Source organism: Electrona antarctica, assembly GCF_951216825.1.
Source record: "Electrona antarctica genome assembly, chromosome: 9".
Classification (NCBI taxonomy): domain Eukaryota; kingdom Metazoa; phylum Chordata; class Actinopteri; order Myctophiformes; family Myctophidae; genus Electrona; species Electrona antarctica.
Window position 1 is genome coordinate 57,737,300 of NC_136790.1, and position 72,089 is coordinate 57,809,388.

At 46.2% G+C, this 72,089-nt stretch overlaps 2 protein-coding genes across 4 annotated transcripts in view; both read right to left on the reverse strand.

The window, feature by feature from the left end:
* Nucleotides 1-35,573: 35,573 nt before the first annotated feature.
* LOC306928890 (14-3-3 protein epsilon-like) lies at nucleotides 35,574-57,754 on the reverse strand (the record flags this gene model as incomplete). 3 transcript variants are annotated; one of them, XM_079509179.1, is made up of 7 exons in its annotated part: nucleotides 57,172-57,747; nucleotides 46,938-47,137; nucleotides 41,931-42,037; nucleotides 39,726-39,932; nucleotides 38,798-38,934; nucleotides 37,253-37,340; nucleotides 35,574-37,214 (listed from the first exon to the last, which is right to left on the reverse strand). In XM_079509179.1, exons 1-6 carry the CDS (start codon nucleotides 57,233-57,235, stop codon nucleotides 37,267-37,269), a joined length of 789 nt encoding a protein of 262 aa, XP_079365305.1. In that variant the 5' UTR covers nucleotides 57,236-57,747. The 3 variants fall into 3 exon arrangements, with proteins under 3 accessions (XP_079365305.1, XP_079365304.1, XP_079365306.1); XM_079509178.1 differs by having other exon boundaries at nucleotides 35,574-37,340; nucleotides 57,172-57,744; XM_079509180.1 differs by lacking the exons at nucleotides 35,574-37,214; nucleotides 37,253-37,340 and having other exon boundaries at nucleotides 38,793-38,934; nucleotides 57,172-57,754.
* Nucleotides 57,755-66,444: 8,690 nt separating this feature from the next.
* crk (v-crk avian sarcoma virus CT10 oncogene homolog) overlaps nucleotides 66,445-72,089 on the reverse strand; it is a 19,548-nt gene continuing 13,903 nt past the window's right edge. The window contains exon 4 of the mRNA XM_079509177.1: nucleotides 66,445-67,117. Coding sequence (XP_079365303.1) covers nucleotides 66,980-67,117 — 138 coding nt within the window. The 3' untranslated portion in view covers nucleotides 66,445-66,979. The remainder of the gene's footprint in view (nucleotides 67,118-72,089) is intronic.

Sequence of the window (72,089 nt, forward strand, 5' to 3'; positions counted from 1 at the left end):
ACCAGTAGGTGGCGGTAATGCACAATTTTGTGCCAACTGCCAATAAACCCCACAAGAAGAAGAAGAACTGCCAGTCAGTCAAAGCAGGACTGCAGAGGTGTGAGGACCGAGGGCCAACATGCCCAGTTGCTGTTAGCTAAGACTAAATATAGAGGACTTTGATACATGTTGATAATTCTGGAAATATTATGGTTGAAAAATATATTAAAATCTTACTGTGTATGAGCCATGCCATTTAGCATGAAATGAATGAATGAATGAATTAATGAATGCATTATGAATGGTTTTATTTGGCATTACAATAATAGAATATAGAATCACATCATTGACATAACATGGGCTCCACCGGACGCGGGGCTCCACCGGACGCGTTGCGTCTCCGTCGCGTCGCGTCAAAAAACGCACCGGTTCAATTTTAATGCACGCGTCGCGTCTCCGTCAACGCGGGCAGTGGAGCCACCCTTCATTGATTAAAAAGGGAACATTCCCTGACGGTGACGGAGACGCGACGCTGACGCGCCCGGTGGAGCCCGGCCGTAAGTGTATGGTGAAAGAAACCAGTAGGTGGCGGTAATGCACAATTTTGTGCCAACTGCCAATAAACCCCACAAGAAGAAGAAGAACTGCCAGTCAGTCAAAGCAGGACTGCAGAGGTGTGAGGACCGAGGGCCAACATGCCCAGTTGCTGTGTAAATACCTTCGTTCAGTTTTGATGGTCTGTGAAAAGGTGAATAAAGAACAGACTTCTCTGCATCCAAGGTCTCTGTCTGACAGTTTTCTCCAACTTTTGGCTGTTCTTCCTACATGTGCCTTATATTTTCAGCAAACACTACCCACACTATAGGGCAAAGTGTGACATGCATTATGTGCAAATTCGAAACAGGCGGTACGCAGGGCCGTTCAGTGACTTACGACGAGCGCTTCCAAACTCCAACACGTTGGGCACGTTCGGAAATAGCACACCGGAGCGCACTCGCCTATTAGTTTGCATTGCGCAGTGGGCTCAGTGCACTATTTCCGAACGCGCCCTTAGAAAAAGAATCACGGCTACACTCACTTCAGACCCCGGTCTGATTTTTTTTTATAATGAGTTGAATCTAGAGTTGGATTTTAATGAAACAAACACTTTGCAGATAGAAAGAGGATTGTTTACAAGATAGGACTTTTCTGATTGGATGAATGGGCTGTCAATGGCTCTACATTCAGCGCGTGCGCACACACACACACACACACACACACACACACACACACACACACACACACACACACACACACACACACACACACACACACACACACACACACACACACACACACACACACACACACACACACACACACACTAACCTAGCCTCTAGCTGCTGCTGATTGGCCAGGCCGTTTTGTGGCCAGTCTGCCTGAGAGTTCCCAGATGGGAGCAGGAGGGGGGACTCTCTGCTGCCCCATCTGGCGGAGTCAGGTTACACACACACACACCAGCCTTCAATTATTCCAGACCCTGACCTGCAGTCACTGCACAACTAGCCTCAATCTGCAACATTAACACAAACAGCAGCAGCAATAACACAACATAACATAACATAACATAACATATTAAAGCATGTATTTGTATTTACATGTAAAACCAGCGTCCTAACCTTATTATTATTATTATTATTATTATTATTATTATTACTAACCTCGACCAGTCTCTCCTAGTCCTAGATGTTGTTGTGTTTAGTGTTAAAGTGACGTCAGCTGGCTCAAACTCTCACACGTTGAAACATATTGAAAGCAATAGCTGGAAACATGCCCTAGATGGCGCCAACTGTTCATCGAACAACATTGAACAGTTCGTTCTCAGCATATCTTGTGTAAAACACTCTTTCCAATAAATCTTTACTATTAAAGCTTTTCCACCATAGAAACAAATATTTGTACCTCAGAGTGAAATAAATATAAAAGAATCTCTTTGAGTTGAGTAGAGGTATGCCAAATGTTTTATCAAGGTTTTATCAATGTTTTGTTAAGGTTTTTTACTGATGTGGTAAAGCATAACATGTCATCTCCACCCTGTTAGCTAAGACTAAATATAGAGGACTTTGATACATGTTGATAATTCTGGAAATATTATGGTTGAAAAATATATTAAAATCTTACTGTGTATGAGCCATGCCATTTAGCATGAAATGAATGAATGAATTAATTAATGAATGCATTATGAATGGTTTTATTTGGCATTACAATAATAGAATATAGAATCACATCATTGACATAACATGATGTTTTTGCCTTTTGTTTGGAAAATAAATGTGTGTTTAAAATAAATCACATTGTGAAGGGAGTATACCGGTGCGTGATTGGAATCGGACCGGCGTGAGTGGAGCAAGTCGTGGCATGCCCGTCCACTCCATGCAGCCGGGCCTAAAGGCTCATTCATAGTCTGGATTTTCGGTGGTGAGGTGACCACCGCTCCGGTGGTGAGGTGACCACCACTCCGGTGGTGAGGTGACCACCGCTCCGGTGGTGAGGTGACCACCAGAGCTGAAATAACGTTGAGCGGTGGTGAGTAAAAACAGAGAGAAGGGCTGGGGAGAGCGGTGGTTTGCTCTTCACCACTAGCCTGGCTAATAAGCCAGACTCAAATCACACTGTCGTGTGGTATTTGAGTCTGGAGATGCTGTGTATGGATCTTGTTTCCCGGGGGGCGGGTTCAAACATTTTGTCTTTGACGCAATTGGTCAGAGCTACTGTCAGTCAAAGGTCTCAAGCATTGAACGTCACTGTACCAAAGCCCGCCCATATTGCATACCGTGTCCCGATTGGCCACACCAGTTCTCTGGTGTAGGAAATGGGCGTACAATTGAGCCTCTCCAGACCGGAATCCGCCGGCAGGCAATTTGTTTTTGTGCCAACGGCTGATTCGGTCTGGCTTACGGCTCAGTGACGTCATGTTGTAGTTCGGTGGTCACCTCACCACTGAAAATCCAGACTATGAATAAGGCTTCAGTCGTGGTTGGTGTAATCATGCAGCCGCGTGGGCCTCATTTATCGTTGGTGTAATCATAAACCACACGGTCGTTGGTAGACGCGTCGGTGGCATAGTCATCATTATCGTACGCATAATCTCTGTGATCTTTGGTGTTAATCCACTCCAGGAATCTGTAGACGTTGGCGTAGACCCCCACGTTGACCGTGTTGCCGCACGGAGGTCCCCAGCTCACCACACCGGCCAGGTAGTGAACGCCATCCTGCTCGCACATCAGAGGACCGCCCGAATCGCCCTGCGAAGACGACCACATTAACGCAGAGTCATATGAGGACTTTAATAGAAGCTTAATACAGTCATATGAGGACTTTAATAGAACCTTAATACAGTCATATGAGGAGCCTGAGCAGAGCCTTTTGTGGTGGTTCTGGAGAACCGTGGGTCCGCACTGCACTCCCTGCGCGGGTGTGGGACACGTGTGTCGAATATGAAGTCGGTGGGGCGAACGGTTCTCGAGTAACGTGCATTACAACCGTACACACACACACACACACGCAGAGACGCACACGCGCACTCACCCTGCAGGCCCCAGCCTCCTCCTCCTCCATGTATCACTCACCCTGCAGGCCCCAGCCTCCTCCTCCTCCATGTATCACTCACACTGCAGGCCCCAGCCTCCTCCTCCTCCATGTATCACTCACCCTGCAGGCCCCAGCCTCCTCCTCCTCCATGTATCACTCACACTGCAGGCCCCAGCCTCCTCCTCCTCCATGTATCACTCACACTGCAGGCCCCAGCCTCCTCCTCCTCCTCCTCCTCCATGTATCACTCACCCTGCAGGCCCCAGCCTCCTCCTCCTCCATGTATCACTCACACTGCAGGCCCCAGCCTCCTCCTCCATGTATCACTCACCCTGCAGGCCCCAGCCTCCTCCTCCATGTATCACTCACCCTGCAGGCCCCAGCCTCCTCCTCCTCCAAGTATCACTCACCCTGCAGGCCCCAGCCTCCTCCTCCTCCTCCACGTATCACTCACCCTGCAGGCCCCAGCCTCCTCCTCCATGTATCACTCACCCTGCAGGCCCCAGCCTCCTCCTCCTCCTCCTCCTCCATGTATCACTCACCCTGCAGGCCCCAGCCTCCTCCCCCTCCATGTATCTCTCACCCTGCAGGCCCCAGCCTCCTCCTCCTCCTCCATGTATCACTCACCCTGAAGGCCCCAGCCTCCTCCTCCATGTATCTCTCACCCTGCAGGCCCCAGCCTCCTCCTCCTCCATGTATCACTCACCCTGCAGGCCCCAGCCTCCTCCTCCTCCTCCTCCATGTATCACTCACCCTGAAGGCCCCAGCCTCCTCCTCCATGTATCACTCACCCTGCAGGCCCCAGCCTCCTCCTCCATGTATCACTCACCCTGCAGGCCCCAGCCTCCTCCTCCATGTATCACTCACCCTGCAGGCCCCAGGCGCTGCCTCCTCCTCCATGTATCACTCACCCTGCAGGCCCCAGCCTCCTCCTCCTCCATGTATAACTCACCCTGCAGGCCGCTGCCTCCTCCTCCATGTATCACTCACCCTGCAGGCCCCAGCCTCCTCCTCCATGTATCACTCACCCTGCAGGCCCCAGCCTCCTCCTCCATGTATCACTCACCCTGCAGGCCCCAGCCTCCTCCTCCATGTATCACTCACCCTGCAGGCCCCAGGCGCTGCCTCCTCCTCCATGTATCACTCACCCTGCAGGCCCCAGCCTCCTCCTCCTACATATATCACTCACCCTGCAGGCCCCAGCCTCCTCCTCCTCCTACATATATCACTCACACTGCAGGCCCCAGCCTCCTCCTCCTCCATATATCACTCACCCTGCAGGCCCCAGCCTCCTCCTCCTCCTCCTACATATATCACTCACCCTGCAGGCCCCAGCCTCCTCCTCCTCCTCCTACATATATCACTCACCCTGCAGGCCCCAGCCTCCTCCTCCTCCTCCTCCATGTATCACTCACCCTGCAGGCCGATGCCTCCTCCTACATGTATCACTCACCCTGCAGGCCCCAGCCTCCTCCTCCTACATGTATCACTCACCCTGCAGGCCCCAGCCTCCTCCTCCTCCATGTATCACTCACCCTGCAGGCCCCAGCCTCCTCCTCCTCCTCCATGTATCACTCACCCTGCAGGCCGCTGCCTCCTCCTCCATGTATCACTCACCCTGCAGGCCCCAGCCTCCTCCTCCATGTATCACTCACCCTGCAGGCCCCAGCCTCCTCCTCCATGTATCACTCACCCTGCAGGCCTCAGGCGCTGCCTCCTCCTCCATATATCACTCACCCTGCAGGCCCCAGCCTCCTCCTCCTCCTCCTCCATGTATCACTCACCCTGCAGGCCCCAGCCTCCTCCTCCTCCTCCTACATATATCACTCACCCTGCAGGCCCCAGCCTCCTCCTCCTCCTCCTACATATATCACTCACCCTGCAGGCCCCAGCCTCCTCCTCCTCCTCCTACATATATCACTCACCCTGCAGGCCCCAGCCTCCTCCTCCTACATGTATCACTCACCCTGCAGGCCCCAGCCTCCTCCTCCTCCTCCATGTATCACTCACCCTGCAGGCCCCAGCCTCCTCCTCCTCCTCCTCCATGTATCACTCACCCTGCAGGCCCCAGCCTCCTCCTCCTCCATCTATCACTCACCCTGCAGGCCCCAGCCTCCTCCTCCTCCATGTATCACTCACCCTGCAGGCCCCAGCCTCCTCCTCCTCCTCCTCCTCCTCCATGTATCACTCACCCTGCAGGCCCCAGCCTCCTCCTCCTCCATGTATCACTCACCCTGCAGGCCCCAGCCTCCTCCTCCTCCTCCTCCATGTATCACTCACCCTGCAGGCCCCAGCCTCCTCCTCCTCCATGTATCACTCACCCTGCAGGCCCCAGCCTCCTCCTCCTCCTCCTCCATGTATCACTCACCCTGCAGGCCCCAGCCCCCTCCTCCTCCTCCTCCATGTGTCACTCACCCTGCAGGCCCCAGCCTCCTCCTCCTCCATGTATCACTCACCCTGCAGGCCCCAGCCTCCTCCTCCTCCATGTATCACTCACCCTGCAGGCCCCAGCCTCCTCCTCCTCCTCCTCCTCCATGTATCACTCACCCTGCAGGCCCCAGCCTCCTCCTCCTCCATGTATCACTCACCCTGCAGGCCCCAGCCTCCTCCTCCTCCTCCTCCATGTATCACTCACCCTGCAGGCCCCAGCCTCCTCCTCCTCCATGTATCACTCACCCTGCAGGCCCCAGCCTCCTCCTCCTCCTCCATGTATCACTCACCCTGCAGGCCCCAGCCCCCTCCTCCTCCTCCTCCATGTATCACTCACCCTGCAGGCCCCAGCCTCCTCCTCCTACATGTATCACTCACCCTGCAGGCCCCAGCCTCCTCCTCCTCCATGTATCACTCACCCTGCAGGCCCCAGCCTCCTCCTCCTACATGTATCACTCACCCTGCAGGCCCCAGCCTCCTCCTCCTACATGTATCACTCACCCTGCAGGCCCCAGCCTCCTCCTCCTCCATATATCACTCACCCTGCAGGCCCCAGCCTCCTCCTCCTCCATGTATCACTCACCCTGCAGGCCCCAGGCGCTGCCTCCTCCATGTATCACTCACCCTGCAGGCCCCAGCCTCCTCCTCCTCCATGTATCACTCACCCTGCAGGCCCCAGCCTCCTCCTCCTCCATGTATCACTCACCCTGCAGGCCCCAGCCTCCTCCTCCTCCATGTATCACTCACCCTGCAGGCCCCAGCCTCCTCCTCCTCCTCCATGTATCACTCACCCTGCAGGCCCCAGCCTCCTCCTCCTCCATGTATCACTCACCCTGCAGGCCCCAGCCTCCTCCTCCTCCTCCATGTATCACTCACCCTGCAGGCCCCAGCCTCCTCCTCCTCCATGTATCACTCACCCTGCAGGCCCCAGCCTCCTCCTCCTCCTCCATGTATCACTCACCCTGCAGGCCCCAGCCTCCTCCTCCTCCATGTATCACTCACCCTGCAGGCCCCAGCCTCCTCCTCCTCCTCCTCCATGTATCACTCACCCTGCAGGCCCCAGCATCCTCCTCCTCCATGTATCACTCACCCTGCAGGCCCCAGCCTCCTCCTCCTCCTCCATGTATCACTCACCCTGCAGGCCCCAGCCTCCTCCTCATCCATGTATCACTCACCCTGCAGGCCCCAGCCTCCTATTCCTCCTCCTCCTCCATGTATCACTCACCCTGCAGGCCCCAGCCTCCTCCTCCTCCATGTATCACTCACCCTGCAGGCCCCAGCCTCCTCCTCCTCCATGTATCACTCACCCTGCAGGCCCCAGCCTCCTCCTCCTCCATGTATCACTCACCCTGCAGGCCCCAGCCTCATCCTCCTCCTCCATGTATCACTCACCCTGCAGGCCCCAGCCTCCTCCTCCTCCATGTATCACTCACCCTGCAGGCCCCAGCCTCCTCCTCCTCCTCCATGTATCACTCACCCTGCAGGCCCCAGCCTCCTCCTCCTCCATGTATCACTCACCCTGCAGGCCCCAGCCTCCTCCTCCTCCATGTATCACTCACCCTGCAGGCCCCAGCCTCCTCCTCCTCCATGTATCACTCACCCTGCAGGCCCCAGCCTCCTCCTCCTCCTCCATGTATCACTCACCCTGCAGGCCCCAGCCTCCTCCTCCTCCATGTATCACTCACCCTGCAGGCCCCAGCCTCCTCCTTCTCCTCCTACATGTATCACTCACCCTGCAGGCCGCAGCCTCCTCCTCCATGTATCACTCACCCTGCAGGCCCCAGCCTCCTCCTCCTCCTCCTCCTCCTTCATGTATCACTCACCCTGCAGGCCCCAGCCTCCTCCTCCTCCTCCTCCTCCTCCATGTATCACTCACCCTGCAGGCCCCAGCCTCCTCCTCCTCCATGTATCACTCACCCTGCAGGCCCCAGGCGCTGCCTCCTCCATGTTTCCTGCACAGATCATGTTCAGATTGAGGCGCTCTCCGTGGACGGCCTTGCAGCGTTCTTCAGAGATCAACGGAGCCAGGCCTTCCATCAGCCTGTTGGAGAGCTTCCCCTTCCCTGAGTTTCAGCAGGAGACAAAGAGGAGGACACACACAATGTCACTTACGTCTTATCCAGAGCCATATGGACAGAGTTGGACTTATCCAGAGCCATAGAGACAGAGTTGGACTTATCCAGAGACAGAGTTGGTCTTATCCAGAGCCATAGAGACAGAGTTGGACTTATCCAGAGCCATAGAGACAGAGTTGGACTTATCCAGAGCCATAGAGACAGAGTTGGACTTATCCAGAGACAGAGTTGGTCTTATCCAGAGCCATAGAGACAGAGTTGGACTTATCCACTGGTATATACATACCAGTGTGGCCCCATCCGGAAACCTCACACTCCTTCCCATCAGCGAACGGCCGCTCTGGCAGACAGGCAGTTTTAACGTAGCGCGTCTCGACGGCACAGAGTTGACTTTCAGGGTGGGATGGATTCAGATGGAGTAAAGCTGTATGTACACAGAATGGATGGATTCAGAGTAAAGCTGTATCTACACAGAATGGATGGATTCAGAGTAAAGCTGTATGTACACAGAATGGATGAATTCAGAGTAAAGCTGTATGTACACAGAATGGATGAATTCAGAGTAAAGCTGTATGTACACAGAATGGATGAATTCAGAGTAAAGCTGTATGTACACAGAATGGATGGATTCAGAGTAAAGCTGTATGTACACAGAATGGATGGATTCAGAGTAAAGCTGTATGTACACAGAATGGATGGATTCAGAGTAAAGCTGTATGTACACAGAATGGATGAATTCAGGAGTAAAGCTGTATGTACACAGAATGGATGAATTCAGGAGTAAAGCTGATGTAACCCAGCTGTCCGTTGTGTTAATGCAGCTTCACTCTAATTCAATGTGCAGTGCCCTTTAAGAGTTACGTCAGTACTGATGATTTATGGCTGTTTTTACGACACCGTTCTCACTTACGTTGGTAGGAAAATACGCGGGTCAGATGGTATTTGCCTGCCTTGAGAGAGACATCACGTCTTACAGACTCGTCTCAAACAATACTTTTTCTGTTTGTTACACTCTTCAATATTAGTGGACCTTAAGAAGAAGCATGCTGTTCATCACCTGTGTCTGACTGGAGAACTGTCACGTCTGTGACCATTGGAGAACTCACTGGTTTGGTCTAATACCTGCAACGTCTGGTATTTCTATTCTCACCCAGACTCTATGGACTGAGGAGAATTACAAAGGAACTCCTTTGGTTTTCAATCAGAGACAATTGTTTTGTTTCATTTGAGACTGTTGATTCAAATATCAGGAGATCCTATACGGCCCTGATGAAGACCGTATAGGTCGAAACATGTCGGTTCAATAAAATATTTCCTCCTTTTAACATTAAGTGTGCCCGGATCTCCTCTTTGCTCTATATCGTTGTGTTATCCCGATTGATCCCAGGAGCACCTTTTTACCATTTTTACATTTTTTATACCTACACACCTCCTGAGCACCTGGTTGCCTCCTTGCATCAGGAGATTGGAGTTGGACTATATATACTTTTTATTTTATTTTGTTATCAATCTGAATGTTATCAAAGGTCAATTTAAATATTGAACAGGACACTAAGTGTCCTGTTGCTCTTTGTTCAGAAAATAATACAGTATCTACTCTGTTACTGCTCATGGGAACAGTTGTGTTCATGTCCAGTACATTATATAAAAGAAACATATCAACTAAGCTGGATACAGTAGTAAACTGCTATACTGGAACCTGGAGAAAATAAATTCTACTAAGTTGGTACAGCTACATGGTTTCTATAATTATTCTGTCACGAGCTGTAGACAGTATTGGTTACACTGACACACAGAATGGATGAATTCAGCTGGAGTAAAGCTGACACACAGAATGGATGGATTCAGATGGAGTAAAGCTGTATGTACACAGAATGGATGGATTCAGATGGAGTAAAGCTGTATGTACACAGAATGGATGGATTCAGATGGAGTAAAGCTGTATGTACACAGAATGGATGGATTCAGATGGAGTAAAGCTGTATGTACACAGAATGGATGGATTCAGATGGAGTAAAGCTGTATGTACACAGAATGGATGGATTCAGATGGAGTAAAGCTGTATGTACACAGAATGGATGGATTCAGATGGAGTAAAGCTGTATGTACACAGAATGGATGGATTCAGAGTAAAGCTGACACACAGAATGGGACATCGGCACAATTATCTGACAGCACAGTTTAAGCATTTAGCAGACGCTCTTAACACAAAGACTGCTCATGACGGAACGTTCCGTCATATAAGCTTTATTATTGATATCGAACGGGGTCGATGTTTTCTTTTTTTTGCTTGGCCTTTCCTTCTTCAGCGATCCTAGACCGGTTCCGCGCACACACACTGCCGTTCACCTCTGGTATACAGGCGGACTGAAAAGCTCATGTGTTGTTCTTGATTACTGTAAATCGCTCTGGATTAAGAGCGTCTGATGAATGCCTACATTCAAATATAGTAAAATAACCAATGGTGTGGTATCGTATGTCATTCCATGGCCTCACCTATGTCACTGTGAGCAGCGGAGAAACTACCATCAGCGTTATTGACTATCCTGTAATCGTGGTGAACGATGGCTCTGACCACATCGATGACCTGCTCCGAGTCCTCCTTCCTCCTGAGGTAGACTCCCCCCAAGACCACTCGCATGTCCTGGGACCGGTTGGGGCTACTGAGAAACAAAACAAAGCATTTACAATAAGCAGAAGTCAATCTCCTTTCAAATCAGATCCATATATAGCAGGGCTGGGCAATTCTGACGATGGAGAGGGGCCCCAACATGTCCACACTCACTCCAGAGGGGCCACAACATGTCCACACTCACTCTAGAGGGCCACAACATGTCCACACTCACTCCAGAGGGGCCACAACATGTCCACACTCACTCCAGAGGGCCACAACATGTCCACACTCACTCCAGAGGGGCCACAACATGTCCACACTCACTCCAGAGGGGCCACAACATTTCCACACTCACTCCAGAGGGCCACAACATGTCCACACTCACTCCAGAGGGCCACAACATTTCCACACTCACTCCAGATGGCCACAACATGTCCACACTCACTCCAGAGGGCCACAACATGTCCACACTCACTCCAGAGGGCCACAACATTTCCACACTCACGCCAGAGGGGCCACAACATTTCCACACTCACTCCAGAGGGCCACAACATTTCCACACTCACTCCAGAGGGCCACAACATGTACACACTCACTCCAGAGGGCCACTATAGTTCCACACTCACTCCAGAGGGCGACTATAGTTCCAGAAGAGATCCAGTAGAACTAAATGTGTTGTGTGCAGAGATCCAGTAGAACTAAATGTCAGGGAGGGACTAGTGGAGAAGAGATCCAGTAGAACTAAATGTCAGGAGGGACTAGTGGAGAAGAGATCCAGTAGAACTAAATGTCAGGGAGGGACTAGTGGAGAAGAGATCCAGTAGAACTAAATGTCAGGGAGGGACTATTGGAGAAGAGATCCAGTAGAACTAAATGTCAGGGAGGGACTAGTGGATAAGAGATCCAGTAGAACTAAATGTCAGGGAGGGGCTAGTGGAGAAGAGATCCAGTAGAACTAAATATCAGGGAGGGACTAGTGGAGAAGAGATCCAGTAGAACTAAATGTCAGGGAGGGACTAGTGGAGAAGAGATCCAGTAGAACTAAATGTCAGGGAGGGATTAGTGGAGAAGAGATCCAGTAGAACTAAATGTCAGGAGGGACTAGTGGAGAAGAGATCCAGTAGAACTAAATGTCAGGGAGGGACTAGTGGATAAGAGATCCAGTAGAACTAAATGTCAGAATATCTTTATTGTCATTGTACAAGACAACGAAATTGATGTGCAATCCAGCTCAGTGCATTTAAAACAAAAGACATAATACTCTATATAAAAAACATACATTAAGACATATTGCACAGTGAGTCCCTTTAGTCCATAAAGTGTCAAGTGTCAGGGTTCAAGTGTCAGTGTTTAGAGCTATGACTGCTCTGGGGTCTGTTCGTCCTTGCATTGATGGCCCTATAGCGCCTCCCTGAGGGCATGAGTTGCAGCAGGTGATGACCTGGGTGGGATGGGTCCTTGAGGATGCTGTTGGCTCTTCTGCTACAATGTCTCTTGTAGAGGTCCTCCAGAGATGTGAGAGGACATGCCATGATCCTCTGGGCCGTGTTTATGACCCCCTGAAGGGACTTCCTTTCTGCCGCCGTGCAGCTGGAAAACCACAGGGAGATGCCGTAGGTCAACACTGACTCGATGGAACAGCGGTAGAAGGACAGTAGCACACTCTCCATTATGTCCATTTTCCTGAGCACTCTGAGAAAGTACAGTCGCTGTTGACCTTTTTTCTTGAGCGCAGTGGTGTTAGTTTTCCAGGTCATGTTGTCCGAGATGTTCATGCCCAGGAACCTGAAGTCTGAGACCCTTTCCACCTCCTCTCCCTTGATGTGGATAGGCTGGATAGGCTGGTCCTTGGTCTTGGAGGTGTTGAGAATGAGGTTATTCCTCTCACACCATTCTGACAGCACGTGCACCTCTTCCCTATACGCAGTCTCATCCCCTTCTGTAATGAGCCCCACCACTGTGGTGTCATCCGCAAATTTGATGATGGCATTACTCGGATAGATGGGAGTACAGTCGTGGGTGTAGAGAGTGTAGAGTAGGGGGCTCAACACACAGCCCTGTGGAGCACCAGTGCTGACGCTGAGTGCTGAGGATAGATGGGGTCCTACTCTCACTCTTTGAGGGCGATCTGTCAGAAAGTTTTTAATCCAGAGGCAGATGTGATGAGAGAGTCCCAACTCCAGTAGCTTGGGGATTAGTCTGCCCGGCACAATGGTGTTAAACGCAGAGCTAAAGTCTATGAAGAGTAGCCTGGCGTAGCTCCTTGGCTTTTCCAGATGTGTAAGTGTGGAATGGAGAGCTGTTGCTATGGCGTCTTCTGTAGACCTGTTGGCTCTGTATGCAAACTGGTGGGGGTCCAGTGTGGATGGTAGACTAGCTGTAATATGACTCCGGACCAGTTTCTCAAAACACTTGTTTTGAGAAACTGGTCCGGAGGGACTAGTGGAGAAGAGATCCAGTAGAACTAAATGTCAGGGAGGGACTAGTGGAGAAGAGATCCAGTAGAACTAAATGTCAGGGAGGGACTAGTGGAGAAGCGATCCAGTAGAACTAAATGTCAGGGAGGGACTAGTGGAGAAGAGATCCAGTAGAACTAAATGTCAGGGAGGGACTAGTGGAGAAGAGATTCAGTAGAACTAAATGTCAGGGAGGGACTAGTGGAGGAGAGATCCAGTAGAACTAAATGTCAGGGAGGGACTAGTGGAGAAGAGATCCAGTAGAACTAAATGTCAGGGAGGGACTAGTGGAGAAGAGATCCAGTAGAACTAAATGTCAGGGAGGGACTAGTGGAGAAGAGATCCAGTAGAACTAACTGTGTTGTGTGCAGAGATCCAGTAGAACTAACAGGCGTGTCACCAGAATAACCACAACATAATGATGAATTGAGTGCAGCTTACATGCAGTGTGCGGCCGTGACAACCAGACAGGATTGGACCAGGACGCCTCCACAGGTGTGTCTGAACGGCCCAGACGAGTTATTGGCTCTGCTCTGCAGCGACACCTGCCATGGGTGGTCCCCGGGACGGGTCGGGCTGCCGTTGATGATCTTGACCGTATGACGAGGCTCAGGTCTGCCGCACTGGGAGAACATGGCTGGACAAGGTGGAGACATACTGTTATAAACATGAGAGCCAGAGAGAGGCAGGATCTGTCTGCGTGCGTGCGTGCATGCGTGCGTGCGTGCGTGCGTGAGTATGTATTAATATTTCCACATAGATGGATAGAAGGGCATATAGATGGATAGAAGGGCAGATAGATGGATAGAAGGGCAGATAGATGTATAGAAGGGCAGATAGATGTATAGAAGGGCAGATAGATGGATAGATAGATGGATAGAAGGGCAGATAGATGGATATGCAGGAACAAGTGCCAAGGTGGTGACCCCAGACGGCAACAGTGAGGAGTTTGACATCTTGGCTGGGGTACTGCAAGGGGACACCCTAGGGGACACCCTGGGGTACTGCAAGGGGACACCCTAGCCCCCTTCCTCTTCATCATGGTCCTGGACTATGCACCGAGGAAGGCCATCAGTGGAAGAGAGCAGGACCTTGGCTTCACCAGAGACGACACCCCAAAGTAGTCCTGACAGACCTGGACTATGCGGATGACATCAGCCTGCTCTCTTCTACGCAACTATAGAGTCGGCTACTACGTAATACCGCATCGCATCACAGACAGACAGACAGAATACTATTACGTAATACTGCATCGCATCACAGACAGACAGACAGAATACTACTACGTAATACTGCATCGCATCACAGACAGACAGACAGAATACTACTACGTAATACTGCATCGCATCACAGACAGACAGACAGAAAAGGAGCTACTACGTAACACTGCATCACATCACAGACAGACAGACAGAATACTACTACGTAACACCGCATCGCATCACAGACAGACAGACAGAATAGGAGACATTATGTTGCAGTTATTGTTTGTTACCTGAACACATGACCTCCAGTCGGTCGCTAGAGCGAGCAGCCTTCATCGTCACACACTCCCTCAGTGAAGATTCAGATCCAACACAGGAAGATGTAATCCACCACACAGGTTGATGTGTAGAACCATGGCTTGTTGTTTTCACAGCAGAGCCACAGTTGAGCTGTCGACACGCCACGGACGATGAACTCATCTTCCAGCTGGACGTGAAATCAGCCGCAGGTTTCCAATCTCCCTGGTGTCTCACTTCCAGTATACCAGTACAGCGACTGGCTCCTCCCACCAACCTGACATCATCAGAGTCTGTACACGTGTACAGAGACAAGAGAATATGCAGTAAGACGGTTTAGATGAGAAGAAACACCTTTTATGTGTTTGTTTGTTTGTGATTGTTTTACCTGCTGTGCGGAGTGTTGGATGAACCTGGAGAGCTGAAGAGAACAATGATCAAATGAATGAGGTTGAGCGTATATGTAGCGTATATATATATATATATATATATATACCAGCTCAGTGGCCTTGTGGTTAGAGTGTCCGCCCTGAGACTGGGAGGTCGGGGTTCAATTCCCGGCCGGGTCATACCAAAGACTATAAAAATGGGACCCAGAGCCCTCCCTGCTTGACACTCAGCATCAAGGGTTGGATTGGGGGTAAGTCCCTGCGACGGTAACAAGACAACTCACCCCTTTTCTGTTTTCCTCCCGGAATTTTCCCCAGTGAGGGGTGGGAGAGGCTGGACAGCAGACGGCTGGACTTTGAATTTCTCTAACTATAAACTTTCACGACAGCAGACAGCCTAAGTACAAAATATATTTATGAAAAGCTACTACAGTGAAGTCTGTTCACAGAAGTTGTTGTAGGCTATGTGGGGATTATCTCACCAGGTACCATTTGAGTGAGAAAAACCTTACATACTAAATAATACTAAATTGTTTATAGGGTCAATATAAGTAAAATAATATAGCCTTTCCACAGGAGTATCTTTTTATATTTTTCCAAAAAGAATACAAACAGCCAATAGCATATTACAAAGTTATCCCCCTCACTGGGGAAAATTCCGGGAGGAAAAACGGGCAAGCACCGGGGTGAGTTGTCCAGTATTCCCTGCGACATACTAGCGTCATGTCCAGGGGGTGTACTTGTACATCAAGCTGCCTCACGCTACAGACACAGGAGATAGGCTCCTGCCCCTATGGGCCTCATGGCTCGGCAAGGCTACTTACTATATATATATATATATATATATATATATATATATATATATAAGGGAGCAATAAAAAAGTAATGAATCAAATCATTGTGATGAACATTCAGTGGTCAACGTTACCTGGAACACATCTGGGGATCTCACAGAACTCCCAGCGTTCCTGTGGGTCAGTGGTGAGACACCATGGCTTCATGAGACCGTTTGGATTACGGCAGTAGTTGTTGTTCTTCAGACCTCTGATAAACACATGGAGTAGGTCAGACAGACAGACAGACAGACAGACAGACAGACAGACAGACAGACAGACAGACAGACAGACAGACAGTTCTTACGCGTGTGGATGGTCCTCGGGCGTGCTGCCGTGTCTTTGAGGTGTCTGGACCGACCAGCTCTGACAGGTTTTCCCAGAGGTCGTCGTGGAAACCGTCCCTCTGTAGTTCTGACCCCTACAGGTGAAGCAGGACAGCTCTGGAACGATTGGCTCTGATGGAGATGACAGGAAGTAGATAGATGGAGGACAGGAAGTAGATAGATGGAGGACAGGAAGTAGATAGATGGAGGACAGGAAGTATATAGATGGAGAGGACAGGAAGTAGATAGAGAGGACAGGAAGACACTCAGTCTGTCTGTCTGTCTGTCTGTCTGTCTGTCTGTCTGTCTGTCTGTCCTCTAGAACATTCAGTGTTAAACGTTACCTGGCTCTGGAACACCAATACATTTTGGGATCTCACAGACCTCATAGCGTTTCTGTGGGTCAGTGGTGTAACACCATGGCTTCATGAAACCATCTGGATTACGGCAGTAGTTGTTGTTCTCCAGACCGCTGATAGACAGTAGGTAGGAAGTACACACAGTACACACGCACGCACGCGCACGCACACACACGCACACGCGCACACGCACACACACAGCGCACAAGGTCACATAGTTTGCTCTGCACTGTTGATTCCGATGCGGTTTTGTCAACATTATTCAAGTGAAATGTGTTGGTTTAATATTTAACAGCAACATTGCGCTAATATATATATATATATATATATATATAGCTACGACACAGGGAATAAAGGTTATATAAATTATCATGATCATCTATCGATACAGTCGACGGACGGACGGACGGACAGACAGACAGTGAGCACAGCTGTCCTGTGCTCTCATTGGCTGTAATACAGGATTTCTCGGGACGCGATCGCAACCAATTTCATACTGTAGCCAAATATCAACCCTGCTTGATATTCAGAAACGGTCGGTAGACCAGTAGATGTTAGGAATCTGTTCTTACCTGCATGGATAGTTCTGGTTGATTCACGGCTGTAGACCAGTTGATGTTAGGAATCTGTTCTTACCTGCATGGATAGTTCTGGTTGATTCACGGCTGTAGACCAGTAGATGTTAGGAATCTGTTCTTACCTGCATGGATAGTTCTGGTTGATTCACAGCTGTAGACCAGTAGATGTTAGGAATCTGTTCTTACCTGCATGGATAGTTCTGGTTGATTCACGGCTGTAGACCAGTAGATGTTAGGAATCTGTTCTTACCTGCATAGATAGTCCTCAGGCGTCCTGCGGTGGTCGTGAGGTGTCTTGACCGACCAGTTCTGGCATGTTCTCCCAGAGGTCGTTGTGGCAACCGTCCCTCTGTAGTTTCTGCCCACACCAGTGTAGCAGGTCTGGTCTAGAACTATGGATGGACAGGACAGGAAGTAGGAGATGGATGGACAGGACAGGAAGTAGGAGATGGATGGACAGGACAGGAAGTAGGAGATGGACAGGACAGGAAGTAGGAGATGGATGGACAGGACAGGAAGTAGGAGATGGACAGGACAGGAAGTAGGAGATGGATGGACAGGACAGGAAGTAGGAGATGGATGGACAGGACAGGAAGTAGGACATGGACAGGACAGGAAGTAGGAGATGGATGGAGAGAGTCAACACAGTGTATAGAGTTTGTCTTAACAGAAGGTGTGGTTTGGTAGTTTGCGTTGCGCGCACGCACGCATGCACGCACGCACGCACGCACGCACGCACGCACGCACGCACGCACGCACGCACGCACGCACGCACGCACGCACGCACGCACACACACACAAGGCATGAGTTATGACTGTTGAAAGGTTTCATTTTCAAAGAATTGCTATAGCGCCCCCCTTTGGCCAATTGGAGTAAGACTGATTTCAGTGCTATTTGGCATGCCCCTCTACCATACTGTAAAGTGTCATAAGCAAATTACACTTCATGTAGTTATTAGGGGCAGAAAAAGAAGTTTCACAAAACAGCAATTTTCATTGGCTCATAAAAACTTCATTTTTTCACAAAGTTCACGTGTAGAAGTTTTCGTGCATTTCGATCAAAGATCCTAGGAGGAGATACATTTTAACTGTTTTTCATATAATTCAAAATGGCGGGTGATCTAAAGGTCAGAGGTCAAAAGTCAGAACACGAAAGTTGTTCGGCATGAGGAGACACATATGTGTATCAAAGTTGCATTGCCAACGGTCAAGCGGTTCATGAGATATGCACGTTCAAAGTTTGCATTTTCAATTGAGTGCTATAGCGCCACCATTTGGCCAATGGTCATTGGCTTCGCATAGTCACCGTTTGGCATGGCCCTCTACCAGATTACCGCGTTTCGCGAAAACCGACTGCACGGTTCAGCCAGAACAGCTATTTTTGGGCTCCATGATGTCATGGACACTGTGCTCACTTATTTCCTGGACTACATGTTGTCTCAGTAAGACAGCCCCTCCCCCCTATCCACAAGGGGGAGCAGTGGACCAAAGCATTATGGGAATTGTAGTCCAGGAAGGAAGTGAGCCCAGTGTCGATGACATCATGGAGTCCATGGACACTTTGAATTACTAAAATATCTAAAAACACAACTACACAACTGATATTTAGTATCTAAAAAACACATAAAACCCCCAGGAAAGTGTTCCTCGACTCCCAAACGTCATTAAAATAAGATCTGGCTGCAAAAGTGGTGAAGTGGCCCTTTAAGAGGTTTCCTCCCGACAGCGACGATATAACATTGGTCGGGACCGCACGATGTTGGTGCCCCACTGCCTGGGACCGCACGATGTTGGTGCCCCACTGCCTGGGACCGCACGATGTTGGTGCCCACTGCCTGGGACCGCACGATGTTGGTGCCCCACTGCCTGGGACCGCACGATGTTGGTGCCCCACTGCTTGGGACCGCACGATGTTGGTGCCCCACTGCCTGGGAACGCACAATGTTGGTGCCCCACTGCCTGGGACCGCACGATGTTGGTGCCCCACTGCCTGGGACCGCACGATGTTGGTGCCCCACTGCCTGGGACCGCACAATGTTGGTGCCCCACTGCCTGGGACCGCACGATGTTGGTGCCCCACTGCCTGGGACCGCACGATGTTGGTGCCCACTGCCTGGGACCGCACGATGTTGGTGCCCCACTGCCTGGGGCCTCACAATGTTGGTGCCCCACTGCCTCGGACCGCACAATGTTGTTCGTGTTGGAGCCGAGCGAGTCGCGCCAGCCTGTGTGTTCAGGCTGGCGCGATGATGATGATGACCAATCATCATCATAAAAAAAAATGGCCGCTGCTGTGCAGCGTCGGTGTGAGGTGGGAGCATTTGCCCGCATCAAACCTGTAATTTACCACACTACAGATGGAACAATTATAGTTGAAGATGAACTTTTTAACTTTCTCTTAATTAAGTCAAGAACACTTGACCAAGATAACATTATCAAGATTGTTAAGACTAGCTTCAGTTCACAACGGATTGAAGCCTCCAAAGACACAATGGCTGAGCTGTTTCCTGACTCTAAACGCTGGTCAGCTCACAGAGGTGAGAAGAAAGATGAACTCTACATCAAAATGTGCTTGGCTGTGTTCAAGGAGAAAGGGGAGCTTGGACCAAGATTTGTGTCACACTTCATTGATGAATTGCCTCCCATTTCATTCAAACATGTGGATGTCTCTGCGCTACTTGGAAGAATGCAGCAGATCAACACTGACATTGAACTTCTGAAAGGTTCCCTTACCTCGCAGGCGGCTGCAAGTGAGAAGCTGCTGGAGGTTTCTGGCTCCATTAATCAGCGACTGGTGGCTGTGGAAAACGCCGTTGCTGTTGCTGCGGGTGGTGTCGGGTCCTCCATGGCTGCTCACCAAGCTGTGATTACTGCGGTGGAAGGCTCCGCAAGCGGCGGGTCCGTACTGAGGCCCAGTTCTTCCCCCTCTGCTCGAAAAACCCCGCAGCGTGGAAGGGGGTGGTCGACGTCTGAGCCCCTTGGTGTGTCACCTGCTCAGGAGAGTGAAAATGCACCGGGGACGGCGACACAAGGCTGGAGTACAGTCGTAAGGCGTGGACTCAAACGAACGGCAGCCCCAGAGAGCGCTGCTCGACCCGCTGCCAAACATCCACGAAAGAAAGCTGGTATTACTGGGACGGCGGTGATAAACAATGAAAAACTGTCCACGGTGAAAACTAAGCTAGTCAGCGTGTTCGCTACAAAGTTCACATTGGACACTCTCCGTGACTTCCTGCAAGGGAAGATGAACCGGGAGGTGAAATGCAGGAAAATTGAGACGCCACACAGCAGATTCAGCTCAGAGGATCCCTTTCCCGAGGAGAGAGGGGATGTTGCGCCCAGGAGTTGGTGCACCTACAGCCCCCGCGGACATAGCGGTGGAGGTGACGGCGGACAGCGGGGAAACCAGCTGCCCTGACGGGGATAGCACAGGCTTATAATGCGGGTTGTGTCCTACAATTCTCGTGGCCTACGAATAGGGCATACGGCTGCCGACAAAGCTAGGCGGCTAGTGGTGGATACACCGCTGGATGACTGTAATGTCTTGTGTATACAAGAAACTTGGTTGGCCAAGCAGGACTTGGATAAACTAAACACCCTGCACCCAGACTTCCATGGTGCTGGAGAATCCACCACGGACCTCAGCACGAGAATTCTCCGAGGTAGGATAGCTGGAGTTGCAATTTTATGGAATATTAAATATGACCCAATGGTTAACATTTTACGTTTAAATGTGGACTGGGCCATTGGGCTTGAGTTTAATTGCAATGGTAAGAATTGTATTATTCTCAATATTTACACGCCATATGAGTCCTACGATCATCTCGATGAATTTGTGAGCAGGCTTGCATTTATTCAATCCTTTATTGAGGATAACAACTTGTCATGTATTTATGTCCTGGGTGATTATAATGCCGATCTGACAGATAGTAAGTCTTTATTTGCTAAAAGCATGGTGAGGTTTACAAATGACGCTAATTTAGTAATATCAAGTAAAGTGCTCTTGCCTGACACGAGTTTTACTTATGTTAGTGAAGCATGGAATACTACTTCTTGGTTGGATCACGTGGTTTCCACTGTTGATGCTCATGCCTCGTTAGAAAGCCTTGACATATGTTATGGGTTAGCTACATCTGACCACATCCCCATTGCCATGGTACTAAATGTGGATAATGTCCCCTCGCTGGCTAAGAATGAAGAAAACAGAGAGGTTAAAATAGACTGGGGTAAACTATCGAAAGCTGATATCCTTAAATATTGCTTTTGTTCTGATGAATTATTGAGTAAAGTGAATTTGCCCATGAATGCCATTTGTTGCACAAATGTAAACTGTGAGGACTCCTCCCATGGTGAAAGTCTATGCCTTATGTATGATGAAATAGTGAGAGCTCTTCATGATGCTAGCAGGTTTTTATTCACCCGCCCTAGAAAGGCCAAGAACATCAAGCCAGGGTGGAATACATTTGTAGCTAGCCACCATGCAGAGGCCAATGAGGCCCATAAGGCCTGGGTAATAGCTGTCCTTGAACATAAAAAGAAAACAAATGCAAAGTACAAATATGCATTAAGGTTTATAAGCAAACAAGAGCAGGCCTTGAGTGATCAGTCTATGGCTAATAATCTACTTGATAATGACATCACTAACTTTTGGAAAGAGATAAAGTCCCTTAACAGGGCTAAAGCAGCGCTCCCATGTAATGTAGAGGGGGTAACAGATCCAGTAGGCATCGCTGCCCTCTGGAGGCAGCATTATGCAACACTATTTAACTGTGTTAATGGTGAGACTTACCATATAGGTGCTATAGTCTATAGAAGAGGATAGTATTTTTAACACCCACAAGGTGGTTAATGCCATACGGCAACTTGCTGACAGAAAATCCAGTGGTCTGGACAATATTACAGCAGAACACTTAAAGTTAGCTGGTCCCAGATTGGCAGTGTTGTTGTCTATCTGCTTCTCAGGGATGTTGACTCATGGCACTTTACCAGACTCCATGCTGTCTGTCGTTCTGGTTCCTATAATAAAAGACAAAGCTGGGAAAGTAGGAAGTATAGATAACCACAGACCCATAGGCCTTGCCAGTATTGTGTCTAAAGTACTAGAAAAACTACTCCTTGATAGATTAAGTATATACATTTCCACCACTGACAATCAGTTTGGCTTCAAGCCCAAACATAGTACAGACTTATGTATTTATGCTCTGAAAGAAGCAGTGGAGACCTATAGAAGGCAGGGCTCTACTGCTGGTTGGTTTTATTGATGCGTCGAGAGCTTTTGACAGAATTCATCACTACAAGCTTTTTAATAAGCTCAAGCTTAGGGGTGTGCCAAGCGGTTTAATACGCATTCTTGTTTACTGGTATGCTAACCAGAAAATGCAGGTAAAATGGGGGAGCACATTATCCACCCCTTTTCGGGTGGGTAATGGTGTCAGGCAGGGGGGGATTTTATCCCCAGCCCTCTTCAATTTATATATGGACGGCCTGTCAATGCAGCTGGAGGGGTGCAGAACTGGTTGTATGATTGGTGATAGCCTAATTAATCATTTTATGTACGCGGATGACCTTGCTATACTTTCCCCTAGTAGCAGTGGGTTCCAACAGTTACTCAATATATGTACAAATTATGGTATCGACTTTGATATTCATTATAATGCTAAGAAGAGCATGGTACTTATATGTAGAACTAAAGACGATCTGGAACTTAAGTTTTCTGCCTTTCATCTGTCTGGTCAATTTATGGGTGTGTCCAAGATTACAAAATATCTTAGAGGATGATGAGGACATGTTTAGACAGAGGAGAATGCTATATGTACAAGCCAACATGTTGGTCCGTAAATTTCACCATTGTACTACGGATGTTAAGGTAAACCTCTTTAGAGCTTATTGCACCCCTCTTTACACAGCTCCACTGTGGGTAAAGTATAAGAAGGAGAGCTTACGCAAGCTGCAAGTAGCCTATAATGACTGTCTTCGAATCCTGTTAAAAAAACCCAGGAGCACTAGAGCCAGTGGGCCTTTCTGTTCATTGGGTCTCACTACATTCATGGCTCTGTTGAGGAACCTGACATTTAAATTCATGAGCAGGCTGGATCGCTCACTGAATGGACTCATTGGACAGATGACAGACCCAGGCCGTAGTTCTGTAAGGTACACTTCTACCATCAGAGGACACTGGCATGAGTGCCTCACCTAGAGTAGTAACCTGTGGGGCTGGGTAAATGTACTGTATTTTTTTTTATTTTTTATTCTCGTATATGTGATGTACTGTCTTACCTTGTGGGCCACGAGCCTGTAATAAAGTGTATATATTGCGCAGTGGGCAGCAGACACACACACACACACACACACACACACACACACACACACACACACACACACACACACACACACACACACACACACACACACACACACACACACAGATCTGATTAGTTTATTGTTTGTTAACTTATTCGTAGCACAGATAAGGGGAAGGGGAGATTGTAACCTCCGTAACTATACACCCGTTACTGTAATCCAGATTAACCTTACCTTCAGCCTTCAGTGAGTTCACAGTGAGGAGCCACAATGTGACGAGGAGAGCCAGCGCTGTTACCGCACGCATCTCTGCAGTCAGTCAGCCTGTCAGTCAGTCAGTCAGTCAGTCAGTCAGTCAGTCAGTCAGCCAATCTATCAGCCTGTCAATCAGTCAAGTCTATCAGCCTGTCAATCAGTCAAGTCTATCAGCCTGTCAATCAGTCAGCGTGTCAATCAGTCAATCAGGGAGAGCAGAGAGAGACTGGCAGCATTAGGAGGAAAACCACTGCTCTTACATGCAGTCCAGTCAGGTGACACCACACACACACACACACACACACACACGACTGTGTGTGCTGTGATGAAATCTGCACTTTGGATTGGACTCATTGATTGACATACTTTATAGTCTAGAGCAGTGGTTTTCAACCTTTTTCATATCGAGGTCCATTATTTATTTATTCAGCATCTGAGCCACGGACCACCATCTGATGACATTTAGCCTCTCAGACCCATCTGAGCCACGGACCACCATCTGATGACATTTAGCCTCTCAGACCCATCTGAGCCACGGACCACCATCTGATGACATTTAGCCTCTCAGACCCATCTGAGCCACGGACCACCGTCTGATGACATTTAGCCTCTCAGACCCATCTGAGTCACGGACCACCATCTGATGACATTTAGCCTCTCAGACCCATCTGAGCCACGGACCACCGTTTGATGACATTTAGCCTCTCAGACCCATTTGAGCCACGGACCACCGTTTGATGACATTTAGCCTCTCAGACCCATTTGAGCCACGGACCACCGTTTGATGACATTTAGGCCCTTTCTGAAACCAGTCCCTTGACTTGAAGTGCTCTCGGGAGGTTCCCTCGTCAGGAAGTGCCCCTCCAGCTGAATCAAGTTCCCTTGATTAGGGTGCTGGGTATAAAAAACTGTTTGGAAATACACTCGCCCTCCTTGTGCAGAAACAGGAAACAGACACCATTCGTTGCCATGGTTACCATCATGCAATTGTGTTACCTGTTATTTTGTTTGTACAGTTATATTGCATTGCATCGTGTATGTTTGTGTGACATGTGGATTTCATTAATATGGAAAAAGGAAATACAGCGTGACTGTCAAAAATGACATGTCATATACATCCATGGTGTTTATAAATCATTGTGTTAAAAGTTGTTTTGTTTGTGTGGTTTCATTTATAGTTTTTTCATGGTGGGGTAAATAAAGAGCCCTTGTGAACATCAGTTGGAGCGTTGTCTATTCTGCATCAGATGAAGATTGTTTAGGAGGAGTTTATTTATCATTTATTTGTGGTGGTAGGCCTACTTACATTTGTAGGTCGCGGTTTCCATGCGGACAGAGAGCAGGGCTGCACAAGGCAATCGAGTCTAGATCAGCACAGACTCGCTCTTGAGGGCTTTATAAGCCACTTCCACTCGAGGCTGCTTGGTTTCGGACGACACTTAATATGGCGCAGCCTCGCGTGAACGCGCATATCGAGGGCAAGTGTGTAGAGCGAGTGGCGAGGAGCTGGTTTCAGAAAGGGGGTTAGCCTCTCAGACCCATTTGATGACATTTAGCCTCTCAGACCCATTTGAGCCACGGACCACCGTTTGATGACATTTAGCCTCTCAGACCCATTTGATGACATTTAGCCTCTCAGACCCATTTGAGCCACGGACCACCGTTTGATGACATTTAGCCTCTCAGACCCATTTGATGACATTTAGCCTCTCAGACCCATTCGAGCCACGGACCACCATTTGCACCAAGAAAGATTAAGCCTTAATCTGGTTTAAATCAAGGTTTATCTATTAATCCAGTTGCACCAAACTTTAAACCTATATATAGTTTTCACTAATCAGGTTTGGTTTTAAACCATCCTTTTAATCTTGGTTTTGTTTTTGTATCCGTTTTAATTTTCACAGTAAACCTGGATTAATGTCAATCCTGTTGCACCACTACTTTAAACTTTGATTTAAGTATCAATAAAGGATTCATTCTAAACCAGCAGGAGAGGTGGTTTAAATGTAAACAACATGGCAGCATAAACCAGATGGCTTCATGAAAACTGTTGTGAGTGGAGAACCAGCGACATCCCAATTGGCCCCTAGACCTCCAGTCGGCGCGTAATCAGTAACGAGGACATATGTTATGTTGGTGTGACATAAAGCGCATGACTTTCACCTATTGTGTTACTGTAATACTGTTTTAATACTTATGAAATAGTGTTTTTTGCAAGGCAGCCGATGGGTTAAATCTGTATGCATTCATTACATTATTGCAGTCGCTGTATATTGTGTTTCTCCTATAGCAGCAGTAATTAACTGAAGTAACCCAGAAATGAACTGAAGAAACCCTTTACGCGTGCAAGCTGTTGACATTGGCCAGAAATGAACTGAAGGAACCCTTTACGTGTTCACGCTGTTGACCTTGGCCAGAAATGAACTGAAGGAACCCTTTACGCGTGCAAGCTGTTGACATTGGCCAGAAATGAACTGAAGGAACCCTTTACGCGTTCACGCTGTTGACCTTGGCCAGAAATTAACTGAAGGAACCCTTTACGCGTTCACGCTGTTGACCTTGGCCAGAAATTAACTGAAGGAACCCTTTGCGCGTTCACACTGTTGACCTTGGCCAGAAATGAACTGACGGAACCCTTTACGCGTTCACGCTGTTGACCTTGGCCAGAAATGAACTGAAGGAACCCTTTACGCGTTCACGCTGGACAGATGCGTGTCCACAGACGTGTTCGCTCGTGCCACTTGCTATGAGCACGCCTGGACGGGGCGTAACTCTAAACATGATGCTTTTGAAAACCGAGGTGTTAAAAGTATGAATCTGCCTTTGTTCACCCAGAAGACTTTGTTAGGTAGGGATAGGTCGAGCCTGGCTCATGGACTATTCACATCAACATGGTGCATCGGCAAGAATGTGTAGACAAGGAGATTTCCGTTTAAGCCTTTATTTCCGTTGCACAGACACGCATTTAGAGTTAAGCAAGGAGGTGGTGAGGCATCACGGTTATGGTCTTTACTATGAAAGATAGAAACACATTTACAACATTTAATAAACAATACACCAAGTGAATATTCTCTAAGGTTTGTGATCATTGCATTTCCCTGAAGTTCACAATAGGCCAAGCACATGTACATTTGCATTACAAACATCTCTATACTATAAGCTTCAAGGCAAGCAAGTAGCTGTAATAGTCATTATCTCCATCACAAAGTACAAACCCAATAAAATACAACATATGCATTCTTGAATTTAACTGAACTCACTTCAGTGACGCATAACCGTGGCCTGCTGAGACTCCAGAGCAGAGGGCTCTCAGCTGGTTGTTACTGCTGCTGCTGCAAAACAGGGACTGAGGGAACAGGCAGCATTATATACCAGGCCACCAAGTTGAGTGAGGACAGCAGTGATTGGTGATTGGCAATGAGTACGAGCAGGTGAGGGGGGTGGATCCCATCCATGAGAAAAGGGGGAGGGTTGCTGACTAGATGATGCTGACTAGATGATTATTTTCTACACTTTTGCTTGGCGCCTCTAAACTTTATCTCTTACTCAACCAGATAACAAGAATAGGGAGTTGTGTTTGTTAATTTTTACAGGCTAGCCGAGGACTCTGTTCTACTCTGCCTCCTATCTTTTTACTATTTTGTAAATTCATTTGATTTGACTTGAATAAACCTATTTTTTATACTTCAGTGTAATCTACGATGGCCTCCCGTGTTATTGATTAGCCAATAATACAGTATGTCCGTTGTCTGTGTTTTTTCCTGTCACTCCGTGGGGTAAGTTTAGTTTGATTTAGTTTGATTTAACAACTTCATTTTTAGTGACAGCCTGCCGGTGTTTATCTTTCCCCGAGCGGGGAGGAAGACGGCAAGGTATGGGGATCCGGGCGCGCCCCGATCCGCAAGTACAGGAATGGTTATTTTTGATGATAATGATAGCAGCCCGCCACCTCCCTCAATCCTTCCACGGACGGAGAAAGGGAGGACAGGCTGGAGAGACTCGCATACAGTGCCAGTCCAAAGAGGTCAAAGTGGCTATATTTCAACGTCTTAGTGGAGCCGGTTGAAGTACATTGGCCACGCATGTATACTGTATTCTATCATTTAAGCCCTTGTGTCCCGGTATTCTATACGGGTTCATGCAGGCGGAACAATGTGATAATTGTATGCTATGACCTGACCAGTCTGAGGCGCGCTATCTCTTCACGAGAGTGTGCGCAGTGCACATACAAGTGGAAAAGCAGCTATAAATCTCTGCCTCATAAAAGCCATAGATTAAAAGTTGCGAGTGTGTTTATATATCTTCCCCTGTATCCCTCAATCCCCGACGCCCAGGGCTCCAGACTAACTCTTTCACAGGTAGCACTGGTGCCACCTACCTTTTAATTTGGTAGCGCCACCACAAATTAGGTAGCACCATTTTTTTCTTTGTATAGCGTGGCATTAATACATGACCCATGCCCCCACATCGGGCGCCATTTATTTATGTAGTGGTTTCCACCATTAAAAGGTTTGAATCATAAAACCCCTACAAAGGTCACTGTTTAAAAACAGCAACCTACCTGGTTATACTTCAAGTGTAAATGGTTTCAACCCAACACAAAGTCACTCAGTCAATAAAGGCAATACTTATACACACACAGAAAGTCAATTTAAGGTTTTGTGTTGAAAATTAAATGCAGTCCAAACCTTTGGGATTAATAAAGTGACATTTTTTACACAATCTCCATTACCATTATCCAAATTAATTCCTTATTATAATCTTAACAGTTGTAATAATCTTTACATTTTAGAAAAAATCTTTTGCAATGTGAAATGCCACCGAATTCTTAATCCTTTTCCTTGTCTTCATGGGCCAACTTGTGAAAGCTGCATGCTTTTATTGTGAAGGCAAAAGTTTCTGAATGTTCTCAGAGCCTGCATATCGCCGCGTGCTGAAAATAGCTGATCTACAAGCTCACAACGCGTCGCGGACGTGACACGTTGTGAGCTTGTAGATCAGCTATTTTCAGCACGGAACACTTTGTACGACGAAGAATAAATCAGGCATCAGTGCGCTTCACTCACTGGGAGGGAGATGTCTTTTGTTGGCCGATCATCATGTATGGACACAGGCTACCTCCTCGATGCAAAAATAACAAGCTTTGGAAGCTATTTTTCGTGGCACATTATGTTTAATCAAACAACAAGTTTACCTCCTCACTCAGTGTTTGGGTCGGGAGTCGGCTGTCTCACTAGGTGCGGTTCCATTAAGCCTTTGCGAAAAAAGGAAGCGTATGTTCATTAAGTCGAAAAAAGAAAAGCGAATTGTCGGTGTTTCCATTAAACTGATAAAATGCGCATATGCAATAAGTTCATGAAATGTGCAGTAGGTTGCACTGTTTTGCCAGTAAAGTGAGGTTAATGTAAAGTAGTCCTAATCGATGTTCACACCATTGATTTGATGCGCTGTATGTGTGCTCTCACTCTCAGTTTAACGGACTGGACCCCATATACTGCGCTGTAATCTGATCCCTGGTCAGCGGCTGACCGACCGTCTGCTGCTTTCACAGTATTGACGAATATATAGGCTATGTCACGGGACTCGATTGGAGCATACTGGTCGTTTATATTGTAAATTGATTGATTGCAGCTGCAAACAGTTGTGAATAACTTGTTTCATCGGCTATATAGCCTATAGCCTACACGTTTAGGTTGCTTATCTTATGCAATGAATATAAATATATAAGAATAGATGAAGCATATGCATGGATCGAAATCGAATAGCCTGCAGGGAGTAGGGACCGCAGGCAGATAGGTTATATAAAAGTTTAGTCTACTACACTACTCGTAGTCCACGTGTGTGTGTGTGTGTGTGTGTGTGTGTGTGTGTGTGTGTGTGTGCGTGTGTGTGTCTTGCATCCATACAGTAGCGATCCAGATATCAAAATGATCGGAGCGCCCCGATCAACTCGGGAGGATTCAGACTTCATATGGGATCTTTGAACACGCTACACAATTATTAATCGGACGGGTCGGGTAGTCGTAGTAAATTGGGACCTATATGTATCCACAACATCACTCCCTCTCCCTCTCTGTCCACCATCCAATGCACCGTTCACTCCACTGCCTCCCCATCGTTGTTTTATTTTATTTTCCAACTGTTCAAAAGCGATATAATGCGAGTTCAATGCTTTCTAATTAAAAACCTTTTCCGCAAGTGTTTCCATACACTATTTGCGCATTTCCCTTTTTTCGAAAAAGCCTAAATCCGCAACCTCCAAGCGAAAAAGTGTTTTTGCGAAAAATGGAGACTTATTCGCATGTTGATGTGTTTCCATCCAGGAGATTTTGCGCAAGAGCCTTAATGCGCAAAAAAACGGCTTTATGGAAACGCACCTACTGTCTGCGTAGATGACTGATCATCATGCAGTTAGATATGCGCGCTGCGCTCCAGTGAAATTGTCCAGCTGAGAAAGATTAGTTAATTTGTGTCGGATAAACTGCGTTCAGACCTGAATATATATTCGCCTCGGTTCGTCCAGTTTGTACCGCGGCAGGTCGCGCTGTGCCCGTTTGTGCAATTCTCATCTTTGCATTGACTTTGTATGTAATCGCGCCGCTCTGACCATCCAAGTCTGAAGGGTTTATTGGTGGGTTTCCATGAACGATGGTTCTTTGAACGCGTTCAGGGACAACACTGGGCGTCAGGCCAACGTCCAATGTTTTTATCAATGGAACGGCCAAGCACTGCGGGATGTTTTTTTCCCGTCCACTCATCCTTCCAGCAAGTCGCACCCGTGCGACCTCATTCAATTTTAACTCGCACGTTAAGAAATTAAGTATCATATGCAACCAAGTCGCACGCTGGAGCCCTGCCGATTGATTGATTGAAAAATGTATTAACAGTTTGCAGAATTACAGTACATTTCAAGCACAAACTCAATACAAAGGCTGTTAACTGTGAGTGGACGACCCAATTAAGCATTACACTTGTTTCCAATAGGGTCCACCATGTTCAATTCATCAAAAACATTTAGAGACGTACAAATAGACACTTCTATATAGACAAAGGACAGAACAGGAATTCATCATAAAGGAGGTAAAAAGGGGGGGGGGGGGATTCAGATTTTACGGGGGCCAGTTTCGAATTGCAGCCGTCCGTAGGTGCCCTTTGAGAGCGGTTTTGAAGGAGTCAAGGGATTCACATGTCTTAATGACTGTTGGTAGGGCTTTCCACATTTTTGGTGGCATAGAAAATAATTTAGTCCCTTGTTTGTGCCGAATCTGGGTTGTACATGGTTCGTTGCAGTCCCTCTGGTGTTGTGGGTGTGGACTTCGTTAACATTAAGGAAGTATCTAGACAGGTACATGGGTATCTTGGTGGTGTATCGAATCTTGTGGACCAGACCCATTGCAAGATGCTGTACTCTGTTGTCGACCCTAAGCCATTCCAGCCTGTCGAAGTGGGCAGGGGTGAGGTGGGTTCGGGGGGCGAGGTCAAGTAGGAGCCTGACCAGTTTGTTTTGGGAAGTCTGGAGCCTGGTTTTAAGGGCCTTTGAGGTGCTGTGGTACCAGGAGGTGCATGCATAGTCAAAGAAACCTTGTACAAGGGCTCCTGTTAACACATAATTTGCTAACCACGTATCCGTACGTTATTAATTAATCAAACGTCCGGTGCGAATCACGTATCCATACGTTTTAATCACTTTTTTATAGAATACTTTCATTCATCTTTTTACCCACCCGGACAATGAAGAACCATCCCCCTGTCATTGCTGCTTAGTCCCGCTCACGTGATCAGAAAAAAAAACAAAAACAAAAAAAAAGCCCCCTCCCCTCCTGAAAACAGGAGGGCGGGCCGCTTTACGTGTAGAAGCCAGGGTAAAATGGACGCGCCCATAATCTAGTCGGTGTGTGAATAGAAGAATCAAATTTCACCTAACCTCGCCTCACCAGGCTTTCCTCCACCTCGGACATTACACCCAACACTATAATACTCGAGTCGATTCCCCCCTCCCCTCCTGTTTCTCCTAAGGAGGAGGATCTTGCGAGATGGGGGCTCTGTCTCTCGGAAAAAAACATGATGAACGGAACGCTGCCTAAACACATATGCACCGGATCGGCATTGCATAACGTCTGCAACACACATGGACAGATGCATGTTTCCTTCTTCATACTGTAGCGACCAAACGATCCCCGAGCCTACAATACTACGAACTAACAAACGAACCACAGTATCGAGGGGCCGCCATGACAACAGACAGTCTTCCGTTGGTGGATCACGTATCGCCATGCAGAGCCGTCATAATCGGAGATCGCTCGGACGTGTGATTGTAACGCTTTTTTATTCATTATAATTGTAGTGATAAGACAGCAATGAACGCGTCGGGGACGTAATCGACCCGGGTGTAATGTATAACGAACTTTTCCGCGTCCTAAACCGTGGAAGTGAGCGGTGCAACTGTTCTCTACAGTTGCACCGCCTAACTGTTGCACCGCGCAACTGTAGATAACAGTTGCAACGCTCACTTCACAGGGGTGTGATTTTTATTATTACAGTAGAAGTTTACAGACCAAACTGTAAATAAAAGCTTTACATGACTTTCTGCCTCAGTCCGTATATAGCGAGCTGTAGTGAATAAGTAGAGAACAGAGTTGCACCGCTCACTTCACAGGGGTGTGATTTTTATTATTACAGTAGAAGTTTACAGACCAAACTGTAAATAAAAGGTTTACATGACTTTCTGTCTCAGTCCGTATATAGCGAGCTGTAGTGAATAAGTAGAGAAGTAGAGTTGCACCGCTCACTTCACAGGGGTGTGATTTTGTATTATTACAGTAGAATTTTTTTCCTTATGAAAGCAGAGAGTCTTCTGTTTCATACGGTATATAGTATTTATATGTCGCTATAGGCCTTATTTTCTGAATATTGAGGAGTTCACGTCCATGTCTTCTCTGAAGTTATCTGGTGGGCACAAGCTGCATTCAATAACCAATTACTGTCAAACTGTAGATGGGATCAATGTGTACTGTTTTCCTCGTAAAATACACATTCAGGGCTTTCATTCGGTGTATAGGATGTATAGGATATTTATTGTGTTCATTTTTATATCTGCCTGTCAATGTCTCTGACTTTAAACCATCCATAACTCTGCTCGCTGTTCAAGATAACCACTTCCAGGCAAAAGCAGGTGTTGCAAAAAGCTCAATATCTCCAGAATGGAACATGGTAAAATCAAAATGTATTTTTTAAATAAATGATAGCGGCCTAATAAGTGTTAAGATGTGAATCACATCTTGATGATGTCATCAAGATGTACTTAACCATTTCTTTTTTCAGGTGGTCCGGGGACCACCAGCGGTCCTTGAGGGGGTTCCGGGTGGTCCGGGGACCACCAGCGGTCCTTGAGGGGGTTCCAGGTGGTCCGGGGACCACCAGCAGTCCTTGAGGGGGTTCCAGGTGGTCCGGGGACCACCAGCGGTCCTTGAGGGGGTTCCAGGTGGTCCGGGGACCACCAGCGGTCCTTGAGGGCGTTCCAGGTGGTCCGGGGACCTGAGGGGGTTCCAGGTGGTCCGGGGACCACCAGCGGTCCTTGAGGGCGTTCCAGGTGGTCCGGGGACCACCAGCGGTCCTTGAGGTGTTTTGAACACCTTAGCTACTAGTGATTTGTAGCACAGCTATTTTGAGACGAAGAGAAGACAGTGAAAGTCCTGGCATACTGGGCTACTATACTGCTTAGCAAACAGGAGTATACCAGTGTTCAGGCGGAGAGGGTGATGAGAGCCAGCTCTCTTTAACAAAAACCAAAGAGCACCTCAAAGAAAAATAAGGGACCGTCTAAACCCAGTCGAATTTTATGATTATCAAGTACCGCTCAATGACCGCTGGTGGTCCCAGGACCACCTGGAACCCCCTCAAGGACCGCTGGTGGTCCCCGGACCACCTGGAACCCCCTCAAGGACCGCTGGTGGTCCCAGGACCACCTGGAACCCCCTCAAGGACCGCTGGTGGTCCCCGGACCACCTGGAACGCCCTCAAGGACCGCTGGTGGTCCCCGGACCACCTGGAACCCCCTCAAGGACCGCTGGTGGTCCCCGGACCACCTGGAACCCCCTCAAGGACTGCTGGTGGTCCCCGGACCACCTGGAACCCCCTCAAGGACCGCTGGTGGTCCCCGGACCACCCGGAACCCCCTCAAGGACCGCTGGTGGTCCCCGGACCACCTGAAAAAAGAAATGGTGAAGTACATCTTGATGACATCATCAAGATGTGATTCACTTAATGTTAATGTTTTCCAGACCTCCAGTTCTAGGAAACCCAGAATGGGGGGACTTTATTGTATTACAGCTCAAAGCCTAATAATATACCTTAGAGTCTAAGAAGGTATATTAATGACATAGTAAAATGTTGTGCGGCTAGCTGTTAGCATAAACCCCAGTTCCACCATACGCGTTCACTTTAAAACACTCCCTGGGCTAATTCGGCCACTTGCCCAAATGTGATGATGACCCAAGCTGTTCATTTGACCAAAACGGGCACGAATTCCACTCCCATATAACAGTAATAATAGTGATAGTGAATTCGACTCCCATATAACAGTAATAATAGTGATAGTGAAATCCACTCCCATATAACAGTAATAATAGTGATAGTGAATTCGACTCCCATATAACAGTAATAATAGTGATAGTGAATTCGACTCCCATATAACAGTAATAATATTGATAGTGAATTCGACTCCCATATAACAGTAATAGTGATAGCGAATTCCACTCCCATATAACAGTAATAATAGTGATAATGAAATCCACTCCCATATAACAGTAATAATAGTGATAGTGAATTCGACTCCCATATAACAGTAATAGTGATAGTGAATTCGACTCCCATATAACAGTAATAATATTGATAGTGAATTCGACTCCCATATAACAGTAATAATAGTGAATTCGACTCCCATATAACAGTAATACTAGTGATAGTGAATTCGACTCCCATATAACAGTAATAATATTGATAGTGAAATCCACTCCCATATAACAGTAATAATAGTGATAGTGAATTCCACTCCCATGTAATAATAGTGATAGTGAAATCCACTCCCATATAACAGTAATAATAGTGATAGTGAATTCCACTCCCATATAACAGTAATAATAGTGATAGTGAATTCCACTCCCATATAACAGTAATAAGTGATTTGAAGAAAAATCAAGACATTTCGTACAAGTTCATTTCGGTTTCTTTTTTATTTATTCATTATTATTATTATTATTAATATTTGAAGTTTAATGTTAATTCCATGCTGTGTTTTTGAGAATACAGATGGTTTGGTGTGTATATGTGTGCGTATGTACGTAGTATGACATGTGTGTGTGTGTGTGTGGTGTGTGTGTATTGTGGGGTGTGTGTGTGTGTGTGTTGTGCATTGTGTGTGTGCGTGTTTTGTGTGGTGTGTGTGTGTGGTGTGTGTGTGTGTGTGTGTGTGTACTGCATGTCTCCATTCAGAATATCCAGTAGTATAAATCCGATTCACATTACACATACTGAATGAGAGAGACATAGATATATAGAGAGAGAGACAGAGAGAGAGACATTGAGAGTGAAGGAGGAAAACAAATGAGGACAGATAGTTTAAGATACAGCAGGCTTTGATTATTATTATTTTTCCCCAAACACTTTTTTTTTTTTCCTTTCTTATTTTTCTTTTTTTTTATAGTGCCATTTATAGCAAAAAGAATTGCATTCCGTTACAATCACACGTCCCACCGTTGGCTCGGGAGAGAGAAGTAATCTGTAATCTAAAGTAGAATTACCAGGAAATAAAAGTAATCTGTATCTAAAGTAGAATTACCAGGAAATAAACAGAGTAAATTGCATTCTTGATCATTTCACAAAAAACAAAGACCTGTGTGTGTGTGTGTGTGTGTGGGGGGGTGTACCGAGGGGAAGGGGGGTACCGAGGGGAGGGGGGTGCGTTAAAAACGTGTCCCTTTTGCGACTTCGCCACGACGATTCCCCAGAAATGTTACTGAAACTGAACGTAAGCTCTGTCGTCCGTCCGTCCGTCCGTCCGTCCGTCACACCAGTCTGATAGAGGCCGTCGTCTGTCCGGCCGGCCCCCCACCCGCTACACCAGTCTTTTCAGTTACTCGCAATACGCGCAACTGAAAAGACTGGTGTAGCTCGGGCCGTACGGTAACGCATTAACACATTGGATGCTAATGACGGGTATACTCGTCCTATAAATGAATTATGCGGGGCAAGCATGACGAGTAGCTTCTGAATTAGCCACTGAATCTACAAGGCTTGTAGGTCTGCTACTTTAGAAAAAATCCTGAAAACATAGCGCAAATATTCTGTTCTGGGGTTGGGGGGCTCCCTGGAACAACATATTTTCAGATGGGGGTCGGCGGCCAATTACAGGTAATGTTTTCCCACCAAGCGATTCGATTGGACGAACAGACAGACACAAACACCGACCGAGACAGCCAATCGCGACGCGGCCCGAATTCACAGGCCGATCATGGCGGACGCTTGCTTGTCGCTTTACGACTACACCAATAGTTATCGTTGTTAGCGGCTATCGCTACTAGCGGCTAGCGTGCGTGCCGTTACCGACGGCTCTTTAGACGCATGGCAAAAAGGTAGACTGACAATAAACATGTGTGTGGGCGCGCACACACAACAAAACAACAACAAAAACAAATAAACAAAGATTGACAGAAAAGTCCTTTAAAAATATATATAAACCAACTCTTCTATCGCGGGAGTGCACGTGTGTGTGTGTGTGTGTGTGTCTTGGCAACAGATAGCGAGGCTGTAAGTTGAAGCAACAGTAAACTACATGAGGTGTGGATCTGTAGATCAGATATTTGGAGGGTTCAAAGGTCACGTCTACACCACCCACAATGCACCCTGAAAACCCTCAGCGCTTATTTATACACTGTAACCAAATGCACCCTTACGGGTCTGTAACTGAGAGTGTAACACATGGAACCAAATGGACCCTTACAGGTCTGTGACTCTGAGAGTGTAACACATGGAACCAAATGGACCCTTACGGGTCTGTGACTGAGAGTGTAACACATGGAACCAAATGGACCCTTACGGGTCTGTAACTCTGAGAGTGTAACACATGGAACCAAATGGACCCTTACAGGTCTGTAACTCTGAGAGTGTAACACATGGAACCAAATGGACCCTTACGGGTCTGTAACTCTGAGAGTGTAACACATGGAACCAAATGGGTAAATGTACACTTGGGGATTTTGCCGGTGCAGTAGAAAGAAAGAAAGAAAGAAAGAAAGAGCAGTCAAAGGAAAGAAGACAGACGGAAAAAATGGAGTGAGTGTTTGTGTTTAAAAAAGAGAGAGAGACACAGAGAGAGAGAGAGAGAGAGAGAGAGAGAGAGAGAGAGAGGGGGGGGGGAGTGGGTGGGCACAGGAAGTGATGCAGAGGAAGGGGTTGGTCTTGGCAAGGACAGGAAGGGGAGGGGTCACTGGGCTGCTTCCTCTTCGGGTGGACAGGGAGGGGTCACTGACAGGAAGGGGAGGGGTCACTGGGCTGCTTCCTCTTCGGGTGGACAGGGAGGGGTCACTGACAGGAAGGGGAGGGGTCACTGGGCTGCTTCCTCTTCGGGTTCTTGCGGCGCTGCCGGTTCTTTGCTCTGCTGCTGCTCTTCACCCGACGCTGAAACATAAAGAACTACATTACCCAGAATCCACCCAATGCTGAAACATAAATAACTACATTACCCAGAATCCACCAGACGCTGAAACATAAAGAACTACATTACCCAGAATCCACCCGACGCTGAAACACATTATCATAGATATAGATATAGTAGATACTAACCGTCTCCCTGCATATCAGACGTCCATAGCGTCAGGTTATCATAGATATAGTAGATACTAACCGTCTCCCTGCATATCACTGGTCCATAGCGTCAGGTTATCATAGATATAGATATAGTAGATACTAACCGTCTCCCTGCATATCACTGGTCCATAGCGTCAGGTTATCATAGATATAGATATAGTAGATACTAACCGTCTCCCTGCATATCACTGGTCCATAGCGTCAGGTTATCATAGATATAGATATAGTAGATACTAACCGTCTCCCTGCATATCACTGGTCCATAGCGTCAGGTTATCATAGATATAGATATAGTAGATACTAACCGTCTCCCTGCATATCACTGGTCCATAGCGTCAGGTTATCATAGATATAGTAGATACTAACCGTCTCCCTGCATATCACTGGTCCATAGCGTCAGGTTATCATAGATATAGATATAGTAGATACTAACCGTCTCCCTGCATATCAGACGTCCATAGCGTCAGGTTATCATAGATATAGTAGATACTAACCGTCTCCCTGCATATCACTGGTCCATAGCGTCAGGTTATCATAGATATAGATATAGTAGATACTAACCGTCTCCCTGCATATCAGACGTCCATAGCGTCAGGTTATCATAGATATAGATATAGTAGATACTAACCGTCTCCCTGCATATCACTGGTCCATAGCGTCAGGTTATCATAGATATAGTAGATACTAACCGTCTCCCTGCATATCACTGGTCCATAGCGTCAGGTTATCATAGATATAGTAGATACTAACCATCTCCCTGCATATCAGACGTCCATAGCGTCAGGTTATCATAGATATAGTAGATACTAACCGTCTCCCTGCATATCACTGGTCCATAGCGTCAGGTTATCATAGATATAGTAGATACTAACCGTCTCCCTGTATATCACTGGTCCATAGCGTCAGGTTATCATAGATATAGATATAGTAGATACTAACCGTCTCCCTGCATATCAGACGTCCATAGCGTCAGGTTATCATAGATATAGATATAGTAGATACTAACCGTGTCCCTGCATATCGGACATCCATAGCGTCAGGTTATCATAGATATAGATATAGTAGATACTAACCGTCTCCCTGCATATCGGACGTCCATAGCGTCAGGTTATCATAGATATAGTAGATACTAACCGTCTCCCTGCATATCACTGGTCCATAGCGTCAGGTTATCATAGATATAGATATAGTAGATACTAACCGTCTCCCTGCATATCGGACGTCCATAGCGTCAGGTTATCATAGATATAGATATAGTAGATACTAACCGTCTCCCTGCATGTCGGACGTCCATAGCGTCAGGTTATCTCGTAACAACTGCATGATGAGCGTTGAGTCCTTGTAGCTCTCCTCACTGAGCGTGTCCAGCTCTGCGATGGCATCGTCGAACGCTGCCTTGGCCAACCTGACCACCAGGGGGAGACACAAACACACTGTTAAAGAACGCTGCCTTGGCCATCATGGCCCATAGCACTTACCCTACCCCCTTAGATAGCATTTCTGTAGACTTAGATATCATTTGATACAGACTTATAGCATGTTATGTAGACAGCACTATAATTGCATTGTATGTAGTCATAGCACATCGAAGTACATATGTATAGCATAGTATAGTATATATGTATAGTTTTATATGTATAGCTTCATTATATAGATATTCCACTGTTACATTCTTAGCTTACGGTACGCATGTTTCATGATAAATGCTTTTTATGTGATGTATTCCCATGCTTTTTTGTTCTTGCTTAATGTAAGTCGCTCTGGATTAAGAGCGTCTGCTAAATGCCTAAATTGTAAATTGGCCAACCTGACCACCAGGGGTAGACACAAACACACTGTTAAAGAACGCTGCCTTGGCCAATCTGACCATAGATACATAAGAAAGCTAGATGGCGCTAGACCCGCGCTCTAGCCAATGGAGAGCGACATTGCTACGTGGCGGCCATCTTACCTCGGGGCAGCATAACATTGTCTATGGGGCATGTACTTTTAAATAACCACTCATAACATTGTCTATGGGGCATGTACTTTTAAATAACCACTCATAACATTGTGTCTATGGGGCATGTAGTTTTAAGTGGCATGTACGTTTATGGGTAGCGTAGTCCATACCTGCATGCTCTGTCAGGAGAGTGGTGCGTTATGGGTAGTGTAGTATAGGGGAGAGTGGTGCATTATGGGTAGTGTAGTCCATACCTGCATGCTCTATCAGGAGAGTTGAGGATCTCGTAGTAGAACACAGAGAAGTTGAGCGCCAGGCCGAGGCGGATGGGGTGCGTGGGAGGAAGCTCGATCATGGCGATGTCGCTGGCGGCCTTGTACGCCACCAGGCTGTTCTCCGCCGCCTCCTTGCGGTCGTTACCCGTGGCAAACTCCGCAAGGTACCGGTGGTAATCGCCCTTCCTGATTGGTCAAAGAAATACACAAACTTATTATTTATCCCATTCTGGGCGGGAACCCCTTTGGTGTTATCATTATGTTATGCTTTATCTATTGAAAAATAGCAGATCTACAAGCTCATAGCGGTCTGCTATTTTTGAAAAATCGAACGACTGACATAGAAACATAGCTTTTTCAGATTTTTTTTTCAAACAGACATTTTTAGAATCTGATCTCAGGTCAAAATGGGTTATTGTAAGCAAGAACAACACATGGTAATACATCAAATACATAGAAATAGGTCATCTAGGATCATACGTAAACCAAGAACCTAACCTAACATCTGTCTAACAGTAGAATATCTATCAAAAAACAGGAATTAAAATAATTCCAAAAAGGTAGCACATCCAAAAATTAAACAAGCGGTGGACAAAGTACTCACATTTCCATTTCTTTATTGGCACACACCAAAAAGGAACGCTGAATATCTATATAATGAAACTATGAGTATACACTACAGAGTGCTATGTCTACATAAAATGCTATCTAAGTTACATAAGTAGAGCCTATGCATACTCCCAGGTGACTCCACACCAAGCAAACTTGTTCAGACTAGTCAAAGACTACTTAAAACTGTCAGATTGCAACAGACTAGCATTTTTTTAAATCAGCACAAAACCAGTCGCCTGACGAAACAAACTGCAGTGCAGTTTGCAGTGTTGCCAGTTCTGCTTATTATAAGCGACTTTGGGCTAGTTGTCCCGTAACAGCTTAATATTCATAGCTGCACGTTGCTTTAGTTTGGGCATATTTCTGAAATGTAGTTGCTTATTTGGACTTGCTTTCATGATTCCTTTTTGAAAATAGCTGATGTAAAACTAGGGCTCAAGTGGTGAAACTGGTTGCTTCCTTTGGGCTTGTTTTCATAGACCTGGTCGCTTGTTTCACTCACAGAATCTGGCAAGCTAGCTTGTCACCAAACTGGAGCCTCTGCGATGCATCAACGCACAAAATGCACAACATGCACAAAACGCAACAAAACAAAACACGCAACTTTGTTTTTCCCGCTAGCTTGGCTAGAGTTGAGTTGATCAATTCACCTTTAGCAAAGCCCCGCCCTCTACCACTTAAGACACTCCCACTCATGTCCCTTTAAATACGTACATCTTGTAGTAGAACACCTTGGTGTAGTAGTGTAGTATACATAGTGTAGTAGTGTAGTATACATACATCTTGTAGTAGAACACCTTGGTGTAGTATTGTAGTATACATAGTGTAGTAGTGTAGTATACATACATCTTGTAGTAGAACACCTTGGTGTAGTAGTGTAGTATACATAGTGTAGTAGTGTAGTATACATACATCTTGTAGTAGAACACCTTGGTGTAGTATTGTAGTATACATAGTGTAGTAGTGTAGTATACATACATCTTGTAGTAGAACACCTTGGTGTAGTAGTGTAGTATACATAGTGTAGTAGTGTAGTATACATACATCTTGTAGTAGAACACCTTGGTGTAGTATTGTAGTATACATAGTGTAGTAGTGTAGTATACATACATCTTGTAGTAGAACACCTTGGTGTAGTAGTGTAGTATACATAGTGTAGTAGTGTAGTATACATACATCTTGTAGTAGAACACCTTGGTGTAGTATTGTAGTATACATAGTGTAGTATACATACATCTTGTAGTAGAACACCTTGGTGTAGTAGTGTAGTATACATACATCTTGTAGAACACCTTGGTGTAGTAGTGTAGTATACATACATCTTGTAGAACACCTTGGTGTAGTAGTGTAGTATACATAGTGTAGTAGTGTAGTATACATACATCTTGTAGTAGAACACCTTGGTGTAGTAGTGTAGTATACATAGTGTAGTAGTGTAGTATACATACATCTTGTAGTAGAACACCTTGGTGTAGTAGTGTAGTATACATAGTGTAGTATACATACATCTTGTAGTAGAACACCTTGGTGTAGTAGTGTAGTATACATAGTGTAGTAGTGTAGTATACATACATCTTGTAGTAGAACACCTTGCTCTCTCCCGTCTTGGCTGCTGGAATGAGATGTTTGTCCAGAACGTCCAGGATGTCGTTACAGATCGATTTGAGCTCATTCTCCACCTGAAGGACACACAGCGCCAGAGTTACAACGTAATCTGAAGGACACACAGCACCAGAGTTACAACGTAACCTGAAGGACACACAACGCCAGAGTTACATCGTAACCCGAAGAAGAACACAGAGATACAGATTGATCTGAACTCAGTCACAACACATCGTGATGCAGACATGTTATGCAGATCAGCATTTTTCAGTGCGGGGACCCAGAAGGCAGACACTGAAAAATGGTAAATGGTGCATTTATATAGCGCCTTTATCTAAGGCGCTTTACATAGATTGTGCATTACATTCACCCATTCACACACACAGTCATACACCGATTGCGGCGGAAGCCATGCAAGGTACCAACCAGCACATCGGGAGCAATTTGGGGTTCAGTGTCTTGCCGGAGCAATTTGGATCCAGCCCAAAGACCCCGCCCACTCTCTGAGCGGACTGCGTCTCTTGGTCTGGTGTTGCACTGTGAACCTATAATTTCTTCGGTACAAAAATGTATTATCCAATGAGAATCGGTGGTGGGGGTGGGTCTAACGAACAACCAATCAGCGCCGAGTCCCGTTTTCAGCGTCATCACGCAGCGCAACACACAGAGGAAGGAGGGAAAAACAACACCAATGGCTACTGGTTGAGGGAAATTCTAATCCCCTCCCCCTTGAAATCGCTCAGACAGGAGACAATGTCAGACTGAAGCTTCAAGAAAGCTACAGTCTGACAATCAGGCTAATAGTAGACGCCTTTATGAACACATCTGTGAAGAAAGATAGTGGTAAGCATTTTTTCTTTTTTTGTAAATTTGCCACACATTTAGCTAATTTTCCCTTATCATCCGTTTAAGGGCCCCAGGCGGAGGTCTCCGTCCTAGTACAGTCTGATGCCCGAGACGGAGATTGATTAACCCATTTTGGGCGGGAACCACTTTTGGTGTTGGCATTATGTTATGCTTTAGCTATTGAAAAATAGCAGATCTACAAGCTCATAGCGCGCGCTATTTTTGAAAAACCGAAGATCTACAAGCTCATAGCGCGCCACCGAGTGGCGCGCTACGAGCTTGTAGGTCTGCTATTTTTGAAAAATCGAAGAACGACTGACATAGAAACATAGCTTTTTCAGAAAACTGTCAGGATCTAGAAGACATTTTTAGAATCTGATCTCAGGTCAAAATGGGTTAACAAGACGGAGATTATTGATATCAAAACCGATCGCATCGCTCCACAGCCTGGGAACGCCTGTTGCCCAACATTCGATGTTGCGCAACAGTGGGACGTCATCAAAAATGTTCCCTGCCTGTTTAGCCGACAACGAAAATCTTAAAACGTTAACTCGCGATCTAAATCATTCCGTCTAATTCTAAGAAAAGATCCTGTGTTAGACGGCCCACCGCAGTCCCGTCGCTAGTCGCGGTAGATTTAGTCTTACCTCCCGTTGTTGTTGATCGCCTCTAGAGTGTTTTGGCTACATTTAGCTGCTACAGCCACATCCGGGATAACATCCGGTCCGTCGGTAAAAGTGCTCCGCTGCTACAAAATCGCTGGGCACATTTTATTAATTGTATTAAACTAGAATTTCGCGGGCCTTCGGCCCGCTCATCCCAGAGTTGCGTTGCCCCGCGTTGCGATACAGAAGTCCACAGATACAGAAGTCCACAGTGACACGCGTTTTATGCAGCTGTTTTGTGTTGCAGCGCGTGTGCGCGCGCGCGTGTAGTGTTGTTGTTGTTATCCATATATGCGCCTCGGTTCGTCCCGTTTGTTCCACGCCAGGTGTCGATGCAGTCGTTTGCGCAATTTGCGTGTTTGCATTATTTTAAGTGTGTAGGCATACCATATTCTGAATGAGCAAAAAGAGGACACATGCGCGCGTAAATGTGGATGTGGACATGCGCGTGCACGTCGTGCATGTGCATGTGTCGTGCGTGGGCGGTTCTGTTAAATTCAGATGTCAAAATAATCTGTAGCCTAACATTAAATTGATCAAATATGCTCTATATTAGTTATGTATTTTTTGAAAGCAGTGGCTCTCAAAGGTGTGATCCAGGGACCCTCATGGTTCCTTGAGGGGGTTCGAAATGGACCCATTATAGGTCTGTAACTCTGAGAGTGTACAAATGGAACCAAGTGGACCCTACAGGTGTGTAACTCTGAGAGTGTACAAATGGAACCCAATGGACTGTTTTATAACTTTTAACTCTGATACTGTACAAATGGAATCAAATGGGACTCTTATGGGTCCATTTGGTTTTACTGTCAGAGTTATGGGGGTCCTTGAAATTAAAAAGGTTGAGAACCTGTATGCAATGGCGTATGTCTTGTAAAAAGAGAGACCAGCCTATTCTCCAAACCATCATATGTTATGCTTTGCTAGGTTGTACAAAATAATATTGGGTCAGTGTAATTTGCAGGAGTCACCGCGCGCACAGCTGCCTTGTCTGTGTTGACATGACATGGGCTTGCAGGACAGAACTTTTATTTGTGACAGACACATAGTTGCTTTGCAGACAATACAATCTGCTTCTCATTGGTCAGTCACAAAGCTAAGAAAACAATGTGAGAGAAAAGGTAAGGAGTTACTAAGGACTGGAAAGCGCTGTCTTTGTCTATCTGTGTTCCTACGTGAAGACGTGTGTGCTCTGTCTCTCTCTCGCTCTCTTCTCTCTCCTCCCTCTCTGGGGTGTGTGTGTGTGTGTGTGTGTGTGTGTGGGGGGGGGGGGGGGGGAGTAGTGGCGCTGCCTTCGACAGTGCTATACTTCTCCAGCAGCGGTGCAGAACCGAGAGAGTGACACATTGTTGTGGATGTAAACGGCGCAACTTGTAGCTGTAAAGAAGTTTGGATTGTGTAGTCGCAGCGGTGCTACAAAGTGAATGTTACAACTCGCACGGTGATATTGTAAGTTGCAAATGCGAGTACGTAGTGGCACTGGCGAGCCCTGTGTAGTGTAGTGCCATTGTCGCGGCATCGCGAGGCGATCCAAATTCCCCCCCCGCGCACGCACGCACGCACGCACACACACACACTGACACTGTACGTAGCTGTTTGTTGTTGCAGCGCGCGCGTGTGCGTGTAGTGTTGTTGTTGGTATCCATATATGCGCCTGGGTTTGTCCCGCTTGTACCACGCCAGGTGTCGACGCGGTCGTGTTAGCATTATGGTAAGTCTCCAAGTTAGAATCAGAGTGTGCGCTGTGTAGTTCTAGTTCTTCTTCTTCTACTTGGTTTTGGTATGTGTGTGTGTGTGGGTCACGTGGTGGGCTGTGAGCAAATGGGAGATGTAGTGTTGCCAGGTCCGCGTATTGTAAGCGAGTGGTAGTGTGTGTAAGTAGCGTGTTGAATGGCATTTTTTCGGTGCTTGTTGTCATAGACGTGGCAACAAATTAGGCGGGGGTGTCGGTGCTTGTGGCGTGTTTGTGTTTATTATTGATATTGATATTGTTTGCGCGTGTGGACGGGAGGCGGCTTTAGTGGCAGTGCAATGACAATGTTTAGGCGGCTGGTGTTGAGTCTGGGCGTGCGGCGCGACATGAGGAGATAGGGAACGAACGACGCGGAGGGTAAGTCTGTGACGTGTTAGTGTGTTTAGTGGGTTGTTGCAGTGTGTGTTGCAGTGTGTCAGTGACGTAGTAGCTGGTGCCTTTTGTTCCTGTCTTGGGGACACCTTTTCAAATGTATAATAGATAACCCCGGGCAATTAATGTGTTCTGGGTCCCACAGAACACATTAACTGAAAATAGCTGATCTACATAACATGCTCACAATGTGTCATCAAGACACATTGTGACAGACCGTCTGTAGTCTCTGATAATCTTAGTCCGGCAGCCGAGGTGGACGGGTGGGAAATGAAGGTATAGAGCAGGGATTAAAATAGGGTGCATTTTGCATCCCAAAACACAGTTTGTAGTTAAGGGACACAATAAAACAACGACCTCTGTATCCACGGGATGCACTACTGTACTACTGTACTGTTTTTTATTCTAGTCTATTTTGCTAGCTTTAGTTATAATAATCATTTCTTCTTCTGTTTTCTACATGAATAATATAACCACATTATAATCTGTAGTCCCGGATCATCTTCAGCTTGTCCTCTCCTCCCTGTGTGTGTGTGTGTGTGTGTGTGTGTGTAGTGTAGTAGTGCATGTTTGGTAGTGTAGTCCTACCGTCTGTCTGTAGTCCCTGATCATCTTCAGCTTGTCCTCTCCTCCCTGTGTGTGTGTATAGTGTAGTAGTAGTGCATGTTGGGTAGTGTAGTCCTACCGTCTGTCTGTAGTCCCTGATTATCTTCAGCTTGTCCTCTCCTCCCTGTGTGTGTGTGTGTGTGTGTGTGTGTGTGTGTGTGTGTGTGTGTGTGTGTGTGTGTGTGTGTGTAGTGTAGTAGTGCATGTTGGGTAGTGTAGTCCTACCGTCTGTCTGTAGTCTCTGATCATCTTCAGCTTGTCCTCTCCTCCCTGTGTGTGTGTGTGTAGTGTAGTAGTGCACGTTGGGTAGTGTAGTCCTACCGTCTGTCTGTAGTCTCAGATCATCTTCAGCTTGTCCTCTACTCCCTGTGTGTGTGTGTGTGTGTGTGTAGTAGTGCATGGTGGGTAGTGTAGTCCTACCGTCTGTAGTCCCTGATCATCTTCAGCTTGTCCTATCCTCCCTGTGTGTGCGTGTGTGTAGTGTAGTGTAGTAGTGCATGTTGGGTAGTGTAGTCCTACCGTCTGTCTGTAGTCTCAGATCATCTTCAGCTTGCCCTCTACTCGATGTGTGTGTGTGTGTGTGTAGTGTAGTAGTGCATGTTGGGTAGTGTAGTCCTACCGTCTGTCTGTAGTCTCTGATCATCTTCAGCTTGTCCTCTCCTCCGTGTGTGTGTGTGTGTGTGTGTGTGTGTGTGTGTGTAGTGTAGTAGTGCATGGTGGGTAGTGTAGTCCTACCGTCTGTCTGTAGTCCCTGATCATCTTCAGCTTGTCCTCTCCTCCCTTGCTCTCCTCCTTCTGCTCTAGAGAGCTGATGATCCTCCAGGAAGCTCTCCTTGCTCCGATCACGTTCTTGTAGGCCACGGAGAGAAGGTTCCTCTCCTCTACGGTCAGCTCCATGTCCATCCCTGCTACCTCCTTCATGGACTCTACCATCTCTGTAGAGAGAGATACATAGCATTAATACTATAGTTAACTCCATGTCCATCCCTGCTACCTCCTTCATGGACTCTACCATCTCTGTAGAGAGAGATACATAGCATTAATACTATAGTTAACTCCATGTCCATCCCTGCTACCTCCTTCATGGACTCTACCATCTCTGTAGAGAGAGATACATAGCATTAATACTATAGTTAACTCCATGTCCATCCCTGCTACCTCCTTCATGGACTCTACCATCTCTGTAGAGAGAGATACATAGCATTAATACTATAGTTAACTCCATGTCCATCCCTGCTACCTCCTTCATGGACTCTACCATCTCTGTAGAGAGAGATACATAGCATTAATACTATAGTTAACTCCATGTCCATCCCTGCTACCTCCTTCATGGACTCTACCATCTCTGTAGAGAGAGATACATAGCATTAATACTATAGTTAACTCCATGTCCATCCCTGCTACCTCCTTCATGGACTCTACCATCTCTGTAGAGAGAGATACATAACATTAATACTATAGTTAACGCCATGTCCATCCCTGCTACCTCCTTCATGGACTCTACCATCTCTGTAGAGAGAGATACATAACATTAATACTATAGTTAACGCCATGTCCATCCCTGCTACCTCCTTCATGGACCCTACCATCTGTTAGAGAGAGATAAATAACATTACATTAACGCATTCTGAACGGGAACACCTTTTGGTGTTTTAACTAAGCATTATGTTGTACTTTAGCTATTGAAAAATAGCAGACCTCTGGTCTGCTTTGAGGCAGGACTCCAGAGAAGGAGGGAAGATATAACCTCATTGTCAGCTCTGTAGCAGTGGCCGGCAAACTGTGTTCTTCTGGATCGGACCAGTGAAGAAACACGGGGAAGGTTGCCGTATATTAGATCAGTCGATGGGTAGACTAGTGTAGAAACACAGGGAAGGTTGCTGTATATTAGATTAGTCGATGGGTGGACTAGTGTAGAAACACAGGGAAGGTTGCCGTATATTAGATTAGTCGATGGGTGGACTAGTGAAGAAACACAGGGAAGGTTGCTGTATATTAGATCAGTCGATGGGTGGACTAGTGTAGAAACACGGGGAAGGTTGCCGTATATTAGATCAGTCGATGGGTGGACTAGTGTAGAAACACGGGGAAGGTTGCCGTATATTAGATCAGTCGATGGGTGGACTAGTGTAGAAACACGGGGAAGGTTGCCGTATATTAGATCAGTCGATGGGTGGACTAGTGTAGAAACACGGGGAAGGTTGCTGTATATTAGATCAGTCGATGGGTGGACTAGTGTAGAAACACGGGGAAGGTTGCCGTATATTAGATTAGTCGATGGGTGGACTAGTGTAGAAACACAGGGAAGGTTGCTGTATATTAGATTAGTCGATGGGTGGACTAGTGTAGAAACACAGGGAAGGTTGCCGTATATTAGATTAGTCGATGCGTGGACTAGTGAAGAAACACGGGGAAGGTTGCTGTATATTAGATCAGTCGATGGGTGGACTAGTGTAGAAACACAGGGAAGGTTGCTGTATATTAGATTAGTCGATGGGTGGACTTGTGTAGAAACACAGGGAAGGTTTCTGTATATTAGATTAGTCGATGGGTGGACTAGTGTAGAAACACAGGGAAGGTTGCCGTATATTAGATTAGTCGATGGGTGGACTAGTGAAGAAACACGGGGAAGGTTGCTGTATATTAGATCAGTCGATGGGTGGACTAGTGTAGAAACACAGGGAAGGTTGCTGTATATTAGATTAGTCGATGGGTGGACTTGTGTAGAAACACAGGGAAGGTTGCTGTATATTAGATTAGTCGATGGGTGGACTAGTGTAGAAACACGGGGAAGGTTGCTGTATATTAGATCAGTCGATGGGTGGACTAGCATAGAAACACGGGGAAGGTTGCTGTATATTAGATCAGTCGATGGGTGGACTAGTGTAGAAACACGGGGAAGGTTGCCGTATATTAGATCAGTCGATGGGTGGACTAGTGTAGAAACACAGGGAAGGTTGCCGTATATTAGATTAGTCGATGGGTGGACTAGTGAAGAAACACGGGGAAGGTTGCCGTATATTAGATCAGTCGATGGGTGGACTAGTGTAGAAACACGGGGAAGGTTGCTATTAGATCAGTCGATGGGTGGACTAGCGTAGAAACACGGGGAAGGTTGCCGTATATTAGATCAGTCGATGGGTGGACTAGTGTAGAAACACAGGGAAGGTTGCTGTATATTAGATTAGTCGATGGGTGGACTAGTGTAGAAACACGGGGAAGGTTGCTATTAGATCAGTCGATGGGTGGACTAGCGTAGAAACACGGGGAAGGTTGCCGTATATTAGATCAGTCGATGGGTGGACTAGTGTAGAAACACAGGGAAGGTTGCTGTATATTAGATCAGTCGATGGGTGGACTAGTGTAGAAACACAGGGAAGGTTGCTGTATATTAGATTAGTCGATGGGTGGACTAGTGTAGAAACACAGGGAAGGTTGCCGTATATTAGATTAGTCGATGGGTGGACTAGTGAAGAAAGACGGGGAAGGTTGCTGTATATTAGATCAGTCGATGGGTGGACTAGTGTAGAAACACAGGGAAGGTTGCTGTATATTAGATTAGTCGATGGGTGGACTAGTGTAGAAACACAGGGAAGGTTGCCGTATATTAGATTAGTCGATGGGTGGACTAGTGAAGAAACACGGGGAAGGTTGCTGTATATTAGATCAGTCGATGGGTGGACTAGTGAAGAAACACGGGGAAGGTTGCTGTATATTAGATCAGTCGATGGGTGGACTAGTGAAGAAACACGGGGAAGGTTGCTGTATATTAGATTAGTCGATGGGTGGACTAGTGTAGAAACACGGGGAAGGTTGCCGTATATTAGATCAGTCGATGGGTGGACTAGTGTAGAAAGACGGGGAAGGTTGCCGTATATTAGATCAGTCGATGGGTGGACTAGTGTAGAAACACAGGGAAGGTTGCCGTATACTAGATCAGTCGATGGGTGGACTACTGTAGAAACACGGGGAAGGTTGCTGTATATATGAGATCAATCGATGGGTGGACTAGTGTAGAAACACGGGGAAGGTTGCTCTATATTAGATCAATCGATGGGTAGACTAGTGTAGAAACACGGGGAAGGTTGCCGTATATTAGATTAGTTGATGGGTGGACTAGTGTAGAAACACAGGGAAGGTTGCCGTATATTAGATTAGTCGATGGGTGGACTAGTGTAGAAACACGGGGAAGGTTGCCGTATATTAGATCAGTCGATGGGTGGCTCTTCCAAGACAGATTTTGCCCTCTCATTAGAAGGCGGGTGTAAGTGCCATCCAACCGATTCTCTAGTTTCTTGTTTCTTGTTTCAGGATGAAGCAGAGGGCATGATAAAATCTGTCCCCGGGCCGCATTTGGCCCGCGGGCCGGACTTTGGACACCTCTGCTTTAAGGCATATATATATATATATATATATATACACACACACACACACACAGCAGCCAATAGTGACGTCGTCCTCTAAAAGCATTGCTGGAGAAACACGATCCTTGTCCAGAAAGAACAGCATGGCTGGACAGCACTGCGACTGACCGCCTGCCTGTCTGCCTGCCTGCCTGCCCGCCCGCCCGTCTGTCCGCCCGCCCGTCTGTCTGTCTGCCCGCCCGCCCGCCCGTCTGCCTGCCTGCCTGTCTGCCTGCCTGCCTGTCTGCCTGCCTGCCTGCCTGCCCGCCCGCCTGCCTGTCTGTCTGTCTGTCTGTCTGATGCACTCTAACAAACCCAGTGACCTGAAATCCTCCCTGCTCAAAGTTATTCTCAACATGTGGGGCAGGTCAGGATTCTGTTTTTTATTTTACATATCATTATTTTATTCTATTTATTTTTTTAATATTGTGGGGAGGGGGAACCCCGGATGACAGTGAAGTGACAGTTTTAAAGACTGTTCAAACCGTTTCATAGGTAAAATAAAAAGTAATCAACAATGAACATTGAACAAACTAGAGTATAAAAACTGTGTCAAACATTGGCTCATCTCTCATTGGCTCATCTCTCTCGGCTAAGTCATCGTCATACCCAGAACTACTGAGGCCTTGACAATCTGATTGACAGCCCCTACATCCAATCAGAAAAGTCCTATCTGATTGACAGCCCATACATCCAATCAGAAAAGACCCCTCTGATTGACAGCCCATACATCCAATCAGAAAAGTCCTATCTGATTGACACCTGTCTAAATACTTCACTAAGATACCCTGCCCATGTACCCGTCTATATATTTCACTAAGATACCCATGTACCTGTCTAAATACTTCACTGAGATACCCATGTACCTGTCTAAATACTCCACTAAGATACCCATGTACCTGTCTAAATACTTCACTAAGATACCCATGTACCTGTCTAAATACTTCACTAAGATACCCATGTACCTGTCTACATACTTCACTAAGATACCCATGTACCTGTCTAAATAATTCACTAAGATGCCCATGTGCCTGTCTAAATAGTAAATACTTCCTTAATGTCAACGAAGTCCACACCCACAACACCAGAGGGAGTTCAACAAACCATGTGCAACCCAGATTCGGCTCAAACAAGGGACTACATTCATTTCGCTCCTATGCCTGAAGGTCAGTAGCCCGAAAGCTTGCAGACATAAATTGATTGTGCACAGATTTCAGTTTTTTCATTGCTCCTATGCTACTAAAATGACCAACAGCCATTAAGAGTTCTAGACTCCTTCAAAAGTGCTCTCAAAGAGCACCTACGGACGGCTGCAATTCGAAACCGGCCCCTGTAAAAAAAGTATAAAATCACACCCGTGTGAAGTGAGGGGCGCCAATATATTAAAGTCTAACTCATGTTGCTATGATTAGGTGATAGTCTAGTAGCCAGCCCATAGAGCCCCATTGTGAACCCGGACATGTTGAGTACACCAAGGTTTTATGTTAGAAATGTTTAGTATGGGTCCCCAGCATGTAGAAACTGCCGGATGCTAACTTGCATATGTTGAGCAATTTTCATAATTGGCATATGTGACCATACCAATTACAACCTATAGAAGGCAAAATATTCAAAATTTCATCATGCTTTATGTAGCATGTGAAATGTCAAACTAGGGGGTTTTCATGATGCTGAATCCATTCCAAGCATTAGTTTTGCAAAAAAACTCTCATTGGGCTAAAAGCGGCCAATGCCGTCATCACAAATTGATGATGTCAGCACATTTGGGCAAGTGGGCATGGCCGTTTTACTATAGCTGAATATAGGAGGGGCTAGCACCCTATAAATCTACACTATAGCTGAATATAGGAGTGTCTAGCGCCCTATAAATCTACACTATAGCTGAATATAGGAGTGTCTAGCGCCCTATAAATCTACACTATAGCTGAATATAGGAGGGGCTAGCGCCCTATAAATCTACACTACAGCTGAATATAGGAGGGGCTAGCGCCTATAGGAGGACCCGACAAATTAGTGCTTTATCATGGTGTCGTCCACAGTTAACAGTTTTTGTATTGACTTTCGTTTTTCGTTTGAAATCTACTCATTTTACATACTGTGAAATATAATGAAATGTACCCATTCTACATACTGTGAAATACAATGAAATGTACGCATTCTACATACTGTGAAATACAATGAAATGTACCCATTCTACATACTGTGAAATATAATGAAATGTACCCATTCTGCATACTGTGAAATACAATGAAATGTACCCATTCTACATACTGTGAAATACAATGAAATGTACGCATTCTACATACTGTGAAATACAATGAAATGTACCCATTCTACATACAGTACTGTGAAATACAATGAAATGTACCCATTCTACATACTGTGAAATACAATGAAATGTACCCATTCTACATACTGTGAAATACAATGAAATGTACCCATTCTACATACTGTGAAATATAATGAAATGTACCCATTCTACATACTGTGAAATATAATGAAATGTACCCATTCTACATACTGTGAAATATAATGAAATGTACCCATTCTACATACTGTGAAATATAATGAAATGTACCCATTCTACATACTGTGAAATATAATGAAATGTACCCATTCTACATACTGTGAAATATAATGAAATGTACCCATTCTACATCAGTGGCGTATCCAGGAATTACGTTTTGGCCAGGCAAGATATGTTAATTGTCGTCTCCCCGCGCACAATCGTAGGTTTTCAAAGAGATATACCTGCCAGACGAGTGGGATACAAAGGCTGAAAGGCATGCATTTACATTCCAATGGGTGATTGAGGGTCGCTCTCTACCGCAACGGACAATCGGCTGTCCATTTTAATAGTTCTCATGTCTTGTTTTTGTCCTCTTTTTTCTCATTGTATGGATTTTGGCCAGGCCAGAAATGGATTTGGACAGGCGGCCGTCTGCCCTCGCCTTATTGCAGATACGCCTCTGTTCTACATACTGTGAAATAAAAATTTCAACCAATCAATCACGTCTTTGACCAACCAACCACGCTATTTGGTGCGATAGCATTCACAGCTACATTCAAGTGAATTGTGAATTCTGGTGCGCTTGGAATCGAACCGAGACCCCCATGAGTTTTTGGGGTGAATTAGAATTAATTTGTTTGATGCGCACCAGAATTCAAATGAGCCTGCCCTTCACACACCTGCCCAAAACTTAGCGTACTTTGTGACTATACGCACCAGGATTCGTTTGAATCGCAGTAAAACATCCTGGTGTGAATGCGTCCTAACTCCTAACACTAGGTTTTAAAGGAGAATTCCATGCTAGAAGGGTTTCTGACCTATATTTGTAGTTGTTACGTCCCCACCAAAGAGGTCCAGGTGTTATTTGTAGTTGTTACGTCCCCACCAAAGAGGTCCAGGTGTTATTTGTAGTTGTTACGTCCCCACCAAAGAGGTCCAGGTGTTATTTGTAGTTGTTACGTCCCCACCAAAGAGGTCCAGGTGTTATTTTGTGCAAAAGCTCCTTATTGGCTATTTCCCCTTAGCCTGGCTAATAAGCCAGACTAATATCACACAACACTGTCGCGGTATATCAGTCTGGGCTGGCTCCACTTGGATTTCATTTCCCGGGGAACATTTTCTCTTTGACGCAATTGGTCAGAGCTACTGTCAGTCAAAAGTCTCAAGCATTGAACGTCACTGTACCAAAGCCCGCCCATATTGCATACCGTGTCCCGATTGGTCCGACCTGTTCTCTGCTGTAGGAAAGAGGCGTGCTACTGAGCCTCGCCAGACCGTAATCCGCTGGTAGGCAACTTTTTTTTGCCAACGGCTGATTCGGTCTGGTTTATTAACCAGGCTAATTTCCCCTACCATAGGGCCTCAATGAATTGCATTGAATGGGAATTGAATGGGGCTAAGCTAATTTGCTTATTTCCATCGCTCAAAATTATAATTTTTTTGTATATATCCTCTCTTCATAATGTAAATAATATCCCAAGCGGCACACTTTACTACTTATTTCGATGGAAATAAGCAAATTAGCACAACACCCCATAGCCCCATTCAATTCCCATTCAATTCAATGCAATTCATTGAGGGCTTATGGTAGGGGAAATAGCCAATAAGGAGTTTTTGCACAAAACAACACCTGGACCTCTTTGATGGCGACGTAACAACTACAAATAAAGGTAAGAAAGGTAGGCCTTCTAGCATGGAATTCTCCTTTAACAGCGGGCGACAGCCAGACGAATTTTCCGGAAGTGCATTATTTGTCAATGGGACCTGGCAACTACTGGCGATAGAGGCGATAGCAGGCGAACAGGCGATGGTTGAAAAGTCGGTCGAAAAGATAAAGATAATTCATCTTTTGGGCGACGTCGCCCGGCGATAGTGGGCGATAGCCAATGAAATTCAAGCGACGCTCGCCGTTGGTCTCTAAGGTCTCCCGCTGTTAAAACATACTGTAAGAAAGGTGATTTTTCTTTTAGAAATTAGCAAATCTATAACAAGCTCACAACAGTGATCTACAAGCTCACAACAGTGATCGTTTTTACTGGAAAGCCTTGAAACAAGTCAAACAAAATGTTTGGGGGTCCCCAGTTCAAAATATTTTGGGGTGGTCCGCACCCAGATCAAATGTGATTATTTTGGGTGGTCCCCACCCAGTTCAAATGTGATTATTTTGGGGGGTCCCCACCCAGTTCAAATGTGATTATTGTATTTATTTGTTGTTGTTTTTGTTTTGTTTTTTTTTTTTTGGGGGGGGGGGGGGGGGTCCCAGCCTGAGAACCATTGCATTATTAGGCTACAAAACCCCTCAGTACAGAAGCTTAGGGGTCCCCACTTTGAGAAGCATTACAGAAGGTTGGGGGGGGGGGGGGGGGGTCCCTGGAGCCCACTTTGAGAAGCAGTACACAAGCAGAGCTAATTTTGACAGCAAGTATTTTGAATAACACACCATTTAGTTGTATTCCTACTTTGGTCTTACAGCTAGTCTTTGAAGCTGACTAAATATCAAAATCTTTTAATAGTCATAAATGTATTCTTAGACAACAAAAACTGTAACACTACAGAACGACCCCGCCTACCAACCAACCAGCCAGCCAAGCTAGCGCCGCATACACAACACCCCAGTGTGATGCTACATGGAGGAGCTAAGCTAAGCTAACCTACCGCATACACAACCCCAGTGTGATGCTACATGGAAAAGCTAAACTAAGCTAACGTACCATACACAACCCCAGTGATGCTACATGGAGATGCTAACCTACCGCATACACAACCCCAGTGTGATGCTACATGGAGAAGCTAAACTAAGCTAACGTACCACATACACAACCCCAGTGTGATGCTACATGGAGAAGCTAACCTACCGCATACACAACCCCAGTGTGATGCTACATGGAGAAGCTAACCTAAGCTAACGTACCGCATACACAACCCCAGAGTGATGCTACATGGAGAAGCTAAGCTAAGCTAACAAAAACGGGCTGACAGTGTGGACAGCAGCGTGGCCGAGGAAGGCTGCTCGCACCACGGATACAACGCACAGCTCGAGTCGGGGTGTGGGTGTGTGTGTCAGCTCAGCTAGAAGCAACGTTAAGCTGACACATTAATTACACAAGTAGTAATAATAATTACTGTTACTGTAATACTGTACCATAAATACATAAATAGTGACAAAGTGAGAAACATCATCACATGTCGGCCTGAGCTCCTCCCTCTTATGTACAATCATGATGTACATTCATTTATTTTATACACCATCATCTACCGACACAATTCACCCCAAATCAATAACTAACCACAACTAATTTCAATAACTGAGTTAAAACTACCTTCATTTCTGTTCAAACTGAGGCAGATTCAACATTTAGAATCAACCCAAAGAGAGACAGATCATATTTAGTCGCAATAAGTGAAAGTGCTGCTCAAATCATTCACTCATACATGCATTACTTATTATTTATATTTCACACACACACACACACACACAAATAATCAATCCTTCTTCTCCGCCATTTTAACTCGAAAGAAACCCCATCTCCCCCCCGACCCGGGGCCGCTGCATGGTGGCTCCTCTAGCCGGGACAGAGGACCAGGGCAGCGGGGAGGAGAGGAGAGGAGAGGAGGGGAGGCCCGGGGCCGCTGCATGGTAGTTCGTCTAGCCGGGACAGAGGACCAGGGCAGCGGGGAGGAGAGGAGGGGAGGCCCGGGACCGCTGCATGGTGGTTCGTCTAGCCGGGACAGAGGACCAGGGCAGCGGGGAGGAGAGGAGGGGAGGCCCGGTGGTGCTGCTGCTGCGGGAACACAGGACCAGGGCAGCGGGGAGAAGGATCGAGGGCCGTACGTGCTGTCCTGGTCCTCTGTTCCCGCAGCAGACCACCCGTCCTATCTCTCCGGCTGCTGCGGGGACAGGGGACCAGAGCAGCGGGGGAGGAGAGGAGGAGAGGACCGCGGGGGCCCCCGACCGGGCCGGTGGTGCATGGTGCCGCCGCTGCGGGGACAGAGGACCAGGGCAGCGGGGAGGAGAGGACCGGGGTGTGTGTGTGTGTGGGTGGGTGGTGGGTCTTACCGTCGTATCTCTCCGCCTGCTCGGCCAGCTTGGCCTGGTACACGGAGTGCTCTCGGTCCGCCATGGATGGTGGTGGTGGGTCTGTCTTGTCTGTCTGTCTGCGGGGCTCTGGGTGTCTGTCTGCGGCTCAGGCTCTCTTCCCGGGGCGGTGGTGGTGGTGGGGTGGAGGAGGGGGCTCCGGGCCGGGGCTGGTAGCGGGGAGAGAGGCTGTGGAGTGCGGGCGTAGGGAGACGCAGAGGTGCGGTGCGGTGCGGCGGGCGGTGGTGGAGCTATCAGCAGGGTTTAGTTAGGGCAGGGTTTAGGTTTAGGGCAGGTAGATTTTTAGGTTTAGCTACAGAGCACCAACCATTAAAGCTCTCTCTCTCTTCTCTCTCTCCACCCGGTAGCAGTTTGTTTGGTGGGGGTGGTGGTGGTGGGGGGGAACAAAGATGGCGGAGCGGAGGAACTCCATCCGGGAAAAAACACTCCCTCCCTCCAGCCATGGATGGGTGGATGGATGTACGGGACGGGGCGGTCATGGCGGAACTACAGCCTGTTCCTGTGTTCACTCCGCTCACAGCCCCACACAACCGCACAAACGGTCATGTTTCAGATATAAAAGGTCTCAATCCATGGCCGCGGATGTTATGGTTCTCCTCGGGGTGGGTAGAAGTACATTTATCTTGGGTATTATTCAATAAAGAGCTTTTTAATCAGACCGGTGGCCATTTTCTCGCCCTACGTCCTATCGGTCGGGAGGTGTATTGCACGCCTGGTTACATATATAACTCTATGAGACAAATGTCCACCGATGTGATTCAAATGTGTTTTTATGTAACAATAGTGAAGATTAGGGCTGTCAAACGATTACAAATTTTAATCACAGTTTAAAAAATAATTAATCATGATTTATCATCATTCGACTATGTCCAAAATATGCCATGTTTTTCTGTATATTGTTGTGGGAATGGTAAGATAACAGTCAGAAGGCGGATATATTTAATATACATATGTATGTATATTTTATTCTTTATAACAAATCCAGTGTGGTAGGATGGTGTCTCTCACCCGCATGTGATTTGAGCCTCTGCCTGTAAATGTAAATTGTACAGCCTGTTATGCCACTAACCAACGTGTGTTGGTTATTGCCATCCAGACAGGGAGGGAGGGCTAGATAGTGCAGTGGATGGGATTATGGCATGTATGGGGCGGGTCATCCAAGCATGGATTAATTGCGTTAAATTAATTAACTCTGTTAACTCAGTTCATTTGACAGCCCTAGTGAAGATACGGTACTTCTACCACCCACTATATATACTACTATATATATATATATATATATATATATATATATATATATATATACACACACACACACACACACTACACTACGCTACTACACTATACTATCCACTATAATAATATAAGAGTACAGGTTGGAAGTAGATATGGTGGTCCAGCGTACAATAAGGTCAGACTGAAGAGGTATTTTGTCCACCAGTCGACTCTGAGGCTCAATCCGTTTTTTGTCATGCAGGACTAGACTGAGCAGTGGACATTGCTCTGTGTCCAGGACTAGACTGAGCTGTGGACATTGTTCTGTGTCCAGGACTAGACTGAGCTGTGGACATTGTTCTGTGTCCAGGACTAGACTGAGCTGTGGACATTGTTCTGTGTCCAGGACTAGACTGAGCTGTGGACATTGTTCTGTGTCCAGGACTAGACTGAGCTGTGGACATTGACAGGACTAGACTGAGCTGTGGACATTGCTCTGTGTCCAGGACTAGACTGAGCTGTGGACATTGCTCTGTGTCCAGGACTAGACTGAGCTGTGGACATTGTTCTGTGTCCAGGACTAGACTGAGCTGTGGACATTGTTCTGTGTCCAGGACTAGACTGAGCTGTGGACATTGCTCTGGACTAGACTGAGCTGTGGACATTGCTCTGGACTAGACTGAGCTGTGGACATTGCTCTGGACTAGACTGAGCTGTGGACATGTCTCTGTTCCCTTATGTCTCTATGTATGGAACTGTATTTTAATTTCTGTTTTTGTGTTATGTCAAATGTGTGTATATGTGTTCTGCATACAAGGCCGCTGGGCCGCAAGACACATTTCAGTGCGAACTGACAATAAAGTATCATTATGTAACAATAGGGAAGCTTCTTTTGATTGAAATATTTATTAACAGTTTGCAGAATTACAGTACATTTCAAGCACAACTCAATACAAAGACTGTGAGTGGCCGACACCATAAAGCATTACACTTGTTTACAAGAGGGTCCACCTTGTTCAATTCATCAACACATTTAGAGACGTACAAATAGACACTTCTATATAGCCAAAAAGAACAGAACAGGAATTCATCATAAAGCTTCAGGTTTTACGGGGGCCAGTTTAGAATTGCAGCCGTCCGTAGGTCTTTGAGAGCAGTTTTGAAGGAGTCAAGGGATTCACATGTCTTAATGACTGTTGGTAGGGCGTTCAACATTTTGGTGGCATAGGAGCGAAAATAATTTAGTCCCTTGTTTGTGCCGAATCTGTGTTGAATCTGGTTAGTTGCACCCCCTCTGGTGTTGTTGTGGGTGTGGACTTCGTTGACATTAAGGAAGTATTAGCTACGGTACTTCGACCCACTCGAGGAGACTCTTACATCTGTGACTCTGGGGTGAGAACTTTATATTTGAAATCCCAACATGTAGAATGTTTGGCTTTTAAATGGAGGGCGAATACCAAACGACTCGACTCGCCCCTTTACCAACTGTTTACCAAATGTTGTAATGTAGTTAACAGTTAATTTAGTATTTCCCTCCCTCTCTGAAATTATCTTGTATACAGATTTATTTGATTGTCGATCTCTATATACTCTGTAAAATTAGAGCTACCTTCAAAACTGCTCTCAAAGGGCACCTACGGACGGCTGCAATTCCAAACTGGCCCCTGTAAAATCTGAATCCCCCCCACCCCCTTTTCCCCCTCACTGTATATGTTTATTTTCCCTTTTTACCTCCTTTATGATGAATTCCTGTTCTGTTCTTTGACTACCGGTATATAGAAGTATCTATTTGTACGTCTCTAAATGTTTTGATGAATTGAACAAGGTGGACCCTCTTGTAAACAAGTGTAATGCTTAATTGGGTCGTCCACTCACAGTTAACAGTCTTTGTATTGAGTTGTGCTTGAAATGTACTGTAATTCTGCAAACTGTTAATAAATAAATCAATCAATTAAGAAAGAATAACATGAGACAGAGACGGTGACTGCTTAATTAAGTTAATTTAGGACCTTCTAGGAGTTAATTTCGTTTCATTAAACACATTTCTTCCATGTAGCCCATGTTTCGTAATGGAATCATCATGCTATTACGCCCGTGGATATATGGAGTGAACTTAACAATGATAAATTAATATGATAAATTGATAATACCTTTTATATAATCACCAACATGGATTATGTTTGTTATTTACAGCTAGGTAGAGTAGTGGGGCCACCCCACCCCCCCTCACTATATAGGTTTATTTTCCCTTTTTACCTCCTCTATGATGATTTCCTGTTCCGTTCTTTGACTATATAGAAGTGTCTATTTGTACGTCTCTAAATGTCATGATGAATTGAACAAGGTGGACCCTCTTGTAAACAAGTGTAATGCTTTATTTGGTCGTCCACTCACAGTTAACAGTCTTTGTATTGAGTTGTGCTTGAAATGTACTGTAATTCTGCAAACTGAGTGAAATATGAGGACGAGTACATTATCAATTGCTTATAAAAAACAGAATATTCAGTCCATATGTGCGTAAACATGGAGTGTTTGATTCATGTTGTGCTGCTGTCTGCGCTGCGCGTGCGTGCACACACACGCACGCACGCGCGCGCGCGCGAGAGACGTCTAGTCCCCGACACGTTACCCTAATTTTACGTTCTAACTATTACTCGAAGTATTATTTTAACACCATAGATTTATGAATGGAACACATTGATAAAGTTCCCTGCTGCGTTTCCAATTGCTGCGGATGATGACAGCGCAGTGTGAAGGCAAACCGCAGCAAATTAAATATGCAAGAATCCCAACTTTTCCGCCCATTCGCATCGACTCTACCAAAGTATTAGGTGTGAATGTGACCTAAGAGAGAGAGAGCTGTCAAAATCAACACTGCTGCTAAACACCATAACATCCCTCTGTCTCACCATAACATCCCTCTCCCTCTCCCTCTCACGGTTTCAATCGCTTTATTTGTTCAGCGATCAATGTTTTCTGTCGCTGCAAAATGAAGACAGACATCAATCATCATCTTTTACAAAGGCAGACAGGCAGACAGACAGACAGGCAGGCAGGCAGGCAGTGACAGACAAGGCGGTGGCTCAGGGGTAGAGTGCCTGGATGGTAACCGTAAGGTTGCCAGTTCGAACCTGGGCTCCCCCAGAGTTACTGTCGAAGTGTCCTTCAGCAAGACACCGAACCCCTAATTGATCCCCATGTGCTAGTTGGTGCCTTGCATGGTTTCCACCGCCATCGGTGTATGAATGTGTGTGTGAATGGGTGAATGTAATGCACAGTCTATGTAAAGCACCTTGGATAAAGGCGCTATATAAATGCACCATTTACCATTTACAGACAGACAGACCAACTATCAGGAGGACAAAATGTGGTGAGAGAAACATCATCATCTGCAAAGTCAAACTTTACTGGTGAACGTTTCATTATGTGGAAGAAGAACAGTTGATACAACCTTTGTAAAAACAAATAAAAACATTTGAAACAAGGAGACCCATCAAATTAAATAAGTGGTCTGAATACATGACGACGTAAAGGAGAACATTGTGTAATTAGCTCCTACTAGTCGTTGGCAATTAGTGTTAACGGGTTGACTTTATTATATATATATATCCACTTAAGAAAAAGAGAAAGAAAAGAAATAGCCGAACTACAAGCTCACAAGTAGATCGGCTATTTTTGCAACTTTTGTGTGACTGTACAGAAGTCCATGACGTCACAGGCTCATCCCCTGGTTCTAAAGTCCATGACGTCACAGGCTCATCCCCTGGTTCTAAAGTCATGACGTCACTGGCTCATCCCCTGGTTCTAAAGTCCATGACGTCACTGGCTCATCCCCTGGTTCTAAAGTCATGACGTCACTGGCTCATCCCCTGGTTCTAAAGTCCATGACGTCAGTCGCTCATCCCCTGGTTCTAAAGTCATGACGTCACTCGCTCATCCCCTGGTTCTAAAGTCCATGACGTCAGTCGCTCATCCCCTGGTTCTAAAGTCCTGACATCACTCGCTCATCCCCTGGTTCTAAAGTCATGACGTCAATGGCTCATCCCCTGGTTCTAAAGTCATGACGTCACTGGCTCATCCCCTGGTTCTAAAGTCATGACATCACTGGCTCATCCCCTGGTTCTAAAGTCATGATGTCACTGGCTCATCCCCTGGTTCTAAAGTCATGACGTCACTGGCTCATCCCCTGGTTCTAAAGTCATGATGTCACTGGCTCATCCCCTGGTTCTAAAGTCATGACGTCACTGGCTCATCCCCTGGTTCTAAAGTCACGATGTCACTGGCTCATCCACTGGTTCTAAAGGCATGACGTCACTGGCTCATCCCCTGGTTCAATGGAGAATAACATGGGCTTTTCTTAGAATCGTCTCATATAAGAATTGTGGTCCAAAAAGTAAACAAACCGTCTCGGCCTTAAGGCTGTTGCACACTGGACGCGTTTTTCGGAAAACCGATGGAGAAACACCGCTAAAAATCCGAAAATCGCGCTCAGTGTGTTTGTGGGGACCTCTATTGTCAGGGAAGTGTCTCTGTATCGTTTACGACCGTCAGACATTGCGTGTTTATTTTTTTGGAACAGTTTGATGCCATATAATACATCTTCACATTCTGGCCAATCAACAATTTGCGTTGTTGAGTCTCTCACCTTTTGTCTTCTATGTTTGCGTTCACACAAAACCCCCAAAGCTGAACGTAGGAGGGGACATGGGAGGGGCTAGGAGGGGACGTGGGAGGGGCTAGGAGATAACATAGGAGGGGCTAGCAGGGGCCATGGGAGGGGCTAGGAGGGGACATGGGAGGGGCTAGGAGGGGACGTGGGAGAGGCTATGGGGGGAATGTTTTAAATGACGTCGTAATTCTATTATGACCAAAGTATTAAGGCATTGATTTACCTGGAAGGGGGGGGGGGGGGGGGGGGGGGGGGGGGCAATACGAGGTATCTGCCCGACAACAATATACATACATTATATGCCCATGGTTTTTAATTGGTCACTGTGGTTTTAATTACATGGTTTTTAATTACATGGTTTTTAATTGGTCACTGTGGTTTTAATTACGTTTTTTTAATTGGTCACTGGTTTTAATTACATGTGTTGTAATTGGTCACTGGTTTTAATTACATGTGTTTTAATTGGTCACTGGTTTTAATTACATGTGATTTAATTGGTCACTGGTTTTAATAACATGTGTTTGAATTGGTCACTGGTTTTAATAACATGTGTTTTAATTGGTCACTGGTTTTAATAACGTGTTTTAATTGGTCACTGGTTTTAATAACTGACACTTGGAAACATCTCAGGTTTTATATTATAAAATAAAATAAAACAACCACCAGACATTTAGTAGCACCTGGTCTCGGGTCTAAAGGGTTAAACCAGTCGATTAGTGTTTTTCTTTTTTTAAGACGATCACATGTAATTACCCAGAATCCTCAGCAACACAACACGGTGGAAAATAAGGAAAAAACACAATCTTAAATGATAAGAAAAAGAGACAACATGTTTACCATATTTAGCATGTAATGGTATATTATACATATAGACAATTCTATTATAATATTTACCACTTGTAGTAGAAAAGGGACTTGGTTTTGCAGTGTAGTGAGAATGCTCTGGGTGCGTGCGTGGACATGTGTGGTCTCACACGTGTGTGCGTGACCACACACGCCAACCAGACGCACAGATGGCCGTGTTCACAGAAACGTGGTCTATTGTTTGTCCTCGTCAACTTCCAACCATGGAGTTCTACGGTAAAGACTCTCTGGTCCATTTGTTACACTCTGGAGTTATGGTGGTCCTAGAAATAAAACGTCTACAGAGCACCGAAGTCTGACGTCAATATCTCTAGAGGGCGCTAAGTCCAGGTTCATGTACTTTTTATTTGTATTATAATCCCCATTTTAGATCGCCTCATATAAGAACTGTGTTTTATTTGTATTATAATCCCCATAGGGGGATCTTAGATCACCTCATATAAGAACTGTGTTTTTTTGTATTATAATCCCCATTTTAGATCGCCTCATATAAGAACTGTGTTTTATTTGTATTATAATCCCCATAGGGGGATCTTAGATCGCCTCATATAAGAACTGTGTTTTATTTGTATTATAATCCCCATAGGGGGATCTTAGATCGCCTCATATAAGAACTGTGTTTTATTTGTATTATAATCCCCATAGGGGGATCTTAGATCGCCTCATATAAGAACTGTGTTTGATAAATAAACATCCCGGCCGTTTCACTCATATGGATATGAAGAATCAACTGACTGAGAGAAAACGCTAATTGTTACTGCTGCTGAATTAGTTACATTTTCACTAGAAACAGACTATCATATATGAGTGACTGACTGTCGTAAACGATACAGAGACACCTCCCCGACAATAACGCAGAGACAGCTTTCATATGAGACCATTTTAACCCATATTGGGCGGGAACCTCTTTTGGCGTTAGCATTATGTTATGCTTTAGCTATTGAAAAATAGCAGATCTACAAGCTCATAGCGCGCCACCGAGTGGTGCGATACGAGCTTGTAGGTCTGCTATTTTTGAAAAATTGAAGAACGACTGACATAGAAACATAGCTTTTTCAGAAAACTGTCAGGATGTAGAAGACATTTATAGAATCTGATCTCAGGTCAAAATGGGTTAAGATGAGCCCATGTTTTTCTCCACAGAACCAGGGGATGAGCGAGTGACGTCAGGACTTCGGCGCTCTATTAGTAATGAGATCATGAACCAGGGGATGAGCGAGTGACGTCAGGACGTCAAGGGGTCGACACTATGCCAGTCTAACCAGCGATCCCACACAGGGGTAAGGGGTCGACACTATGCCAGTCTAACCAGTGATCCCACACAGGGGTAAGGGGTCGACACTATGCCAGTCTAACCAGTGATCCCACACAGGGGTAAGGGGTCGACACTATGCCAGTCTAACCAGCAATCCCACACAGGGGTAAGGGGTCGACACTATGCCAGTCTAACCAGCGATCCCACACAGAGGTAAGGGGTTGACACTATGCCAGTCTAATCAGCGATCCCACACAGGGGTAAGGGGTCGACACTATGCCAGTCTAACCAGTGATCCCACACAGGGGTAAGGGGTTGACACTATGCCAGTCTAACCAGTGATCCCACACAGGGGTAAGGGGTCGACACTATGGCAGGTAAATAGAATGTTGGGGCATGTGGAGTTTGCTTTGGCGTTGCCCCAAACTGCAAGAGCACATTTGAGTGAGGAGTCTGCGATAAACACAACACGAGATATAGGTCAAAATGGGTTAAAGTGGTTGTGGCTCCAGGTGACACATTTTGAACCTAGTAATGTTCAGCAACTACAGACTATAAAGACAATACATTATGTCCAATAACTCTGTGATACAAAATAAAATAAAACAAACAGTTCGGGAAACGGTTTCAAACGTGGCAGAAAGAACCGGCGACAGCGGCGATCGACTCCGCGGTGCGAGGCGCATGAAGCCCCTCCTCTTTCTGTGAACACGGACATCCTGATAGGACGATGGGGGGTGGGGGGGGCTATGGGTGTGTGTGTGTGTAGGGGCGGGGCTAGGTCCCTTTGATGTGCACACGGGGGGTGAAATCAGCCCTCATCGCCTTCTGACAGACATAACAGAGGTTGGACTGACCATCCATCAATCCTTACTAAAGCCCCGCCCCTCCCCACATTTTTGTCAGAAGTCGCTGATTGGCTGATTTCCCCCCCGCTCTGCCCGTGGCGTGAGCGAGTGCTTGGCGCTTCCTAGTTGAAGTCTGATGATGTCACAACAATGAGGTCACCTGACCAGTCTGATGATGTCACAACAAAGAGGTCACCGTGACCTGACCAGTCTGATGATGTCACAACAGGTCACCTGACCAGTCTGATGATGTCACAACAGGTCACCTGACCAGTCTGATGATGTCACAACAAACAGGTCAGCTGACCAGGAAGAGAAACAGAAGTCCCTCCCTGTTCTCTCCTCGCTCCCGAGGGTCACCGTCACGTCCTGTGAGGGAGGAGTTACCCCCCCCCACCCCACCCCCCCCCGCTCGGGTTTGAGGGGAGGGTTGGGTGTGACTGTGACTGTGTGTGTGTGTGTGTGAGCCCCCAACCCCACCCCAATCCTTCCAATGCAGGAGGTGCAACAACAATCAACAAAATAAAGAAAATGGTTATACTAGGTTTAGTGTTGGGGGGGTCTCAGGGGGAGAGAGATGGGGGGGGGGGAGGGGGGGGGGGTCGGGAAGAGAGGGGGGGGGGGGTGTAAGGAAGGGGGGGGGGGTCGTGGGGTACATGTCAAAAAACAGTTAACGTTCGTCAGGAAAAATTAAACGGCAGAAAAACGGCAGATCAAAGCTCAGATCTGAGTGATGGCGACTCCACGAATATCGTCCATGTTCTCTCTCTCTCTCTCCTGTGCTTTTCTCGTGTGTGTGTGTATAGTGTGTGTGTGTACAGTGTGTGTATATAGTGTGTGAGAGCGTGTATAGTGTGTGTGTGAGAGCATGTATTGTGTGTGTGTGTGTGTAGTCCTCCCGTCCACCAGGGGGAGCCCTCAGCTCTCGTCCGTCTCGGCCCCGTGCTGCTCCAACAGGCGGACGTGCGTGAAGGGGAAGTGACCCCGGCGACCTTTGCACTCTCCCTCCCATTGGCCGTTCACGTTGATCTTTGTGACCTTCACCATGTCGCCCACCTGGAGGGGGGGGGGGGGGGGGGGGGGGGGGGAGAGACAGAGAGAGAGACACTGTGTCACAGAATCATCAAACTCCCTCCACCTCCCTGACAGACAGCAGTCAGAGTCAACCAGCCCCGTCCACCTCCCGAGAAGAGAGCACTCCTCCACTAACAGCACCCAGCAGACAACAGGCTAAAGTGGTCATCCTCATCGACTCCAACGGGAAGTTTATAGAGCAAAATGAACTCTTCCCTAAACATAGTGTGTCTAAGCTGTGGTGCCCGAACAGCAAGAGGGCCTTGGAGCTATTGAATGTGGAACAACTGGGCAGTCCCAGTCACATCATTATCCACACAGGAACCAACGACCTCAGAACAGCAGGAGATCAGGAGAGAGTGGCTAGCTCTCTAAAGGCAGTGACAGAGAGGGCCTCCACCACCTTCCCCAACACCCGTGTGGTCATCTCCACCCTGCTGCAACGAAAAGGCTTCCATCCAGACATCATCTACAAAATCAACGCCAGCATCTCCAGAGACTGTGCCCTCAAACCAAACGTGCACATGGCTCATCACCCCACCATTGACCTATCCTGCTTCTATGATCACGTCCACCTCTTTAGAGAGGTAGTCCCAATATCCGCCCGGACCCTGAAGGATGCTACCCTCAACCGGAGCCCTGCTACCCCACAGAGAAGCGCCAGACACCCTGCACCCACGCCACCCAGACAAGCACGTGGCTTCCTTGGACCTACAGGGAGAGGCCCTTCACTTCAGCCACAACACCACCAGGACTACCCAGCTCAGCGCAACCTGCCCCAGGATAGACCACCATCCTACAACCCCCCGCAGAACAGGCCTGAGACCCTCTTACCCCACTCGGCAGCCCCCAGCTCTACAACAGGAGCTGCATCGAAGCAGTCTCAGCTATGCCCAAGCGGTGAGCAGAGCAGCACCACCCACTCCACCCCCCACCCCACATAATGAACTAAAAGACATCCAACAGATTGTCTCTCTCTCACACACACACACACACACACACACACACACACACACACACACACACACACACACACACACACACACACACACACACACACACACACACACACACACACACACACACACACACACACACACACACACACACACACACACACACACACACACACTACAGTTTAAGTGCATTGGCAAGTTGATGTTTATCTCATTTTCTGTACAACAGATATCGGTTTATTCATGGAGAAAAAGTGTTTTACTGTTGCATGTTGGAACATTCGAGGTCTGGGGTCTTTTGCTTTTGGCTCCAAGAGCAGAGACCCAGACTTCATGAGAGAACTGGAAGACCCAGACATTGTGACTGCAGGAAACATGGAGTAAAGGAGAGGAGTCCACTGGCTGTCCCACAGGATACAGAGAGATCATCGTACCATCGACCAAACTAAAGGGGGTCACTCAGGGAAGAGACTCAGGTGGGATGCTGATCTGGTACAAAACACACCTAATACATTCCATTCAATTAATCAAAAAAGAAGATTTTTACATTTGGCTCAAAATGAAAAAGGAAACAATTACAACTGAAGAAAATGTTTATCTATGTGCAGCATATATCCCTCCATCAGAATCCCCTTATTACAATGAAAACAGTTTCACCATACTAGAGGATGAGATTAGTCGTTTCCAGGCCCAGGGAAACATCTTGATCTGTGGAGACCTCAATGCCAGGACAGGCACAGAGCCTGACAACATCTGTGACATTAATAATAAGCATCTACCAGACCTCAGCATCCCCCTGCCATCATACCCCCCCAGGAACAACTACGACAAAACAACCAACCAAAATGGAAGACAACTCCTACAGCTCTGTCGGTCGCTGGGTCTGTACATAGTCAACGGCCGGCTACGAGGGGACTCATATGGCAGGTACATGCATTGTTCCCATCTTGTTAGTAGCACTGTTGATTATATGATAACAGACATAGATCCAGTGCACCTCAGGGCATTCACAGTCAGTCCTTTGACACCTCAATCTGATCACAGCAAAATCACTCTGTACTTAAACCAAACACAAACACACCTCAATGGAGTTCACACAGAAAACAGTCGACTATACGTATTAGAACAGCCCTACATATGGAACAAAAACAGCCTAAATGATTATCAGCATGCAATTGGCAATCACAAAATTCAATCACTACTAAATACTTTTCTTATCCAGTCATATCCTCAAAACGAAGGTGTAAACATGGCTGTACAAGATATAAATTATGTATTTGACAAATTGGCAACCTTATCAAACTTAATTCAATCACCTAAATTTAAAAACCAAAATATGAAAACTGAAAAATGGTTTGATTCTGAATGCTTTAATCTATGGAAAGCACTAAGGATCCTATCTAACCAAAAACAGAGAACCGGAGAATCAGGAGGTACGACTTCAATATTGGCACACTCTAAAACAATACCATCACACCATCAGATCAAATCATTGGAATAAATTGAACAAACCATACAGAAGAATTGGAGAAAATGGAGACATATGGCAGAGCCACTTTGAGAATCTATATGCTCCAATCACACCTAATTTGGCACAAAAAAACACAAACAATAAACTTGAACTACTCAAATCCGTCATTAAAGATCAACAAAACCCTTTAGATTTCCCAATTACAGAAAAATAACTAATAGACAAAATCCAGGGTCTGCAAACCAACAAATCTTGTGGTGTCGATGGAATACTAAATGAAATGATTAAACATGCCGACCATAAAGTTAACACTGCCTTGTTGAAACTGTTTAACATGGTTCTAGGTATAGGTTATTTCCCTGACATCTGGAACCAAGGACTAATAACGCCCATCTTTAAAAATGGTGATATATTTGACCCGAACAATTATAGAGGCATTTGTGTCAGCAGCAACCTGGGGAAGATCTTCTGTTCAATCATTAACAACCGATTACAGAACTTCCTCAGTAACCATGGCATCCTGAGGAAAAGCCAAATTGGATTTATACCAAAAAACCGAACCACCGACCACATTTACACCCTTGTAGAAAAACAAATCCAAAATTTTCTCCTGCTTTGTAGATTTTGAAAAGGCATTTGACTCGATTTGGCACGAGGGCCTGCTATTCCAAATTTAAAAAAGTGGCGTGGGGGGGAAAACATATGATATTATTAAAACAATGTATCAAAATAATAAATGTGCAGTAAAAATTGGCAACAAAAGAACAGATTTCTTCCCCCAAATTAGAGGAGTAATGCAAGGCAACAATTTAAGTCCAACCCTGTTCAACATTTATATAAATTAATTGGCAAAATCACTGGAGGACTCATCAGCACCTGGCCTTACCCTCGGAAACACAGAGATGAAATGCTTGCCGTTTGCAGATGATCTGGTGCTGCTGTCCAACTGTAAAGAAGGACTACAGCAGCTCCTAGATCATCTGCAACACTTCTGTCAGACCTGGGCCTTGAAAGTCAATATGAAAAAGACAAAAGTCATGGTTTTCCAGAAACGGTCCAGATGTCAGGGAAGCAGATACCCATTTGTACTTGGCTGCACCAATATAGAACACACACACACACACATTACCTGGGATTAAAAATTAGTTCCACAGGAAATTTTAACATGGCTGTGAATGACCTGAGGGAAAAGGCAAGAAGGGCTTTCTATATAATTAGAACATCTGTCAAAATTAACATTCCAATTCGAATTTGGCTGAACATTTTCAAATCAATTATTGAGCCAATTGCCCTGTATGGCAGTGAAGTGTGGGGTCCCCTGGCAAATCAGGAATTTTCTAATTGGGACAAACATCCAATTGAGACTATTCACACAGCATTTTGTAAATATATATTAAAAGCTCAAAGAAAAACTCCAAATAATGCATGCAGAGCGGAACTTGGCCAATTCCCTCTCCTAATTAACATCCAGAAAAGAGCATTCAAATTCCATAAGCACCTTCAAAATAGTGACCCCACCTCCTACCATCACCAGGCCTTAAAATGCCAAGAGGAGAACATGAGCAGGAGTCCCCTCAGTCAGCTGGTCCTGAGTCTTACCCCCACCACCCCTCCCCTGACTAAAACAACCTCCACAAACCAAATTATCAAAATGCAACAAGAACATTATATCACATATTGGAAAAACACAACAAAAACCCAAAGTAAATTAGAATGCTATTTGGCCCTCAACCGAGAATACACAGTGGCAAATTACCTGACCACTGTTACTGATCCAAAACTGTTGACTATGTACAGACTAGAGAACAGCGGATGAGCTTTTTTGTCACCCGAATCCGCATGTGCATAATTATAATCCGCCCGTTATCCGACCGCAATATATTAATTAATCCAATTTATTAATCCGCACCACCCGCAATCCGCTGCGCAGGGAAGCGCCCAGTGTATACAGTATAGCCAATCTACAAGCTCACAACGCGACGCTGCGACGCGTTGTGAGCTTGTAGATCGGCTATTTATACTACTTGTACAAACAATGTCACTCACCACTCTCTCGACAGTTCACCAATGTTACGTAGTGGTTGTATATATCCATTTCCATGGTAACACGCCGTCCACGTTTTCGCGACGTATTTTCATACAGCATATCCAGCGGTCATCGGCGGCAGGGTAAAGAACTTAATCACTCCCAGTCCCACGCCGAACGTATATTCCTCCCTTCTGTTTTACTTAGTTTTAAGTTTCTCTCAGACTCACTAGCTGCCTGTTAGCAACTTTAGCGTAGCTGCCTGTAGGAGACCACTGTGTTGTTGTTGTGCAACAGGACCCAACTTCATAGGCGGCTAATTTGTGCCAGATCATGGAAAATGATTAAATTAAAATACTACTACCAACGCACGCACGCCGAGATTGTGTGCGTTTTAAAAGCTATAATAAGCATATTTATATACTTTATTATGCCATTACTTTATTTCCCGCATTATTTCACCCGCGGTTTATCCTATATTAATTTATAATAATATGAATT